The 60948-nt window shown below is 42.3% G+C and overlaps 1 protein-coding gene and 1 long non-coding RNA gene across 3 annotated transcripts; one reads left to right on the top strand and one right to left on the bottom strand.

Moving 5' to 3' along the window:
- Positions 1–1649: 1649 nt before the first annotated feature.
- Positions 1650–33834, top strand: UBE2F (ubiquitin conjugating enzyme E2 F (putative)). 2 transcript variants are annotated; one of them, XM_081850041.1, is made up of 10 exons: positions 1650–1813; positions 3358–3491; positions 7147–7176; positions 7501–7566; positions 9834–9901; positions 16802–16872; positions 19904–19961; positions 20558–20590; positions 26230–26292; positions 31832–33834. In XM_081850041.1, the coding sequence occupies exons 2-10, from the start codon at positions 3374–3376 to the stop codon at positions 31880–31882; spliced, it is 558 nt and encodes a 185-aa protein (XP_081706167.1). In that variant the 5' UTR covers positions 1650–1813; positions 3358–3373; the 3' UTR covers positions 31883–33834. The 2 variants fall into 2 exon arrangements, with proteins under 2 accessions (XP_081706167.1, XP_081706168.1); XM_081850042.1 differs by lacking the exon at positions 7147–7176.
- LOC309335700 lies at positions 32608–35515 on the bottom strand. The gene is made up of 2 exons (XR_014153639.1): positions 35326–35515; positions 32608–34621 (listed from the first exon to the last, which is right to left on the bottom strand). It is a non-coding gene; the product is annotated as an uncharacterized lncRNA (long non-coding RNA).
- Between the last annotated feature and the right edge of the window lie 25433 nt (positions 35516–60948).

Here is a 60948-nt window from a genome sequence, read left to right as displayed (position 1 = left end):
AAAAATCACATAGCTGTTTATCTGTTTGACATATGTTGGGAAGGCATTCCACAGGGAGCGTGCAACTACTGAAAAGACCCTCTGCCTGGTTCCGTTTAACCCATGCTGGATCCGACCCAATCGCCTTCTCAATCCGGCCCGCGGATGATCCAGGAATCAGCGTGTTTTTGCATGAGTAGAATGTGTGCTTTTATTTAAAATGCATCTCTGGGTTATTTGTGGGGCACAGGAATTCGTTCATTTGCCCCCCATATAGTCTGGCCCCCCACAAGATCTGAGGGACAGTGGACCAGGCCCCTGCTGAAAAAGTTTGCTGACCCCTGGACCTAGACCGTCTAGCAGGGCTGGGAGTTGGCGTCTGAGGCGAACCACAAAATGGCACCTCCCTCCACAGCAGGGAATAAGGGGTGAGCGGAGATCTGCATCAGGAACAAGGCTATGGGGGAATAAAGATCTACATCAGGATCTGCTGCCCTGCAGATCCTGCCACCTGAGGCAGTCACTTCACATTGCCTCATGGGTGGGCCAGCCATGAAGGCAAGCTACAAGCAAAGATAAAGTAGTCACTGTTGTGACGTGGGGTTTGTGATTTCAGCTCTCTTGACATAATATGCTGGAGACAGTTCTCTAGTAACACTTCTTTATTACAGCAACAAGACTGAGGCCTGAGGAGGGGAGAGCTACATTTATAGGGACAGGGAACTAGCGAGAAAGGATACATTTTGGAGGGAACAATATCAGGCAATCACAGTCCTGCCTTTTGGAGGCAACCAATAAGACAGAGGATCCAAATACAGCAGCTTAAATGAACCAATAGTAGCTGTACCCTCTGGAACCAAAAGGCAGTTACTTTACCCTAATGCAAATACAGACAATAATAATACAGATATAAAATCCTTTGACTCAATACACAACAGTCACTGCCTCCATATCATACAACATTTTGGGGTATTGGGGTCTGTAAAATGCAGCGCTCACTACCATGGAGGAGGGAGAGGTGGTTCCCGCCACTGTTTCCCAGCTGTTGTTGGACTGCAACTCCCATCATCCCTGCTCCCAAGGGATGGTGGAAGTTGTAGTTCAGCAGCTGGGGACCTAACTTTGAAAAACACTGCAAGAGTCTCTCCGAAGCGCCCCTGTTTTCCAGGGACATCCCTGATTTGATCCCCAGGTCCCACTTCCCTTCACGATGTCCCTATTTGCATTGGAGAAGTGGTGGATAGTATGGAGATATCGGACCCCAGAGGCATCTAAAGACAATCCTGTACATACAGTATAGGGAAGTTTTTTAAAAAATGTTTAATGTTTTATTCTGTTTATGTATGTTGGAAACTGTTTTTATATATGTTGCCCCGGACTGTGCGGGGCAACCCAGTCAGATGTGTGGGGTATAACTAGCAGCACTCCCATTGCGGAAGGGCCCGTCCCTGTTTCCACGGGAGAAATGCTGGCGGGTCTGCGGCAACCTCTCAGCCAGAGGAGGCGGCGAAGGGTTAAAAGAGCCCGCTCGCTCCTTCGCAGTGCGCACGCGCAAACTCGGATTTTCGTCCCCGCGGGTCTTGTGTGTGTGTCCCTCGCCCCACTCCCTGCGGCTCAATAAAGTTCTTGTTGCGCAGCTGTCAAGCGTTCACCCCGGGAGCTCCGCCCCCGTTCCTTCCACTTCCGGCTCAGCGAGGGGGGAGGGGTGAAGGGGGCGGTGTTGCCGCCGCCGCCGCCGCCGCCGCCGCTGCAGCTGCCGGAGGAGCGGGAGCCTCGCCGGGGATGGTGCTTCTGGCGGCGCGGGCTTCTCCGGGCGGCTCGACGGCGTTTCCAGGTGAGCAGCGCCGCCCGCCCGCCCGCCCGCCCCCCGACGTCTCCTCAGCGCCGCCTTCCCTCCGGAGAGCCCCCCTCGGCGCCCGCCCTGGGCTCCCTCACGCCGGAGACGCGAAGCTCCCCTCACGCCCGCCGCCCGCCCGCCCCACACAGGGAGGGCCGAGGGAGGCAGGCGCGCGCCGTTAACCTGCGGGATTCACTGCCGCAGGATCTGAGGGCGGCCGCTGGATTTGGCCGCCTCAGGAAACGGGTCGGGGGGGTTGGTGGGGCGCCGCTCCCCGCCCCACTCCCAGTGATTGGATCTCTGCGCAGGGCGGCGCCGTGGAGGCGTCTCCGTAGACTAGGTGTTGGGGTGAAAACGATGGTGCTGGTGGGATGGCTCCTCTCCTGCCCTGGCTGGCGGCATTGTGAGGAACAGCTGGCTGGCTGGCTGGCCACCACGGGGAAGTTTCTGCTGGCTTAGGTGGTCTGATCCTCCAAGGACTCTTCTGTGCCTGCCCACCCCAAAGAGCCCAGCTGCATGGGACGAAATGCCGGCACAGCATCCTGTTTTCTGCCTGCAACTGGTTGGGAAGCTCCAGGAGCAGAGCATGAAAGCAATGGGCACTGTGGTGGAGAGTCTAAGGTCTAGCTTTAGATTTGCCAAACCTTCTTATTTTGTTTTTTAAAAAGCCATTTAAGTTGCCACCACATCCCATCCCAGTGAATTCTGTAAGTGCATTGTGTAGTTATTGGGGGCAGCGTTGTTCTGTCTTGAAACGGCTTTCCTGGACTCATGGGTTGTCTTCCCCCCAGAGAAGTGGTAAGCCAAGAGCAAACCTTGGCTACAGCCAGTGGTTTGTCTGGAGCAAAACAAACCATGAGCTCATGTTCAGACAAATCTTGGCTTACCTTTTGGTAGCATGGCAGCAGGGTGACCAGCAACTAGCAAAGCAAACACTATTTTTCTTGTGCATACCTGTGTGTTCATGCTTAACCATGGGTTAACTCAGCATTCTGCCTGAACTGAGATATCCTGACTTTTATTCTTCTGTAATCTTATTAGGTAGTTGTTGGAATGTTCTAACTCTTCTTTTTTTTGAGATGCTACACCTTTGTACTTCTTACAAGCCAATAAGAAGGCTGCTTTGGCAGCAGTGTCCATAATGATTATGGTAAGGGACCATAGTTCAGTGGTTGAGCACATGCTTTTGCCAGCAGAAGGCCCCAGGTTCAATCTCCACTAGAGTCTTGGGTGTACGGATTGGAAAAGCCTCCTGCCTGAAACCCTGGACACCTGGTCCCAGCTAAAGTAGGTAGTACTGGGCTGATGGAGCAATAGCCTCACTTACCAGAATGCACATTTCTGTGTTTATAAGACTGACTTAATGAAAACAGATAATTTTATGTAAGGAATTATGTATTTCACAGGTATTGAGCCTATTGCTGTGCATAGGTTATACAAGGATAACTATGCTTTCATGTAACTGAACCTTACATTTGGAAGAAAATACAAACAAGGTTTTTAAAAAAGACTAATTTACTTTTATTTCATATATGCTTTAGACGGAAGATAGCAGTAATGCTAACATTGGCAAGCAAGCTAAAACGGGATGATGGTGTCAAGGGGCCCCGTTCATCCAACCCAGGTTCTGATTCAACTCGAAGAGTGTCTGTTAGAGATAAGTTACTTGTTAAAGGTAATGCTGCTTTCTATATGAAATATCACTGTTCTCCTAAAATTTAATGCACTGTCTGATAATTGAACTAAATGTGCAGAGGTTAACAGAGTATAAAAAACCATTTTAAAGAGAAAAGTTAAGTTTGCATATTGGGGTGGGCAGATGATGAATGAAAGACTACAAAGTGTAGAAGAATGGAGAGAGAGACTGTGGTACATGCCTGTATTACTATGTGACAAAACATGTTGATGTAAGAACAGAGAAGGTAAGTCCTGTATGGGATTGGGCTTTGGAAGTGACTGGCACTATTTAAATTGAGTGAATTAAATTATCTGATGTTCTAATAAAACTTGAATAGTTACTTGGTTTGTTTTATTTTTTATTGACCATGCTCAAAATTGCCCTCTGTGGTTCAAAATAGACATTTTATTATATTGTTAGAATTTAAAATGTGTCCCTTATATATGAAATACTGTTCCCCCAGTCTGCAGAGGAAGAACAAAAATCCTCAGGGGGAAAATTACTTTATTTCTGAACTTTGATAAGTCTTCATATCTCTGGAAAGGACTGTACCATGTGCATATCAAATCTGTGCTGAACAGATATTTAACAGTAAAAGTTCCAAGGAAATGCCAATCTATATTTTTAAGCATAGAGGAAGCTTGAAACCAGCTGCCAGGTATTCTAGGGCATTGAAAAGAAAATGGGCTTTCCTGAAGAATTAGACCAGACTATGACTGCTGTAATAAGTCTAATTTTTTTCTCCCTGGCTAATGTTTGACCCACATCATAGTATATCATAGCACAAGAGAGTGTGTTCATGTGGCTGTAGAGCATGCTGCTGTTTGCACGTCTGCCTCACTGCATTTTTGTCAGTGCTGTACCTAAAATGCTTATCTGAATCCTATTAGTTCACTTTGAAATAGTGCTTTGTGAATTTGTGAGCATTTACAAATAATTGTGTGTTCTTGGACAGGAAAAGTGGTCAGTTGGCCCAGTCCACTAGGCTGAATAAGAATACGGTTCATATGCCAAATACTAGGAATTCTAAATCCATTTTCTGCATCGATAATGGGAGGGGGGTTGTTGCTAGTATTGCCCAGGGAGCAAGAGAGCCCGGGCTTCTTTAATAAAATGAAATAAAAATGTGGGAATGTAAAATTTAAGATTCATTCATTTAAGCACAATCAGCTCTGCAGCAAGAATAACGATAAGCTGAAGAGAATACAAATGATGGAAAAGATACAGTGAATAGTTGGCTTTACCTTGGTTGGGGAAAATATAAGCTACTGGAAGCAGGAGAGGAAAAAGTAGGTTGTATATTAGTGGAAAGAGGATCATCAGGTTGCCTTCGTGTTCTTTTGTCTCTTAAGCTTTAAAGCAGGCACCCCCAACCTGCAGCCCCCCAGATGTTTTGGCCTACAACTCCCATGATCCCTAGCTAACAGGACCAGTGGTCAGGGATGATGGGAATTGTAGTCCAAAACATCTGGAGGGCCGAAGGTTGGGGATGCTTGCTTTAAAGTGTGCTGTCAGTTTTGCATTGAGTTGACTAGGTTTTTTTTAAAGCAGACCGCTAACCTTTATTTGAGGCTTGAAAATATGTTTTACAACATACATCTGGAGGGTCATTCTAGATCACATGGTCCAATTTTTGATGACTTTTTTACCTCATGTCCAGTTTTCTTAATATTTTGTACACTTGTTTAATGAGCAGAATTAAGTTTAAATCTAAAATTTATTTTATCTCATCCTGTTTTTGAGTTTGAAATTTCAGAATATTGACAATTTTGGCTTTGCTGGACTACACAAAAACCCTAAAAGCACTTTTTTTGGGGGGGGATACTTTTTTTTGACATTTAAAATCCTATTAATTAAAAAAAAATATTTTTAATGTTTATGTAACTTAACTTTAAAATTTAGTCCATCATGTGCCATATCACATGAAAGCCCATGAAGTTCTGAAGAGATTGGTATTTTTAGTTTTGAAATATCTCATTTCTGGGCTGAGCAAGGCCAAAATTGTCAATTTTTTGAAACTACAAATCCTCCTAACTCAAAAAGAGGATGAGATAAAAAAAAAATATTAAAAACAGAGATCTGGGCCCTTCTATTATACAGTGGTACCTTGGTTTAAGAACAGCTTAGTTTATGAACAACTTGGATTATGAACGCTGCAAACCCAAAAGTAGGTGTTTTGGTTTGTGAACTTTGCCTTGGAAGCAGAACATGTTCCGCTTCCTGTTAAGTGTGTTCCATTTGTAAATTGAATCCCCCACTGCTATGGGAAAGCATGCCTTGGTTTAAGAACGCTTTGGTCTAAGAACAGACTTGTGGAACACATTAAGTTCGTAAACCAAGGTACCACTGTACTACTTTTAGGAAATTGAAACTGAAAGCAATATAAAATGGTAAGGTAAAAAGTCTGTGGATCACTTGACATGATTTAAGGAGCAGAATTGTAGGGACACGTTTAGAGCAGGGGTTGGAAGAACCTGTAGCATGTCACCCTGGGCTTAATTTCATTCTGATGAGGAAGGAAAGGGGGTAGCAGAGAGGGAGGAAAGGGTGCTCTACCCACTTACGCACCTGACATTGGCCTGCAGCCCTAACAAAGTTCGCAACCCCAACTGTCATAAGTACAGTCATACCTCAGGTTAAATATGCTTCAGGTTGAGCATTTTCAGGTTACGCTCCGTGGTGACCTGGAAGTAACAGAATGCTTTACTTCCGGGTTTTGCCACATGCACAGACGCTCAAAATGATGTTATGCACAGAAGCGACGAATTGCAACCCGCAGACGAAGGTTGCATTCGCTTCAGGATGTGAACAGGGCTCCGAAACGGATCCCATTCACATCCAGAGGTACCACTGTACTGTAAATGTGCTAAATGCCTTATTAAAATGGGCAAAATTATACCTAGGGTCCAATCCAGGAAAAAATTGTCACCATTAAACCCCTCTGAAAACAATGGGATTGTGACCATCTTATTTCATTAATTTTATAATGTAATAGGTAATTTTATAATGTAAGGTAATAATGACTGTCTGAATTGCGGAGGGTGTCATACCGTTTAAGTTGCTGCTGGCCTTTGGCTTTGTTGGGTAATAATTGGCCTTTATACAAACTACTGTTTAGATGGTTTCCTTCGGGAAGTCATTGCTCTGTACTGACTCTTGTAAAATATAAAGGTGAATATTAATACAGGTAATACCTTGCTTTTTTAAAAAAAAAATTATGATTAACTTGGTATTTTTGTGTTAGGGTGATTTAAGTGCTTTAGACTCCAGTCCTGCACTTACTTCCCTGGGAGTGAGCCCCACTGAACTCTGGGGCTTACTTCTGAGTATACATATGTAGGATTGCATTGTCAATAAGCTTAGGGTAGTGTTATTTCAATATTATCCTTTAGCAGTTATGTAACTGACTTCATTGAATCATTTTGTATAATTTTAATTCAGTTGTTTAATTATAGCCTTAGTATTGTTTATTGCACCTTATATTTTAACATGAATATTGTAATATCCTCTATATTAAGATACTGTTTTTGCTGTGACTTTTTATTATTGCTTTGTCGGTTTAGATGTAAGCCAAAATTATCTTGAGTATTATATATAGAAAGATGCTATATAAAGTTGGCATTGACTCACATTTTTATTTCATTTTTAACAGAAGTTGCAGAACTTGAAGTAAATTTACCTTGTAAGTATAGTGTTCAGAAGGTTTTCTGAGGAGTGTACAAACTCTTCTTTTCCAATGTATATCATTTTCAGATAGCTGCAGATATTGCAACCTGGGACTCCTTTGGGAGGAAGGGTGGGATATACATTTATTTAATAAATTAATAGATTTATGCATGAACTCAGCTCAGATTGTAGTTACCTTTTGTAAATATTAACTGCACAATAAATTCCCTTGTGAGGCCTTTTTCTCTTTCGTTCCTATGTTTGTTGCCTTCCCCTCCACAGCTTGTCAGAAATGTCACAGTTGGTCGTTATTTTCAGATTTTCAAATTTTGTTTTTCAGGTACATGTGAAGTAAACTTTCCTGACCCAAATAAACTCCATTATTTTCTCCTAACTGTAAACCCAGGTAATCTTTTAAGAATGTATTTTGAAACTGTTAATGTTAAGTGCAGAGTGTTCTATAAACACTCAAATCTGTTTGTGAATGCGCACACACAATTTTCAGCCTTCTCTTTTGAAATTATTTGGGGAAACTGAAGGTGAACATTTGTTATTTGAAAAGAAATGTAGAGTAAGAGGATAGATATATTTATATTTTGATGGTTAACTTACAGCCATACTTGATGCATCAAAGCTATGCAATGCCCCCCCCCAAAAAAAGAACTACACTAAATCAAGAATACAGTAAAAGCAAGTGGCAAAACAAAAAGGTACAATTTTTTTAAAAAGATACTTGTTTTAAAATCAAATGTAATAGACTAGGTATATAATAAGTTAAACAACAAATTAATAAATTAGAGTAAATGTTCTTTTTTTAATTCTATCAAACTCTACAATTCTATGATTCTGTGGTTTATATGCCACCTTTTCTTCCAAGGAGCTCAAGGTGGTGAACATGGTTCTCCTCCCCAGTTCATCCTTCCGACAACCCTGTGAGCTGTAGGTTAGGCTAAGTGATGGTGACCCAGTGAGCTTCATGGCTGGGTGGGATTCAAACCCTGTTCTCCCAGGTCATAGTCCAGCACTCTAACCATTACACCACACTGGCCCTATGACATCACAAGAAAAGTTAATGTTCTTGATCTTACGGCCAGCTGTTTTCCAAAAATCGGGTCTCTTTGGTCATGGACAATATACAGTACATGGTATGTATCAGAACATGGACAAGTACATCTCCAGCACCTTTTGCCGATTCTGGTGTAAATTTAACTTGGCCTACTAGCATCTGCACAAAATTATATAAAACCTTTTGGATGAGTTTGAACAAGTTTGAGTAGATGTGGTCCTCCAAATCCAAATGTCCCACGTGACACGTTTGACTCAGAAATCTTATCCGTTGATTGCTCAAAATCAGCACCTCATTCTGTGTACTATTACACAATTAGTGTCTTCACAAAGTTTTCATAAAACGTCTTAAGGCATCTTTACACGAGTTACAGAGCTATACAAGACCAAATAAATAGCAGGGAAATCAGCCCCATACTACTTCATTTGCTACACAGTGTTAATAAAAACCTTTAGCTGTAAAGCTTAACTAAAGATAAATTACTGATAATTCAGTTGACTCTTCCAGATAACTATTTCGGGGGTTATTGTGTATTTCTGTTACATATACTATATTCTACATATCAAATATATGTATTCTACATATACTATATTCTGTAGTATGTAGAGAATGTGTAGTTTGAAATTTAACTAGTACTGTCACATCAATCATGCTGGTTGGAGATCGCATTTCTTGAGTCTTTTGCAGGATAAGTAGTAAGTGTTCAGCTTGCATGAAAAATAATTATCTGGTTTGGTACCATGTCAATATAGTTGCTTTATCTGTATAATTTTTGGTTCCTTTTTAGATGGCTAGAAAGCCATCTACACTGCACTACTATAGTGTGTAGTGAATAATAGACCAAAATATTTTTCACTAGTTTTGACAAGTTGGGAATTATTGAACTTCATAGATGTGGGCACTAGATGGCACTGGTAGAATAACTCAGTTGTACTGGTGATGTGTGGTTGTTGGCAGTAGAACTCTCAATTCTTTAGTCTTTCCCCCCTCTCAAGTCATGAAAGTTTGGAGGCATAACACACAATATGGCAGAACAAACAAATATGGGTGGGGATTCTAGATGCATATTCATTTACTTCCCAGGTCACTTGCCCAGAACTACCTTGTTTCCCAAGCTGTCCATTCCAATTCTTCCAAGGTTCCATGATCCCAGTTGACTCTAGTCTGCCTTCGTCCTTCTTTGAACTCCCTCCCTCCCCAGCCCTGTCTTTTGGGCTTCCCATAGCCATCTGGCTGGCTGCTGTGAGATCAGGATGTTGTACTGAGCCTGATCTAGCAGGACTTTCCTTATGTTCTGCTGCCATCACTTCTACTTTGACCATAAGCCTCATCTAGCTGAAATATGCTTAAGAACACTGGGTGCTGAAGCCAGTTGTCTCAAACTTTCACCACCTTTGGTTAGAAAAAAATCACAAGCAGAGGGTGACATCCAACAGGGCTTTCCCTTCCTTCCTTCCTCTCTCTCCCTCAACCCCGAGTGTCCCCCAGCCCACTGTTCCTTCCATTGGCAGATGGACACCATTGGATTTCACCTGTAACTTCCCTAGATCACTATCTTTTCTGTGCTGTTGCATATTTCCTTTAAGCTTCTGTTTTTCCTTTAACAGATGAAGGTTATTATCAAAATGGAACATTTCAGTTTGAAATTGAAGTTCCTGATGCCTATAATATGGTGGTAAGTAATTAGAACAGTTTAATACTTACTGAGTTTCCTTTTACAATAGGCTTCAAAAAGCAGTTGGTTTTTAACTGTATGGCACTGTACTTGATTATGGCCATATTGTCCAGGTTATATACATTTATTGTCCAGGTTATATACATTCAGTTCTATACATTTCAATAGTTTTACAGTCATTTTAACATTTCAAAACTAGACTTCCTTCCTCCTCTTTCTGCAGTTCCTTAAATTTATTTTTATCATTTCCTGCATATTCTAAATTAACTTAACTTACTCTTTTATTTGTGTATTCTTATGAAACTGCAGGTTATTACAATAATCCTGCCAATGTTCTTACCTGTTTACAGTTTATTTGTACATATTCAATAAACCATTTCCATTCTTTTGTAAAAAGTTTGTTATCTTGATTTCCTATTTTCCGGTAATATTTGCCATTTCTGAATAGTTCATAAGTTTTTGTATCCATTCTTCTTTCATTGGGACTACTTCTTTCTATTTTTGGGCAAATAACATTCTTGCCACTGTAGTTTCATACGTGAATAAATTTCTGTACTGTTTAGGTAGTACTACCCCTATAATTCCCAGAAGAAAAGCTTATTCTTTTTTACAAATGCTATTTTTAACATCTTTTTCTTCAACCTCTCTTGCTCCCTTTTTGTCTCTTGCCTCCACTTGTACTTTCTTGGAAGATTCATCCAAATTGGAGGTTTTAAGCTTTAATTCTGATACTGTTTTCCTCCCCAATTCTAATGTTTTATGTGACAGTTCTTTGATTTTTGTTGTCAAATTTACGACCTAAATGGTGTTGTTATCTGTTTTCTGTTCCAGTCTCTCTATTCCTTCCTTCATTTCTTTCCTCATTTCTAATAAAATTGTCATTAAATCAGACTTTGTGTCCCCTTCTGTAATTGAACCTTTTCTTTGACCTGGTGTTGTAGTTGGGCCTCATGGTGGTTTTTTTTGCTGCATTAGCCATGATTTTATCAACAAAGTTTTTTTTTCCCCTTTTTTAAAAAAGGTTCAAAAAGCAAAATAAATTTTTAGTTGTTATTTTAAATAATAACTAAAGAGTTTTAAATAAGTTTAAAGAATATTTTAAACTTCAGTTCTCAATTTCTATGTATATAAAAAAATCAATACTTATATCAAAATACCAATAGGGGGCGAGCTCTCCTTTCTTATGAGAAAGTACTTTAAAAAAAAGAAAAAAACAAATAAAAAAGCCCTGTAATTATTTTTCCAGCCGCACTGTGTCACTTGTGTTTCTGTCCTTTTTCTCTCACTCTGCTTTCCCTCTTATCTATTGTTTTGGTTTCTTATTTCCTGTTTTCCCTCCTTTACCACAGCATATTCACAAGATTTCCCAGGATCTAAGAAAATAAAAAATAAAATAACCTTTAATCCAAACTTTTTTTTTAGCTCATGTGAAAGTTTTAAAAATCTCCTTTTCCATTCACTAAAATCGTATCGTTCCACAGTGTATCTTTCTGTCTTTCTTCAGCATCTTCAAAAAGCCCTCATAATATCCACATGTTTGTGTGTGTGTGTGTGCGTGTGTGTGTGTGAGAGAGAGAGAGAGAGAGAAGTTTAAGATCTTTCCGTACCAAGTCTCCTTTTCCCTTCAGCTTCTTCAGAAAGCCCACCAATTACACAGACAAGGTTCATTTAGCAAAGGAAATAAATATGTTTCTTAAAGTATTAAGATGAATAATTCACAAAGTTCACGTCCTGCTTTCTTCTCTTATCACCCCAATGTCTAAAATTCATTTCCAGTTTGGCAAGTTTGCTGGAAAAGCACTATAAAGTCTTAAACTTATGCATCCAATATTAGCTCAAATCACAATGTTAATTCAACCCATCCAATGGAATGCTTAAAAAGAAAAATCATTAGCGGGTAATTTATTTATTCTTTTCTTAGCCCCTGCAGATTTTATTCCATGCCGATTGATAACCACTTCCCAGGGGGGACATCCTCTTTACCTCCCTGGTGTGGATCCAATTGATAAATTCTTCTTAAATATATATTTTTAAAAAATTATCTTGTCCAAATTGGTCCGATTTCCTTTTACTTTTTAAAGAAGTCACTGCTTTAATGGGGGCACTTGAGGCATTTTGCTGTGAGGTCTGTGTTCAATTTTGGTGCTCTCGCTGCTCCCTCCAGAGCTTTGGGGGCTCCTAGAGAGCCTTCTCCAACACCGCTGGACCCTTCAGAACCCAAATGTTCCTTCCGGGCTTTTTAGAGAAGGTGCTTTGCCCGTGCTTCCTTTTCGCCTCCTCGCAGCAATTAGGTTGCTCAGGACGAGCGATCCCCGGCGTCCACCATAGCCTGCAGCAGACCCAGAGCTCCCAGGTTATTCATATTCTTTATCCATTAGGAATTTGTAAAAATGTGAATGAGTTTTGTATGATGCTTGGGAAATTTTCAACACTGAAGACCAATCCTCTTGAATTAAATCTCATCAGATATAGGTATAATTCTGCATTTATCAAAAGAAAACTACCGTATTTTGCATAGTGTACTTATATACTCTGTTTCTATTTCTGAAGAGCACGCAAGATACCATTCTGAATTGATGTTTTGGGACTACAAATCCCATCATCCCTAGCTAACAGGACCAGTGGTCAGGGATGATGGGAATTGTAGTCCCAAAACATTTGGAGGGCCAAGTTTGGGGGTGCCTGTACTAGATAGTGTCTTCAGCTGCTTCCTGCTCTGCCCATTGTAAATCATTAGACAGTTTTTGTTTTAATTATTATTTTGAAAGCAGAAATAAAATTGTTGATAAAATCTGAAATATAAAAATTAGGCTCCCTTGGATTTGTTCTCATGTGAAAGGTACACATACCGTATTTTTTGCCCTATAGGACGCACTTTTTCCCCTCCAAAAATGAAGGGGAAATGTGTGTGCGTCCTATGGGGCGAATGCAGGCTTTCGCTGAAGCCTGGAGAGCGAGAGGGGTCGGTGAGTACTGACCCCTCTTGCTCTCCACGCTTCAGGAAGCTATCCGCAAGCCTTGCAAGCCCGGCGGGAGGTCCCGCGGGCTCGCAAGGCTTGCGGGCAGCAGCCTGCAGCCCAAAAGCTCAGGGGACAGCGGGGAGGCGGAGCGCTGCCACCCCGCTATTCCCCGACCTGATCTGGAGGCTGGCGGGGGGGGAGCAGCAAGCTTGCTTCTCCCCATCGCCAGCCCTCAAGCTCGGGGGACAGCGGGGCAAGCTGAAGGCAGAAGAGGGAGACGGAGTGCTCTGTCTCCCTCTTCTAGCTTGGGGGTAGCTGCGCAAACCTGGGGGGGAAATAAAAAAATTTTCCTTGATTTTCCCCCCAAAAAACTAGGTGCGTCCTATGGGCCAGTGTGTCCTATAGGGCGAAAAATACGGTATGTGTTTGTGGTTTAAGGTTTCTGAGAATAGGATTATATAAAAAGGAGCTGCTACAACATTCTCTTTTTTTTTTTTAAATAATATTTATTATCATTTTTGAAAAATACAAATAACAAGGATGCATACATAACGAAAAATTACAGAAAAAGAAAAAAAAGAAAAATTCCACCTTTTAATTCCCATTTTCAGTAACTTCTTTTCTGGACTTCCCCACGCCTCCCCTTCTTGTATTCCATTTCCCATATTTGTTCAGCAAGTTTTAACCTTAATATCATCACTTGTTTTAACCATTATTTCAATATTGTATTTGCTTTAATCTAATCAAAGACACTTAAACTATATATCTTGTTCATATATAAACAGGATAGAAGAGCAGAAAGAATATAGAATAAAAATAAAAATATTTTTCCTAAGGTTGTCCCTAGTTCCCGTCCACCAATTCCCCATTTTATTACTAAAGAATAAGATAAAAAAAGGAAAAAAGAATTTTTACACTGCATAGTGAAAATTAGATCCCCTTCGGGCTCCCAAACCCTCCTTTTCCATCCCCAGTTTTCACCCCAAACCTAGGTCCATAAGTCTATCTTTTTAACCCGGTGCCCTAACGTCCGAGGCTCTCAGGTCCCCTTCAGTCCCTCTCAGCCGGCTTTTTTGAAAATCTTTTATATTAAATACCCAAACTCGAAAAAGTACTTTCCCAATACTGTCAATGATTTTTTCAGCCAAGTCAAGTTGTTTAAGTGTGAAACTCTGTCTTTGTTTCTTAAGTTCATACATCCCAGCTAGTCCAGCTTTCACTCTGGTCGGGTTTGAAGTCATCTTGATAGGTCCTCGGCTCTCATTTATCTTCTGTATCCCTTCGGCCGTCCCTTGTTTGACAAATGTCTTTTCCTCCTCTTCTTTCTTTAGTTTCCTTTCTTGTCCAGCTGCCGGTGTTTTGAGTATCAGGCCCTTTTCCATCTCAGTGATTATATTCTCTTTTGGTTTCAGCTTTGAAGGGCTTGTAGACCAAACATGACCTTGCTCATACGTCTCTTGCAGCTTTCTCATGAGAACAACCAGCTCTTGCAGCTCTGCTCGCATTTCCCGACATATTTCCATCTTGTAATGTCCGTAGATCCCCTCTAGAGGGATTCTTGTTACTTAGTATTCCTTTCACTTTCGACCCAAAAGTCAATGTTATTTGTATCAATTTTCCTTTACTTTAAATTACTTTATATCCAGATCATCGGCTAAGAGTTAAAACTTTCAGTTATTCCCAGACCTTGACAGCTAATCTGACAGCTGTCAAAGGCTTGTAAATCCACCGCAGGCTCTTTCACAAATTACTCCCAGTCTTTAGAAAAGTGGTACTTAATCCAAATATCTAAACTCTTGCCCTCCAGCACGATAACTTAATCTTTTAAAATCCGTGGAGTTAATATCTTTTATCCGATCACTAAGAAATGAGCGACGACTCTTCTCACAACCTTAGTTGACAGATCTTTGCTGTTAAGCTGTTTACAATGGGGGTGAGGCGGACTTCCTCTTTTCACCTACCCCCGCTCGTACCAAATCCAAATATAAATAATTTCAAAAGTTCGGTTCCAGATTACTCACGGGTTGTTGCTCTTAAATTTAAGTCCGAATTTTAGACGGAAGAAGTCAGCGCTGTCCGGCAAATGGCATGCGGCTTCACTCAGCGGGGGAAGCAGAGGACTCACAGCACCACGCCGCTCCCCGGCACCCGTTCCGTAGCCTTTAAAAAGGCTCCTTCGCAGGTCGGGAGGGCGCTAGCGGTGCCCGCCGAGTCACCACGTCCCCGGTCATTCGCGCCCGAGGTTTTTAAGGGTCCCCGTGTCGCCGGCACGGCAAGACCCAGCCCCCGCTGAGCAGATTCCCTCCGGAGCTCGGAGGGAATCCGCCATTAGCCGATCGCGCTAACCCGGAAGTCCCTGCTACAACATTCTCACCAGGCTCTTGTTGTATTTTTTGCCTCGCATAATCAACTTTTATAGAAAAATAAGTATTCTTTTTAATGTTTTCACACCTTTTCTGGATGAAAAAATAAGCCTGGTAATTGCAGTCAAATACACAACAGCAGCTGAAGTTTGAGTGTGTGAATATGATTGGCAGAGCTATGAAATTAATTTCTGAAAGAGTTAGCTGTTGTTTTTACCAGTAAGGATTATTTTGGAGCTGCATATTACAATTGTATTTTCCAGTGTTTATAAAGAATCCGTTTGTTTAATCAGTTTAAGTATGTGATACAAAGATTTGTGGGGATGAAAGAGAGAGAAAATACGATTAAGATTACGATATCTTTATTGTCATTGTCCCTTGCGGAACAATGAAATTGAAATATGAAAAAATAGAAATATTGGATTGACTTTAGAATCTAACTAGACTAATTAAGTTAGATGGTTATTAGTTATAATAAATTACTTGAATTGATCATCTTATTTTAAAATATGTTTGGTAGTCACATTTGTCTGACTTTTCCTCTGGGAGTAGAGCAACTTAAACCTTTGCCTCTGCTACTTGCAAATTGCCTCCTTGAATGCTAACCAGCAAATAAAGCCCAACAGCAGTGAATATTCCCTATGCAATGGGGATTTACAGTTGCAATTGAAATTATTTAACCCCCATTGCCAATTTGGTTTATTATAAAAAATTACAGACTCATCCGTTTGCAATGAACAGATCAAACAAAAGCAATTGAAATAGCTCAACACAGTGGTTGCTTCAAGTGCGTTCCCCAAATTCAGCTGAAATTGCAACTTTTAATGGCTTCTCCAGTCTCACTATTATCCAACCCCTTCATGGCAAGCATCTTTAGTATTTAGTACAGCAACCTTTCACTGCTATAACCTGCTGCAAGTGAGATGCGTAGCCATACAGCAGCTTCTGGCAGCGTTCCTGAGGAGCCTGAGCCCATTCCTCATGAGAGGTGGCCTGTAGTTCAGTAATATTCTGGGGTTTGCGTGCTGCAAATCCTGCCAGAGATTTTCTATGGGGTTCAAGTCAAGTGACTGTGATGGCCACTATTCCTTTAACTTTGAACTTGTGAACTATGCTTCCAGTGGTGTCTCTAGGAACATTCAGTGTCCTCAATATCTTTTTGTACCCTGCTCCTTGTTTGTAAAGGGTGATCTTTTCTCTTAGCTTCGTGGACCATTCTCTTGACTTAGCCAGATTTCTAACATGCAGCCAAATGAGAAAGTTAGCAAATCCCTAGCCAGCTCAGGTATTTCATATGTTCCAGCTCAAGCACACCTGGTGCAATTAATTATGTTGTCGTCTCATTTTGAACTTATTCCTGCACCACAAACCTTGCTAGAAGATATGAGTACTTGATAGGAAAAGACATCGGCTACAAAACTGAGGATGGGTGCTGTCTGTTCTCTGGATAAGTAACTGTGGGGGGCTGGGGGCCCACAGTGCAGATTTCTGGAGAGCGGATGTCCAGTACAATGTGATCTCCTGATTTGTCCTTCAGCTTGGGCAGCTTTGTAATCCTATGTTTTATTTTCTGGCAGCCTCCCAAAGTGAAATGTTTGACTAGAATCTGGCATCCCAACATCACGGAGACAGGGGAAATCTGTTTAAGGTAATAAATAATTTTTATAGCTCACTTCTCTTATTCTATTGTCAGAGTTAAATACCAGTAGATGAAATGGCTATTTCTTGTGAGTATGTAGGAGGAAGAGAAAGAGCATATATCACTGTCAAATGGCTCCTTCCCAAATGGGAATTACTATAGCATAAGTATGCATGAAAAGTTTCTCCTGGTTTGCTCAAACTCCACACCAGGCAGTAATGTTTGTAAAACAACAAACAAACAAACAAACCACCCATACAGAAGCCTGTCTTATGATGGTCTGTAGCTGAACCAACCTGGCTAACGCAGTCACCTCTCTGCTAAGAGCTTTGTTTGCTTTAAATGCTGTGTTATTTGGATCTTGCTAACTATGAAAGAGCAAGTTCAACCTGCTGCAATAAAAGAAGAGAGGCTACAACATCTTACCAAGCTGAATGTACACAGGCATTTCCCACAGAAAAGGTGCCATTTCACTTTCCTCCCCTAACCTATGCACTGTGAGACACTGATACACACCATATTGCGGCCAGCAAAGGTTGGTGGGTCTCCATCAACTGAAAAGGCCCAGCAGAGGAATAAGTGGGACTGGGCTTAGGCTGGCAGTTGCACTGCATTTGCTGCTACCAAGTGGGCAGGGAATCTCACTGAGGAAGAAAAGAAAACAAAACATGCAAGCCAGACTAAACAAACAATGAAGAAGAATCAGAGAGGAGATTCAAATGACTTGCACCCAGAACTCACCTTCTGTTGGTCACACATGCACTCACCACAGACAGACAGACAGACAGACAGACACAAACCTCCCTTCCTCTCTCGATCTACCGAAATGCGTTTCTTGGTCACCTTTCTCTCCGTTAAAAATGCGTGTCCAGGCTACCAGATAGGCAGAGAAGCAATTAGGAAAACCATCCCAATTGCTTCTCCAACACTAAGACAAAAAACCCACAACAGCCTGAAACAGGACAAAGGCTGGCAGAAAATGACCAGGGAACTCATCCCCATCACTTTCTCCAACTACCACACACAAAGTTATGACAAAAGCCCTTTGGGGGATTGCAAGCCCTCCCCCCCTTGCAATGAATTGGTGGGTGGGGATAATATTTCCTTCTCTTCTCCAAAGTGACCAATAGCAGAGCCAACCAGCTGGGAGATGTGGATCCTGGAGGCAGAGGCCCCAGGGCTGAAAGGAGGGCTGACAGCAGAACAGGGTGGCTGACTTCGCTTGGGCTGCCCATCCACCACCTCTTTCATAGAATCATAGAATCATAGAGTTGGAAGAGACCACAAGGGCCATCGAGTTCAACCCCCTGCCAAGCAGGAAACACCATCAGAGCACTCCTGACATATGGTTGTCAAGCCTCTGCTTAAAGACCTCCAAAGAAGGAGACTCCACCACACTCCTTGGCAGCAAATTCCACTGTCAAACAGCTCTTACTGTCAGGAAGTTCTTCCTAATGTTTAGGTGGAATCTTCTTTCTTGTAGTTTGGAGCCATTGCTCCGTGTCCGCTTCTCTGGAGCAGCAGAAAACAACCTTTCTCCCTCCTCTATGTGACATCCTTTTATATATTTGAACAAGGCTATCATATCACCCCTTAACCTCCTCTTCTCCAGGCTAAACATGCCCAGCTCATAAGGCATCGTTTCCAGGCCTTTGACCATTTTGGTTGCCCTCCTCTGGACACGTTCCAGTTTGTCCGTGTCCTTCTTGAACTGTGGTGCCCAGAACTGGACACAGTACTCCAGGTGAGGTCTGACCAGAGCAGAATACAGTGGCACTATTACTTCCCTTGATCTAGATGCAATACTCCTATTGATGCAGCCCAGAATTGCATTGGCTTTTTTAGCTGCCGCGTCACACTGTTGGCTCATGTCAAGTTTGTGGTCAACCAAGACTCCTAGATCCTTTTCACATGTACTGCTCTCAAGCCAGGTGTCACCCATCTTGTATTTGTGCCTCTCATTTTTTTTGCCCAAGTGCAATACTTTACATTTCTCCCTATTAAAATTCATCTTGTTTGTTTTGGCCCAGTTCTCTAATCTGTCAAGGTCGTTTTGAAGTGTGATCCTGTCCTCTGGGGTGTTAGCCACCCCTCCCAGTTTGGTGTCATCTGCAAATTTGATCAGGATGCCCTTGAGTCCATCATCCAAGTCGTTGATAAAGATGTTGAATAAGATCGGGCCCAAGACAGAACCCTGTGGCACCCCACTAGTCACTCTTCTCCAGGATGAAGAGGAACCATTGATGAGCACCCTTTGGGTTCGGTCAGTCAGCCAGTTACAAATCCACTGAGTGGTAGCATAGTCAAGACCGCATTTTACCAGCTTCTTTACAAGAATATCATGGGGCACCTTGTCAAATGCCTTGCTGAAATCAAGGTAGGCTACATCCACTGCGTTCCCTTCATCTACCAGGCTTGTAATTCTGTCAAAAAACGAGATCAGGTTAGTCTGACATGACTTATTTTTCAGAAATCCATGCTGACTATTGGTGATCACAGCATTCCTTTCTAGGTGCTCACAGACTGTTTGCTTAATGATCTTTGCCACACTGTGGTTTGCAGCGTCACCTCTCTGTGGCCAAGTGAACTGCAGCGTGACGACATCTTACAGTTTTATATTAGTTAGATTCTTTACCCACCCTTTACCACAGAGGCCCAGGGCTGGTTACTGCAATGTAAAATGCAGCATTAAAAACAGATTAAAACAAATTGCAGTCACAACCAGTTGATACAAAATTGTGGGAGCGAAATGGACTGATTGAATTAAGAACCTTGATGAAAGACAGAGTAGTCAGAATATATCTCCAAATGATAGGAGGTGGGACAAGACCAGCTGCTTGCACTATTTGCCAAGTTTGTGTGCAGTCACCTATATGAAGGAGTACACATACACCCAAATAACTTTTCAGCTATTAATATCAAAATTTCTGTCATTCCTCAGCAGGCAGTTGTCTGTGCATTTAATTTGTCTCTTAAATCCTAGAGTAAGCAAAGCACATATGAATTCAGTGTATAATATGTATTTGCATCTTTATTTCAGTTTGTTGAGAGAACATTCAATTGATGGCACTGGCTGGGCTCCAACTAGAACATTAAAGGTAGTATTATCTTAAACAAAAATGTGATAATCTTTATCTTTATCAGGTGAAAACTTTAATAAATCAGAAACATTTGTGTCAATCTTCAGGGCAAATTTTAACAAATTGTTGTTATCTTGATTTGAATGGTGAATACATGCTCTCTAATAAGATTAATTTCTTGCCTCTTCCAATAACTAAATGGGACCTAAATGTGGTTTCATTGTTTATTTTTTTAACCCAAGCTGTATTTTTTGTGTTCTATGAAAGTTTTGGTTTCTCTGAGGCATATGCCCCTGTTCACCTATGAAGTGGATGGAGGTTGTCTCGTTAAGGCAAAAGGGAGTATTGGGAGAAGTGGGATAAAGCCTATTCCACCGTACGGTCATGCTGGAAATGGTTCGCTTTCCCCACCATAGGCTTTGCCTCATAGATACCTTGAAATTAAATGCTTAAGGGTCGGGTGTTTTGTTTTTTTACATTCTTTATGGAAAGCTCAACATTTACTGAACATTTTGTGCTAGAATTCAATATTTTTGCATTTTGCCTTTGGTAAAAAATAAGTAAGAATGCGTTGTTCAACTTCTTTGACTGAATCCACTTCTTTTTCTTTTCAGGATGTTGTTTGGGGATTAAATTCATTATTTACTGTAAGTAACAAGTGCACTGGCTGAGATCTTTTACAGTTAGCCTCATCACACTTACCCTTTGCAAAAGAAAATAGTGCTTACAGCTTCTAGAAGAGATACCATGTGAATTTGTTGCATCAAAGGTGTTGTAGGGCCTGAAATATCATCATCTTATTTATGATTGCATAAGCTTCAGTGAACTAGAGTCTCATTGCATGCACCTGATTAGGTAGACTATACTAAAGCTTATGCCCTAATGAAATTATTTCTCTTCAGCGTGTTATAAGACACTTTGTAGTCCTTATAAACATCAGGAGCCTACTTCCCCTAGCAAATCACATTGACAAGAAAGTATGTACTCTTCTCAGGCATTTTGGCACCTAAGGTGAACTACAAAATGGCGCCTTCCTGTTAAAGAAAAAGAGGAATAATGATCCACATCGGGATCTGCTGTCCCGGTGGATCCTGGTTGACCCCAACTCTTCTATAAATTTGGCGTTTTAAGTTTATGTTGTGGTTTTATTGGGCTCTCAGTTAACTTCTATGGATGTTACCTTATGTAAACTTCTGGGATGATAAGATATAAACAAATCTGAATCTATATACTGTTGCGTCTTTAAATTAACATTTCTGTGATCAAACGTTCATGCTATTTTTCTGGAAAGTAAGAGGAAGGATAAATTAAGGTCTTAATAGCTTTTTCCCTTTAAAGCATAGCTGTCAACTTTCCCCCCCTTTTTTTTAAGGGAAATCCTTTTTGGAATAAGGGAATTTCCCTTTTAAAAAGCTATGCTTTAAAGTTATGTAGTTACAGCATCAGATGGAATATATTTCTGCTCTGCTGTCCAACTTGCAATCTGAAGTAGAGATATATGGTTTATATTTATGTCTTTGACGCTGGGAAATCTAATGATTATAAGGTATTGACAATCTACGAAGAGGAAGAGGAAGTATCATTTTTATTCAATTTTATTAAAGGTTTTCAACATATAATAAAAACCAAACAAAGCTAATATTCAAAAAGAGCAAAATAATAAAAAGGAAAAGAAAAGGGGGGGGGGACACACTCTCACACAAAAACAAAATTTTATATTCTTTCAACCTTCTTTCTTAATTTTCAGTTCACAAACATGAATCCACATCGTCCCAGCTCCCACCTGGGACAGTTCCCATCTTTTTCAGCCTCACACCCTGAGAAAAACCACTCGATTCTGTCTCTCACACAGATCTCTTCTATCATTTTTCTCTATGTATCTTCGTATCATATTATCATCTCATCTCATACTTCTATAATTTAATATTAATCAAAACAAACTATAAAAACTTAAATAATAAGGGGGGAGAGGTACTTCCACCTTCTTTCTGCCAATTATGTATAATGCAGTTGTTTCCAACATTTGGCAGATACACTCCATCGTAACTCCGAGCTGTAGGTCGGATGCAGCTTTCTGCCATCTGCTAATGGTATTTCTTCAAATTTCCTCTGCAGGCCTCCAGCATCGCCAGTTCTGATACTCAATCAGTTCACTATAACGTTTCATTTTAGAATGTCCCAAACTAATATTTCTCCAGTTTCTTATGGGATACTTCTTTTTGTGGATTCCAAAACATCTCAATAAAATGAGAATTCACATTTATTTGCCTGATGCTTAATCAATAAATCATAACCTCGTGCTTTTCTATCCTGCTTTTCCAGTTTTTTAATCAATCTTCCTTCAGGAGATAGGCAACATTTTCATCTGACTTCTCTTTAAGGATGTTTCGATGTGAGCATTTTTTATTTTTGAATGATTTTCGGCTCATGAGTTTACGACAGGCACTTTCACCAATACAGTGGTACCTCGCAAGACGAATGCCTCGCAAGACGAAAAATGCGCAGGACAAAAGAGTTTTCCGTTTTTTGAGTCGTTCCGCAAGACGAATTTCCCTATGGGCTTGCTTTGCAAGACGAAACGTCTTGCGAGTTCTTGAGAGTTTGTTTCCTTTTTCTTAAAGCCGCTAAGCCGTTAATAGCCGCTAAGCCGCTAATAGCCGTGCTTCGCAAGACGAAAAAACCGCAAGATGAAGAGACTCGCAGAACGGATTAATTTCGTCTTGCGAGGCACCACTGTAATATTTTTGTATCTCTGTCTCCACACCACCATCTGCTGGGTTGAATTTATCCTCTCTTTCTGAGTCTTCATAATTCATTAAAAATGGGTCCTCTTGTTTTTCATCCAGACTCACATCACCTCCCATTTGTCTCATCTGCATTCCAATGTAAGGTTACCATATTTTTTTCAGTGAATCAAGGGACACTTGTCAACTTCAGTGGATTTTGTATGGGGACTGATTTGTAAATCCGGGGACTGTCCCCGGGAAACGGGGACGTCTGGTAACCTTATTCCAATGTCTCTAACCATACTCCAAAATTCCAATTTCAACTGCATTAACTGCTCTTTAAGCATTTATTACAAGAGGCCCAAAATCAGCCTTCATGATCACTGGATTTCTCTTCCAGAGCTGTGATGCAGCTGTAAATTCAGCCACCGTCTCTCATCCACTCAACACAAAGAAACTGCGAGTTATCAAGTACATAAATGATAGGTTGTAGACAGTTGAAAAGTCACAGTCTGATCTACATTTTTCAAAGTTATCAGATATTTAAAGCGTCTTGAAGACTTTTCCAGCCTGTTACGATATTTTATATTATTTTTGTAGTCCTTAGCAACCTTTATCACTGGGTGCTATTGACAAATAGAGAGTCCAGTTTACTTTTCTTTCCAATCCGTTAAAAGTAATTAATGCAATGGAGATGCAAACCCGACGTCCTCATTTCAGGGCGATTATACGGTGTATGAGCCGCTGTAACTCCTTATTCTAAGCGCCCCTTCCCTGGAAGTTTCACCTTCCTCCCCATAACAATGGGCGAGTGTCTCTTCAGAACTGAGGCTGGCTTCTCAGGTATTCTGACCACCTCTTATTAACAAATAATTTTCCCTGGTGGCAGACAAGCTAGCAGTGGATTCCCTTCAGCTTCCTGTGCTCCACCAGAGGTCTGAAACAGCATCATTTTTAAACCTCCCTTGTAAATAATTATGCACCCAGGACCATATTTTCTACATCAAAGTATTCTTTCTACTTCAAAGGCAGACTTTGTGAATTAACTGAATTGTGTGTGTCCTGCCCCAATTTAAGCACATTCTACAGTATAAACTCAGAAGAACCATGAGACATTGGAAATTGTAATGCCTGACAAGCTGTAGAATCTGCATACTCTGAACTCTTGGCAATTGCCTGTATATGTGCTTTATGAGGATTTATATTTCAAGAAGTATCCACATCCGCCCCCCCCCCCCCGCAAAAAATGTGTAAACAACAGATTGTTTCAGATCACAGGTTCTGAATACTGCTCAGACTGAATAGGCTAATGACCTCTTCCCTCAGGGCTGCTGGTCCAATTACCTTGGGATGCCTTAGGCAGCTTTTATGTAAAAATAAAAATATCAGTTGACCTGATCACATATAGCATGTGCAATTTAGGCCTGAGCTATGTTTTTAAAGCTAGTATAATTTATTTTTGTTTAAAAGACACCACATTTTGGGGATTTTTGTTTAGGGGATTTTAAAAAAAAAAACCATAATGAGTAACAGTGATAGCAAGAAAAGCAGAATATTGTAGGTGCAATATACCACTTTCAGCACCAACCACTGCAAAAATAATTGCCAGACAATCTTCTGTTTCCATAGTGATGATTTCTTTCTCCTCCTTCTCACAGTGACTTAATTACTGCATAAGATTGTCAACTCTCAGGCTGCTTTGATTTGAACAAGGTTAAATTTTAGCCTTCTTACAAAAGAGTAGTAGTGTTTGTTGCAGGGAGAATTTTGGAACTTTGGACCTTATTGTCTAGTAAAACTAGCTAAAATTAGTCATATCTGAGACTGCAATCCTACATACACTTTGAATTAAGCCTCATGGAAATAGTGGAAATCCCATTGAAACCACTTAAGTCCTATTGCTTTCATAAGATTTATAGTTCACTTGTATGCATATCTATTCTGAAGGAATTCATTCAGGTACAAATTTATATAACTGCAGCCTTATTTTAACTAATTTTAGCTAGATTGGAAGCGTTGCTTTCTCCTATAGGGTAACTTGATTATTGTTTTTATTGAGTGAAAAGTTAATGGAATTATGGACATATTTATTTTGTGGAGACGTAATATTAACATGGTTACTTGCTTGGAACTGAAGTATTGCTCACCCAGTTCTTGGATAACAGCATGTGTGCACATGCACATGAAACCTGCCGAATGGTGAACCTTTGTTGAAATGGAGGAGTGGGTTTGTTTGTGATAAGGCATAGCAACCTGATTCTTAAAGTCTTAAAGTAAAAAATTGCAGTAGGCTTCCCTAAGGGTTTTGGTTTGCCTTTAGGTTCCAGATTTATTTATCTAATTCTTATCCAACTGTTGCTCTGCGCTAAATTCAAGCTCTTTGGCTCAGTTAAGTGTCACAGATCACCATGAATGGGCTTTGGACTTACTGCACTCCTTCCTCCCCTTGTACGTTTCAATTCTTTTCCTCACTTCCTGGTTTATGTTAACCATAGTTGGCCAGAGTATATGAATTGGGCAAACAATGGTTGTTGCAAACCATAATTCAGCTGCAAAGCAGAGTTCAAAACTTGTTTGAAGCGGGTTTCCAGTGCTATTTTGGAGGCAATGTTAGTATGGTTAGTCCATTGTTTTTACAATTGTTGGAAATCTGATCAATAAATTCTGTTGTCCATTCCAACCTTGTAACATTAGAACAGCAACAGCAGTCACCCAAGCTATGATACCAATACTATAGAATATTGAAAGAGATTTAAAACTTTTTTACTGAGCTTTCAGAGGTTAAGAGATCTGCCTCTTCATTTTTCTCTGAGGCTACCAGCTTTGTGGGGTTTTAAATATATATTTCTGCTGTTGTGACCAGCTACTTTAAACCACTAGGGAAAGTGGTATGAAAGTGAAAGTATTTAAAATAAACAAAACAAAACAAATTCCTTCCAGTAGCACCTTAAAGACCAACTAAGTCAGTTCTTGGTATGAGCTTTCGTGTGCATGCACACTTCTTCAGAAGAAGAAGTGTATCTGAAGAAGTGTATCTGAAGAAGTGTGCATGCACATGAAAGCTCATACCAAGAACTGACTTAGTTGGTCTTTAAGGTGCTACTGGAAGGAATTTGTTTTGTTTTGACTATGGCAGACCAACACGGCTACCTATCTGTAACTAAAATAAACAAGTGAGGGAAAGAATTGAGAGTGTAAATGGAATGGAAAGAACCCAAGGCACAGTCTGTTAACTTGGTTGTGACATCTGAACCAGGTCTTTGCAAACACCTTAATAGTAAAACATTGGTATATAGCCTCTGAATGCTTAGATTTTCAATTTGTATAATGAATTTCCGTATATATAAGAATTTTCGTTAAATTCCATGGATGGGGTTCCAGAGATCTCATTGAGTCAGTCCAAGAGCTTGTATGAGACATCTGACTCTTTTTTATGACATCAGACCATTATACCACATCATAAACAGTTTGCCGTGTGGTAGAAAGGGTTAGTTTCAAAGTTCATTTGTGTGATAGTTATAGCCAACCATTTTCTTAAATGTCTGGTTTTTTCTCTTCAGGATCTCTTGAATTTTGATGATCCTTTGAATATTGAAGCTGCAGAGCATCATTTACGCGACAAGGTGAGTAGCAGTGTACTAAATATATTATCTTATGACAATACGGCTCAATTTTCTAATCTCTTGTGTAGCCTTTGACAGGGAATGATTTCTGTGCATCAATATTTAACAAGCATCATTAAAAAAAGTATTCAATGGATCTTGGATCCACCTTCTCCACTGCACAATAATATGGCATTGATGTTTGTGCAGGATGCTGGATCTTCTCTTTCTGCCTGCAAGCTCCTGTGCCCACCCCCACCCCCCAATAGTGCCAGAGTGTTCGGTGACCCTCCACAGTGACTGGGAGCAGGAGCAAGGTGCAATGGGTGGGAAGAATGGGGGGGGGAGGGAACACCCTACAAGCAGAAGTATATTCAACTTGTGCACTTGCATCTTTCTATCCAAACCACCATGATTATACTGTGAACTCTATAAAGTTTATTGTGTCATTCAGTAAGAACAGTAATGAGTTATAGCCAAAGAGCCATAGGTAGAATCTGATTGCACAAACAATTGTAGAACAATACTGTTGGCCTATGCTGCGGAAATCAATTCTTGGAAAATGGTGAAATATATTTTTTTGGAATTTTTTAATCATATTACTTTTTTAATCTTTTTCTTTAAAAAAAAATTGTAAATTAAATGTAGAAGTTAATGTAAGCCCATGATGTGGCACATCATACTAAGGCCCATGAAGTTCTGAGGAGATTGATATTTTTAGTTTTGAAATATCTCAATTCTGGGCTGAGCTTTTAAGGTTTTTGTGTAGGGCCAAAGTTGTCAATTTTTTGAAATTTCAAACCCTCATAACTTAAAAACGGGATGAGATAAAAATGTACATTTTTAGATTTAAACTTAGTTTTGATCATTCAACAAGTGTACAAAATATTAAGAAAATTGGGTTACATGAGGTAAAAAAAAATGGATCACTTGATATGGAATGACTCTGTAATGCTATCATCAGTACATTCTCTAGCAATTCTTGTGCTTTCCAGAACATTTTTGAGATTGAGTTTCAGTTTCTAGTACTAGACATAAAACTGCCTTTTCACAGTGAAATCCAGCCCAATGCATAAATGTGCACAAGTGTTCAGGGTTTGGGTATCCTTACCACGCTGCTGAGTTATTTTGTGGTGGTAATAGTGATTCAGCAGCTGGCATGCACTTTTGCCTTAAGACTAATTTATTGGAATGTCAAGTTTTATCATTAGGACCAGGACCTAGGAGACCAAAGTTGAAATCCCTCACCGAGTTACCTTGGACTATTCTGTGTGTCTCAGCCTAACCTACACCAAAAGGTTATTCTGAAGATGAAATGGAGAGGGAGAGAATCTCCTACAGCTTGTAGGAAAGATGGGGCATAAATACATTTTGAAAGTAAGGGCTACAGGTGTGGGTGTGGACAAGATACAACAAAAGGTTGCAGTGTAGAGTCCTTCATGCCGTCTTGCACCCCACCCACCTTTCTAAAATAGCAAATGGAAGTCATGGGTGAAAATATTGGAGAATGAATGTTTTGAAACTATCTAGAGATCTCTGCTGTTGCAGGGACTTAGGTGACAGATCAGGCAATTTAGTAAGATCTGTTGAGTTTCTAGTGTGTCCTTTATAACTGAGTTGCTTTTTTATTTATTTTATGAATTGTTTTTATTGCAGTGGTACCTTGGTTCTCAAACGTAATCCATTCCAGGAGTCCGTTTGACTCCCGAAAGTGTTCGAAAATCAAGGTGTAGCCTCCAATTGGCTGCAGGAGTTTCCTGCACTCAAGCGGAAGCCGCATTGGACGTTTGACTTCTGAAAAATGTTCGCAAACCAGAACACTTACTTCCAGGTTTGCAGCGTTCAGGAGCCAATTTGTTCGACAACTAAGCCATTCAAGAACCAAGGTACCACTGTATATTACTTTCCTGACACAATCAAAGCCATTTCCGTTAGCAGAAAGAATTATTCCATACCAACAATATAACCAGCATAATAGAAAACAACAGGTGCAAGCAAGACATGTCTTACATCTTTTCCAAAACAACAAACAAACACCTTTTCTCAACTGTTCAGGAAGAAAGGCCTACAAATTCAGTTCTGCTACTATAAAGGTTTGCTGTCTAGCCACCACCATGCAAACCTGAACAGTAAGGCTTACTGACTAGTGAGAGCAGACAGTCCTCTTGGCTAGGCTCAACACATTGAAATGTTTAGCCGCAAAAGAGTATTATTTGTTCAGGGTGCCTCATCAATTCTTAGACTAGCATTTACCCATGAATAAGCAATACATATCTCATGGCAGGAAAGCAAAAACACTTTTCAGAAGAAGGAGCTGCTATTTTGTGTATAATATGAATACCGCAGATAGCTGAACAGAGGGGAAGGGAAATTGGGGCTCAAGTGTAGCTGCTCTGCTCTCTTATTTGTTTGCTTTTGCCCTTCTTAATACTTTTTGTGATCATTGTGATGAATACCTTGAATCAAACTGAGATACCAAAAAAAAAAGGGTTAATGGACCTGTTTGCCACGCTGTATGGCATGTTGCTTTTGGCACTGAGGGGAATGTGGGGTCTCCTATTTTAAGACAACCTGGAAAACGCGGCTTGTGCCTACGTCTCTAGGAACACCCAGGGTATATCTTGTTGGATTTCAGCTTCAGTATTTTGTGTGTGATGCAAAGTGTACTACTGCTTGGCAATTAATATTTTTGGGGTGGGGAAGAAGGCAGAAGGTTCAGTTCATTACAAATCACAGTTAGTGCTAATGAACAAATTAGGTTGCTTTGCACACCTGACAGTCGAGCACAAAGGGACCATCTGTCCAGTAGCTGTATGAATGTCCCTGTTTTTGATTCACTCACTTAGAACTTGTCACCTTTTCAGGAAGTTATGCACAAGCAGAAGCAGAAGCATCTTCATGAGGGTTTCTGCTGTATTTAAATCACTGTTTTTCTACTAGAAATTCAGATGCAGAACTTAAGAATTGCCAGTTGTTGATGAAAAGCAAAAAAGACTTTTCTGTAATTCACTTTCCACATCTCTAAGGCTTTTCAGTAACTTCACAGTACAGTGTAATCACATCACACACACATTTTACTTGAGTGAATTGAATTACACATACTCGACTCCACTGGTGGCAACGGCTTTCCTGGCACAGTTGCAGCACAGGAGAGGGAGATATTAAGGCAGGAGAGTACGAAGACGCCCGTCTCTCTCAGCTGCAAGACGAGCAGGGAAGCAGAGCCAGCTGGAGAAGAAGAAACCCTAGTTCCATCAGCTACAAAACAAGTGGGGGAGCAACAGAGCCAGGCAGAGGAAGAAGAAACCCAGCCTTCATCACCTGCGGAAGGGAGGAGAGAGGCAAACAGAGAGAGATACAGGCAGAAGAAAAAGGAATGGAACTTTCTTTTACAAGAAAGACTTTTCTGGCCAACTGTATGCCCCACCTTCCTATAGCTCTCTATGGAGTAAGGACGCTCTGTTCACTTTCTGGTCTGTTTCTCTGGCTTTCTAGACTTCTTCTACAACTGGAAGTATGCTGGGATGATAATGCAGACGTATGCTTTGTAGTGGATAGAAGGAGGAACGGTCTTCTGTTCTGTGGAGGAGAAGCAGCAATAATTCCCTCCTCCACACGCTAAAATCTACCCCACCACTTAGAACTCAGCACAACATTCTTCCCTTGTAGCTCACCAGAACACAAGCTAAAAAACAAATTTGTGGGAGGGTATCTAGTGAAGACAAGCATCCACTGTGGACACAGAGCCGCCAGGAATTGAGAAAAGGAGTTGCTGAAAAGAATCCTTGATCTCTGTGGTGGCACAACCTTAAAAGTGCAATTTCAGCAACTAATATTACCAAAGTTTTGGATATCAGTTAGTGAAGTGCACTTAGAATTGGCAAGTGAAGCAATCATTCACCCGTTGCCATTTGCTAGCACCTGTCTTTGTGAGCAGGCTTCTCAACAATGGTGATCCTCAAAACAAAAACAAAACCCCAATTTGGTTGTACAAGGTGAGCTGTGAGGTAGCTTTTCATGTATCGCCCCCCCCCCGGGAATTAAATCTGAAATAACATTTGCTCAGATGTCTCGTTGAAATGGTGAAAATCACTGGTTTTCATTTCATACTAATGCCGAAGTAGCACTATGTATGTTGCTTTGTGAATTACCATTTCAATAGAAGTGAAGTGTCTTATTAGTGCTATTAAGTTATAAATCAAAAATGAATATGTGAAACTGGGTCCCATAATACAAGTTGGGAGTCAGGTAGATCTTGGGCCTGGACCCGTTGAAGACCACTGGAACATACTATTTGCACACCAGCTCATTCTGAGTGGTATGAGATTCCAGGGGTTCCATGCACTTAACCAACAGAAGCAAGCCAGCTGTTAGTTACATGAAGCAAGTGGAATTAACTCTTGATTAGGAGGAAACAGGATCTGCACAGGAGTGCCAGGCCTAATGAGTAGAGCAACTCATCTTCAGTAGCAGAAAGTGAAGGTCCCCACCTTCCCACAGCGATTTGAGTCCCCTCCTCTCCAGGGCTTTTCCCAAGCAATCTCTGACGGTGCCTGCAGTTTTTGCTCCTCCTGCTTCTGGGAGACCAGGGAGAGGGGAACATGTTGTAGCGGGAGGGGCAGACAACCACACCTCTTCACCAGCTGGACTCCTCTGCCTCTTGGCCTCCTTCCTCTCCTGCTTCAGCTTCAGCTTCGGGCTCCGATTCTGGACTTCTCTCTGCCACAAACTCTCCCTGCTCACTAAACCCTCTTAACTCTTCAGCTTCCAACACCTCCCAGCCGTCGTCTTCTCCCACCACCAATACCTGGGCTCTGAGCCTTCTTCCCTTTGGGGTTCCCCAGCTGGTTCTTCCTACCATTTGTATGCATCAAACCAGTCTGTGACACCCAGGGTTCGTGTTTCATTCAGAATGGGACACAGTGGAGCCTGTGGTGTCTTAATGATATATGGTTTACTTACACATATATACAACCTGAGCCTACAGCATCAACATCCCAAGATGACCTTTCTTCCCCCATAGCCGCAACCTTTGATTCAAACAGAAATCAAACATCACTCTCTCTCGTTTCCTAATCTTCAGCTTTTCTGCTAGCTTCTAGCTCACACCACTCACCTCTCAACTCTGGCCTTTTGTCCTAACTACCCATGAGTCAAAGGAGGGGGCCCTACCCAGTTGCCATCTCGCACAGACCACTTTCCTTTGTCCCATTCCTTAATGGCCCATCACCCAGGCCAACACCTCACCAGGAAGCTCACCTGGCAATTAAAAGAATTAGAAAGGGGCCTGGGCATTCAGTCTTCGCTCCCACCCCCCAATCCCTCCTAAATCTACTTTCCATGAAATACGGAAACACAAGCTTCAGATGTATAAAGTTTCATATCTCTCTGCACAATCTAATGTAGTGAGTCATACCATTCTATTTCTTTACATGTATTGGCAGGCTGAAATGTGTATATTTCCAAGTGCAGATGCTTTCTTTCAGCAAAAATGTTACCAATATTTCTGCAGACAAATCTTTCTCTATTCCTCCCCCGCCCCCCACCCTCACTGGTGTAGGAGGATTTCCGATCTAAAGTGGAAGATTACATTAAGCGCTATGCAAGATGATGAAGGGAGAAGGCAGGACCATGGATTGTGTATGCAATGTTGATTGGTAACTTGATAAAACATCAAAAACCTGGAATGTGCTTGTTCTGTATCCATGTTGTTCTGAAGAAGATAACAAGCTTCAAAATAGTTCATGTCAAATGGTGAGTTCACCGTCAATACAAGAAGAAAATTGTGTATGTTGGTTGGAGAAAAGGTTGTTTTCTTAACTCTTGACAATGTTTTCTTTTCTGAAATTGTACTGTATATCTGGAATTGAGATATGCTTGAAACTTAGAAGAAATCACTATTAAGATTATTTTCACTCAAAAAATTATTCTTGTCTAGTAAAAATTAATGGTATGTTTACTGGAACACTTAAAAATTGGCAATAAAATTGGTCTTTATAGAACTTTTAAGACGCATAAATATTTGCCTTTGCTGGAACTGAAAAAAAAGTCCTGCACTTGGGCAAAGGTAATTGCATAAAGCCAGTTTATACCTACTGTTGAAGTTCTTATATTTAATTTAACTTTTTAAAATTGCTGCTTTCTCTTCCTTTTTTTTGCCTACAGTGTTTTTAGTTTGCATTTATTGTGCAAAGCACTTACTGAACCCAAGGCTGATTCTATGGCCTACATATAAATGCAGTGTATTATTTTTAAAACCCAATATTTTACATGGAGGTGCAATGAAAGGGAAGTGTTTTTTTAAACTATCTTTTTAAATTTTAGATTTTGCTGTGGAAAGTTGATATTTCAGACTATTATATAATAAAGTGACATGAAGTTTCAAGTAATAACTTGGGAGAACTACCCAAAAAGCTCTAGCACCTAATCCATGAGAGCAACTTACTTCATGCTGCAATTTCATTATCACACTCTTGCAAACCAACTCTTCTGGGATAAAGGCATAGTTTATGAAGAGTGCTTTCAAAGCCTACTTAGCTAGCTAGCTCTATATCAAAGAATGTATATATCAGATTGCAGCATGCCTGTTGGGTGGGAGGGTGCATGTACCTCAGGAACTAGTTCAAAGCAAATGCCACACACAATGTGTGTTTATTATTTTAGCCTACTTCTTCCTGACATGTTGATCACAGCTGATACTGTAACTGGCCTGGGAATCAATTGAGAGAGCCATAGTCATCAAATTTTATTTAGGTTTCAAATATAAAAGTGAAATGTATTTTGGGTTACTGTGATAAATTACCGCTAAAGCCAGAAATGAATAAATGTTTGTGTAGTTTCATGCATATGTTGTGCAAAACATTTCCTGCCTCAACAGTTACCTGTGCCATATGAAAGAATCCATTTAAATTCATCAGGTGCTTGTGATTTGCCATTATTGTAAAAACTGTAAACTTTGATAATGAAAGCCCTGAAATTGCACCATGATTTTCATAGATTTTATCAGTGTAAGACATTTGGCTGTGCAATTGTTACGATCTAGCCAAAGTTATATGCTTTTAGGTCCCATCGATTTGAATGGGAAATATTTAAACATAAGTTTAACTTTCCTTTTGCCATCAATGATACTTTAAAAGTACTTAACCTTTGGCGGGATTGTACCTAGTGTGTCTTAAAGATCTGTTGCAAAACATATAGTTCCTTAAACTTGCAATGCTGCTACTCAGAACTTGGGTAAATGACCTTTTCTAGTCACTGATGTTGGTGTGCAGAGTTGGGCCTCTGAGAAATTACTCAAAAATATTCCTCTGAATCTATAAAGCAATGTGTAATTTTATGGAAAAGTATGAAAGAGATTATTCCTAATCAGGGCAGTTTTCATGAGAAGCATTTTCCCCTTTCTTAAAAAGAAAATACTGAAACAGCAGGAAAGATAAGAGCCACTGCACATTCATCTTTGTAATCAGTAACATGAATATAGCCTGGAGGACTGTTTCCCCTGTTAAACATGTATAATGTGGAAATACATTTCTTTAGGTATGATTAAAGTTATCCATAGTTTTACCATCTGCTGATTTGTCCAGTAAGTGACCATCCAATCATGTATCTGGGAGGAACTTTTCACCTTAAGAAAATATCCTAAAATGGGTGCTCAGTAATTCATGCTCTTTGATATTGTATTGGTGTGAGATACTAGTTTTGTAAAACAAAAAACCCTGGCCACACTCTGGACCTTGTTTTCTCAACTGGGCAGCAAGAGGGTGACCTGAAAGTAGGGGGATATTGACATCAGTCCCTTGTCATGGTCAGATCACTTCCTGTTGAGATTCAGGTTTTCAGCACCTTTCCCCCTCCACAGAGGTGGGGAACCTAGGAGGATGGGCCACCCCAAGAGGCTGGTGAATCCAATGGGTTTCTAGGTGGCTCTGGAGTGTTTTCCATCTGATATGATGCACTCCTGTCGAAGCCCTAGCTGACCTCTGGAATATCCAAATGATGTGGGCTGTTGACACGGTCACTCCAGAGCGCCCTCTTCCACTTCATGGAGTTCTTTTGGCTCCCTGGTATATCCCAGAGCTTAGGCCAAGGAAACAAGATGGGAGACTGCTGGAACGCAAGTCTAAGAAAACTCCAATGCAATTGAAAACTGGTGAGGGCTCCTCATCAAGCCTACCTAGTGGCAGCAAAGAAGGCTTACTTTGCTGCCTCATTGTGCCATCCAGCAGAGCTTTTCTGGGTAGTGTGGGGCCTGTTACAGTCTGGCATAAAGGAAGTGACAGAACTGACAGTAGTTCGCTGTGACTTCTTTGCAAAGCATTTTGAGGATAAAATCACTTGCATCAGCCAGGACCTTGTTACCGGAAAAATCTGAGGGCTCCCTTGGACAAAAAGTAAAGACACCAACCAGAGTAAATTGGAGCAAATCAGCAGCCTGTAGGCTTGGCCTTTATTGACTGTTGCAACAGGGTGCTCCCCTCACTTGCAGGTGAGAGGAAAGACACAGAAAAATGGTGTGCAAGACCTTATAAAAACTTTTGAAATTCCCATCCTCTAGATCAAGCCCACCCCCAGAAACATCATGCATACATTACAGAAAGGAGGGGTTGAGGGAGGAGTTGTGGTGGTAACCTGAGTGTCCTGTCACCTGGCTGGTTCCCTTCTCCCTCTCCCCATGAGTCATTTTCTGAAGACAAAAGGTAGTCGCAGTTTCCTGCCCCCTGAGGGAAGATCTGATCATTGTCCTTTGTTTCAGTCCATGCTGAATCCACTCCCACATGCAAGTTCTTTGTGATCTTGATTGTCTTCTGTCTAGGACCATCAGGGTTGGCATAGCAACTGGGCAGGGCTCCTGTGGATGTGCTGGGCTGGCCTGTATCAAACCTTCCCCATTTTGTAGTCCTTCCTTCATGGAGTAAAATAAAAGTGGAACATTGCAAATCCGATATATGGTTGATTTTCTATGAATTTATAACAGAAGTGTAGCGTATGTAGTGTGAGTGTGTGTGAAAGTTTGTACAAACTGAATGATGGGGGGGGGGTGTTTCCTGCTACAACCTTGACTCAGGTGTTTCAGCAGATGAATCTTGAGAGGTGTTCAACACACTGTCTAGTCGTGTTATCTTAGATGAGTTTAAGTTAGTAAGGACTGAGGATGTGGACAGGGTCCTTGGGTAAGCCAGCATGACCACGTGCTCTGGACCCTTGCCCCTCTTGGCTGGTGGCAGCTGGCTGGGCCAGGAAGGTGATTATTTGATGGCCCCTGCCTTTTCGGAAAATCTTAAGTAATTACCAGCCAGTTGGTAATCTCCCCTTGGGCAAGGTTCTTGAGTGGGTGGTTGTGGACCAGATCCAGGTGCTCTTGGAGGAAACTGATTTTCTAGATCCATTTTAATTGAGTTTTGTGCTCAGTTTTGGCACAGGAACTGCTTTGGTTGCCCTGTAAAATGACCTCTGCCATCAACCATGGTATTCTTCTGGAGCTGCTATCCAAGTTCTGGGTGGGTGGCACTGTTCTGTGGTGGTTCCAGTCATACTTGGATGGTTGTCTCCAGTCCAGAGGGTGTTACTTGGGGAGTACTCTTCGACTTCGTGGAGCCTTCAGTGTGTGATTCCTCAGGGTTCAGTTTTATCCCTCATGCTGCTTAACATTTACATGAAACCTCTGAGTGGGGTCTTGGGATATGTTGTCAGCAATAGGGCTTTGCCCCATATTGGATATTGAAATAACACTGTGATAAGTGTTTCAACAAGGCAATATACCATTGAACAAAAGGTGGAAACTTGACAGCTTCCCAGGGGGCAGCTCAGCTGAACTGATTCTTTACAGATACTTTGCACATAATTTGCAGGCATCTCCTACTATGTTTGCTCTCTCCCTCTAACCAATAAGAAAAGATCCAGCAGCAAAGTAAACAAGGCAAAGTAAATAAATAACTAGACAAAGAACTGGAAAGCATTTCCTTCTTCTCTCACACTCGCCCCCACCAGTGGAAAAAAGATGGGGAAGAGTTTTTGTTTTTATTTTCTGGTGGTGTTTTCTGGTGGTCCCCCTAGCTTTCCTCCATATCAAGGGATTGGTGTGATGAGGGCTTTTTGCGTGTCTACTCACAAGCAAGCCCTGCTGAATTCAACGAGGCTTACTCCCAGGAAAGTAGAAATAAGCTTAGTTGAACTCAGTGGGGCTTAAGCATGCACAGATTCCACTTAGACCTCTGAGTGGGGAAGCAGATACAACTTTACTAGTAAAGGCCCTCCACCACAGATAGGTCGTGATATATTGAGGTATTGCGATACTTAGCTGGTGATATATCGTGTTGTGGAAAACCAGACATCGCCCAGCCTTAGTCAGCAATATGCTGATGGAACAGCTCTACTCCTTTACATGGACAGATGTGGCAGTGGAAGTGCTGGACCGTTGTCTTGCCTTGGTAGTGGACTGGATGAGATCAGGTATGTAGCTTGGAGGCATGTCTGGATCCCCTGCTATTGCCTGGGGCTTAGGTGACCTCAATGACCTGCAGCTTCAGGAGGTGGCCTGTCTGTGCCACAATCTGAACAGGAGAGCCTGACTTCTGTAGTCTGTGCTCTGGTAACCTCTAGCTTAGATTTCTGCAACATGTTAAACATGGGGCTGCCTTTGAAGATGGTTCAGAAACCACACAATTATTATGTTTTCTGAGGAAAAAGCTGAGTGGTGGTGAAGCTCAGAATTCAAGAGGGGAGAGATGGGGATCTTTTATTATGGCAGACAGGTCTAGTTTTTTTATCATAGTCAATTATTTTCTCACAGCAATTTGCAGGAAAAATTAACAACTTTCCCATGTGGATCTATGCCCTCCTGAATGCAAGAAATTGAGAGATCTCCGTTGTATCTCCAAAAATCCATGGGGCGGGGGGGGGGGGACGGGGACAAAGGCCGATCCCACACTGACAAAATGACCATTGGGATAACAAGAAAGGTCCTTCTGGGTGGGGGCTGCTCCCAAACTTTGAAACACCTTTTCTAGAGAAGTTAGACTGGCTCCCTCCTTGTTGCCTTTCAGTCAGCAAGTGAAGACTTTCTTGTTCCAATAGGCTTTTGGGAACCAACTGCTTTTAATGAAAGGGCTGGTCCCATGCTGCTTTTATTGCAATTATCGGTATGTTTTAAATAGATTTATACATACATACATATGGTGTGTGTGTGATTGTTTTTTAATTATTATTTTTCCATGTTTTTAACTGTTCTTAGTTTTTCTGTAAGCTGCCTGGAATCCCTGTCAGGAAAAAAGGCAGGCTCAAATAAATAAATAAATAAATAAATAAATAAATAAATAAATGGGGACGGGCGGCCTATTCTATTTCTCCTCCACCCCTTTCCCTATTCAAGTCAATGAGAAAAGAGGCTTTATCCCCAAAAACCTGTTGAATGCTGGCCCTTGTGGCAGATTAACACTAGTTCTTATTCCAAAATTTGTCATGCTTCTGTCCCTTAGAAGAGGCGACTACATGCCTACCAATTTCATTCAATTCTGTGAAAATGTGGATGGAGCTACAGCCATTTTTAGATTCCCCATTACAGTCATACCTTGGAAGTGAAACAGAATCTGTTCCAGAGGTCCATTCAACTTCCAAAGCTTCTGATTGGCTGCAGGAAGTGCTTGACCTTCGGCTTCTGAAAATCGTTCGAAAAACAGAACACTCACTTCCAGGTTTTGATCGTTTGGGAGCCAAGGCATTTGAGATCCAAGGGATGACTGTATAGAAAATGGGAATAAGCTTTGTTTTTAATGGATCTAATCTGGTCCCAAATAACAAGCCAAACTGGAAAGACACAGAACAGCTCTGAAGAAATTCGGCTGCTCTCTAAAGTACAGATAAAAGCCTACTGTTGTGGCCAGTGCACCCCACTACTAACCAGTATTTCTATCTTTACAAAATTTGGAATGGCTTTGTAGATATGCTCTCTGTAACATTTTGTCTTGCCCTGAGCAGAGAAGAACATAGCATGCATGTATGTATGTAAATGAAATGACATAGTTGTGGACTACAAAGACTGGAAACATAAGTGCAAGGGAAATAACTGTGTAAACAGATGACCATCACCTTAGTAGTTATTAAGGAATGAAGATGAGTGGGATCTGATTTCAAAGAAGAGGAAATTACAAGGAAGATGGTCCTGAAGTGCTTTATAAAAGGTAAGATGCACTTAAAAGCCTGAGCCAAAGGGAGATTCAATCAGCCAACACAGAAAAAGAGCAATAGTGTCCCAGAACAGAATTTCATATCCTGTAGAGTAGATACACAATCAAGTACAATTTTTTAAAAGTTTTATCACTTTGATTTATTTGACTAGTAAGTTGAATTTGCAGCCTGATTCTATGCATATTTGCTCAGGTATAAATATCCACTGCATTCAGTGGACTTTCTGTCAAGCACATTGGTACAAAATTAAAGCCTTACTTTGTTTTAAAAAAACTATTGCAGTGCTTGTGAATCCTTGTAAGGTGTAATGGGCAGGTAGCATAAAATATCAGTGATTATAATCATGTCAATCTGTATAATTTGAAACCAATAAAATTAACTTCTTGTGATTATGGTTACGATTGGAACTTTAAAAAAATGAAAACTGACAGTTGTGTACAAAACCACCACACTTCTTAGTCACCAGTTGTGCAACGCAGTGACAATTTTCAGAGATCTTGCATTTATTCTATAGGGGGAGATTCTGAACTGGTGAGAATCGGGGGGGGGATTGCAAAATATAGGGAGCAAGAATTTTGAAATAATCATATTTCAATGCTGCTTTTCATTCGGTCATAAAGCTGCTTATGAACAATACATAACTAACATACTAGAACATTGCAATTAAAACATAAATCACTTAAAAGAATTAGAATATAGATTTGTAGAGTTGGGAGGGACCCCAAGAGTCATCTACTCCAACCTCAGAATAACAATTAACAAATCATCAGTAAAACAACCACCTTCTATAAAATATTATTAACAAAATTCACAAGTTCCAGTAATGAACTGAATTTTTAAACTTCTTATTTTTCCCCAATATTTTCTCACTTGGTTTTAGCTTTTTAATATATTTTTCATAGTTTTCATAGTTTTAACATTTGAAAATATAGCTCTTACCCCTTTTGCTGACAAACAGCCATCCTCTTCCATTTCTGCCATATCTTTTTCTTTCTTTTTGACATGTATCAAAATAAAAACATATCAAAATAATTTTGCTGGTCAATGGGCTTGAATCCATACTCTCAGACTCAATGGGTAATATTTACTATGTCATAATTAGAATTGTAATCAGTGGACTTAAGTACCCATTAGGAAAAGAAAACAAAAGAGTAAGACTCTTAATTATTTGTTTTTTGTTGTTGTTTTTTTAAAAAGATCCAGTTGACAGAGCAAAATCAGTTGAAAGACAGAAAATACATTTGAGGAGTAAAATAATTCATTCAAGCTCAACATACTTCACAAGCTCAGTTCAGTGGGATCAAAGTGACATGAAAACCCCTGACAATCTGTTAATCATTCATCCTGATGTACTCACACAAAAGCTTATGTGGTGGTTCTCAAACTTTTTTCTCTGAGCCACATTTTCAGAATAAACATTTCCTTGTGCCACATCAATTTTTTTTACTGGTAAGAAATACATTGGAAAACAAAAAGTGACAACAACTAGCAATGCTTGGTTTATAGAAGAACACAACTACTTTATAATATGACCACTGGACATCCAGAAAGTATAAAGCAAGGCAGTGACAGAAGAACATGGATCATTCCCAAAATATATTGATTGCCCTTGAATCTCCCCACCACACTTGCCATCCTTCCCTGCCAAACCCTTTGAGAACAACTGGACTAGGCTATGCCCAGTCTTTACGGAGCATTTCTTCTGCTAAATTTCCAAGAACAATGAGCATTCATCTTGATTTGCTTGGGCAGGGCTTATTGATTTTCCCATTAGCCATCCTGCACTTTTCAGCGCATTTACCCTCACTTTCTGAACTGCAAAAAATCTTAGGATTTTTAAAAAGTAGATTTGTTGCACTAGGGCGACTGAGCTGGCACACTCCCAGTATGTCTGTGAATCCCTCCCACACACAAAATGACAGTCTGGAGGAGAGCACCCTGTCAAGACCACCATCACAGAGCAACAGTGCCAGGTCCACAGCAGCATGAAATTGGCAGCAAATACAGGATAGCAGAAGGCAGAATACAAGAGCAGGGTGGAATTAGCAGCAGCGGAGCCAGGTGAAGTTGCGCTAGGTGCAAACTATTAACAGCTAGAAATCAATTTAAAGAGAAAAGGTTAACCAAAAACGTCATGTTAAGTTCAGTAAGCATTATCTTGTGCCTAGAGAGTAGTATTGGAATTCAAATAGCTCCGTGTTAACAACCCTTTTTTTGATGCACTTCATAGAAACAGAATTGAAGATTTGGAAGTGATCTCCAAGGGCCATCTAGTCCAACCCTGGGCAGTACAGGCACCACAGTAAAATAATAAGAGCAGGTTGTTTCTCTGCTCACATGGGCTCTTTTCCCTCCTCTTCCGTTATCTGATTCTGAGCCCCCACTCCTATTTTCACCTCTCTCTTACCCACCCCATGCTTGCTCTGCAACAGTGCTGGGTGGTGCGCCCCTCCACCTGAAGCGAAGGCGAGTTGCTCTTTGGGTGTGCATGTGGAAAGCAGCCATATCCTGAAGAGCAAAACAGAGGACAGCTCATGTGCAGACACCCACCCATGAAACAGCACGGTCTGTTATTTCACGGTACATAAACCTTAGCCACGTGGCTGGAGGTCTTTATAAGTAGCCAAACTATTCATCACTAGCCTACTTGCACTCCTTGACGTCTCCCCATTAAAAATGCTTCCTGCCAGTTGGGGTATCAAGCCCCGATCCGCCAGAACCCGAAAGATCAGCAACATGCAGGTACCAATAACAGCAGCACAATAATTGAAAGAGATGATGAAGGGGAGAAAGGAGGGGGGTTAAAATGTTTTTTAAAAAAACTTTGAAAAAGAACAACACCCTTCTGCCCAGGGTTGCCTTTTTTCAAAAAAAAAAAACAAAGCAAAGCCACTTTTCTTCTTTTTGCAAACAGTAAAGGTAAAGGGACCCCTGACCACTAGGTCCAGTCGCGGACGAGACTGGGGTTGCGGCGCTCATCTCGCTCTATAGGCCAAGGGAGCCGGCATACAGCTTCCACGTCATGTGGCCAGCATGACTAAGCCACTTCTGGTGAACCAGCCCAGCCCATGGAAACGTCGTTTACCTTCCCACCAGAGCAATACCTATTTATCTACTTGCACTTTGACGTGCTTTCAAACTGCTAGGTTGGCAGGAGCAGGGACCGAGCAACTGGAGCTCACCCTGTCGCTGGGATTCGAACCACCGACCTTCTGATCGGCAAGTCCTAGGCTCTGTGGTTTAGACCCCAACGCCACCCGCGCAAGGCCCACATACATTACCTGTGTTCTTAAACTCTCTCTGAACATGTTTATGGGCACTGTAGCTCTTTTGGGGTGGTAGAACATCTGTACATGCTCAGAGGTCCTCTCTCGGCCAGACTGCTAAGTGTACTAGCAGCCTGATCCTCTCTTGCAAACTGTAGGACCTGTCAAATCCCCGCAGAAGCAACAGGGTGTAGAAGCCAGGCGGGGTCCTTGGCACCTTGGGAAGAGGAGTGAAAGGTGAAGAGCAGGCAGACTCTGCAGAACTTCACTGTGGGGGGGGGGTTTCATTAAGGGGGGAAGAGGGAGACTTGTTCTAAACAGGCGGGGGAAGGATTTCCCACCACTCATCCTGAAGCGCTGCTTCCAAAACAGCTGCAGAATCTTTTCCTGCCCCAGATGCAACTCACAGGGAGACCTCCTGCCTTTCCTCTACCTTAAAATCATGCAATGGCCAAAAGGAGTGAAATGAAACCAGAAAGGGGGGGGGGGCTTTCCCCGACCTGGCAGGAGAGCCATTCATCAGCTGATTTGCCCCATCCCAGCAGGCACCATGGGGGCACACCATAGAGAGAGGAAAGGGTGAAGAGGGATCCTTGCATGCACACTTCCTGGCTCTGCTTGCAAAGCAAGTCTGTACAGAGCAGGTGCGTCCATAGATATGGGAAAAAGGAAAGAGTGATACACACACACACACATACACACATACACACACACACACACACACACACACACACACACACACACACACACTTCCTGGTTCTGTTTGCAAAACTTCAGACATTTTGCTGATTTTTAAAAAATTCCCCCAGATGGTGACTTCACCCTTTGAATCTCATACATGTCTGGGGAAAACCGGACATATGGCAACCCTGGATAGCACTCAACAGGCTGGCCGTTGGCAACATACTCAGGCCATCTATCAATAGCACGAGGAGTGGGGGAAGGAAACCTCCATACTGAAATGAAGTTTAGGGAAGGGTTACCTTCCAATGGAAGCATTGCTGAACTTTATCCTTTCAACCTTTACCACGTCTTAAGAGTTATTAGAATGCAAAGAGTTCATTGCCAACTCCACACAATCACGGTTCCAATCTTGATCTTTTAACATACCCCTGTGCTTTAATGTCAGGGGAAGGGAACCTCAAAGGCCCACAGCTGACAGCACAGTCCAAGAAGGCAGAGATTCACTTCACTTTTATTTCAGATCTGCTGCTTCACAGGCCCACTTCCACCCAGGCCCCAGGCTGTTTTCACCTATATGTAAGATCTTTCAGTGGGCTTCCCCTCCGGGGTGCCTGTCTCCTGTGCCCAGGACTGCTATGCTACCCATAGGAGAAGGGGACTGATGCAGGGATTTTGCCCCCCACCCTGTGGGGTTCATAGGCGGAACCTGAAGATAGCCTCTGGCAGGGGACTCCTTGCAGGGAGGATAACATTTTCACCTGAAGCTTTTTTGTTTCCAAAAAATTGGAAAAAATTGACTATGCTGGAATCTTTCTTAGTCTTCCAACAGCATCCCCCCCCCCCGGCATCTCTTCTGTTCTCTGACATGCTCATACCACCTACCTCCCCCCCCCCCCGATTGATGTATCGCCCAGCTGCCTCCCTCCTTCCTGTTGCTTAGCTACTATCTCAAAGCTTGGCAGTTCCTGTCTCAGCTGTGCATTCTCCGAATCTGCCTGTCTCTCTGCTTCGTGAGACTCTAAAAATGGGGTGGGGTGGGGGTGTTGAATATTCCCCCTCCTCTTCTGTTAGAAGCTGATCTTCCTGCGATTGCATTCCTCCATCTTCTGATTCAGACCAGCCCCTGACACAACCAGATTTCGTTGTATGAGTTTACAATGCGTTTAACTTAAATGCTTCTTTGTTGTGTCTAGATCCAGCCTAATAGTAAACAGTAAAATTAAATATCAGCAAATAATAATTGAACAGTTCACACTTATCAACCACAATAATTACCAATTCATAATCAATAAAAATAACAGCAAACCACAATGCATAAAATACCACAAAACATACAAAACAATGTAAAACGATCAAATTGAGAAACAAAGACACACAACTTATAAAACTGTTTTGAAAAAATATCCCTGATATTTTCTCTTCTCTTCTCTTTCCAGCTGCTATTCTCAAACAGCAGTACATGTGAAAAGGATCTAGGGGTCTTAGTAGACCACAAGCTGAACAGGAGCTGCATCACAACAATGTGATGCAGCAGCAAAAAAAGCTAATGCTGTTCTAGGCTGCATCAAGGCTAGCATCCTGATCAAGGGAAGTAATAGTCCCACTCTATTCTGCCTTGGTCAGAGACCACACCTAGAGTCCCGAGTACAGTTCTGGGCACCACAATTTAAGAAGGAGGTTGACAAGCTGAAACGTGTGCAAGATGATCAAGGGTTTGGAAGCCAAGCCCTATGAGGGAGTTGGGTATGTCTAGCCAGGATAAAAGGAGACCGATGAGCAATATGATAGCCGTCTTCCAATATCTCAAGGGCTGTAACATGGAAAATAGAGCAATCTTGTTTTTCCTGCTCTGGAGGCCAGGACCCGAACCAATGGCGTCAAGTTCCGAGAGAGGAGATTTTAATTAAACATCAAGAAAAAACATTCTGACAGTGAGAGCTGTTTGACAGTGGATCAGACTCTCTCAGGAGGTGATGGGCTCTCTTTTCTGGGAGATTCTTTTAGCAGAGGCTGGGTGGCCATCTGCATTGCAGAGGCTGGACTAGATGACCCTTGGGGTCCCCTCCAACTCTAGAATTCTATGATTCTATAAAGTAGCAGGATGAGCATCATCAACTGAAGTTCTTCTTACCACACAGCTGTTAAAGACACATTGGCAATCATATCCAAAATAACTCCATTTAAGCAAACTAAATTTATGCATATTTTCTTACAGGCCCGCCCAATCAGATTTACTTCCTAATAAGTGCACTTAGTTTTGCAGCCTTTTTCTCACTCCCACATCACACTTTGCTGGAGAGGTCAAGTAGACCCAAACCCTTGCTTACTGTTTTGTGACATCTTGATTGGTTTTGGTTGGTTTGAATTTTTCAAGTTAAGAGTCACTCTGGTGCTTAGCCACGCTTAATTCCTCTGCTTAGCTTATTATTCTCTCTACTAGAAAAGCTTATTTATTTGGCATTGCATATAGCAATGGCATATAGGATTGGCGAAGAGCAGCACTGACCCTGCTGAGAAATGAGTGTCAGAACGTTGTCCCTGCTCCACCACATCCCTAGGTGTGAGAGATGTCAAGGACATTGAGAGCACTTGAGCACAGAGATTTCATCCAAGGACTGTAGCAGGAGAGGAAGGGGTTAAATTCATTTCCCATGCCTGATCTGATGCCATTAATTATCAAACATACACCCAGCTGTTGTTGGTAAGTTGTTGTGAGGTGAGGGGTATACAAGAGCTTATTCCCAGGTAAGCACATATAAGATTGTAGCTTTAATATTATGCCTCTGTGTACCAGAGGCAGGAAATAAAACCTACCGTATCTTAGGCTATGTTTCCATGCAAGTCTTTCTTAAATCAGTTAAACAAATTGTAAATAGGATAATTAAAAAGAACAAGCAGTTCCTTTCCGGAGCTTTCCGACCTGTATCTGTCCTCTGTTATGCTAATTTCTCATTAACATTCCAGCTTCCCTGAATTCACAACTGTTCCATCCTTTGCTGCTAGAATTTGAAAGGTTCCATAAATAGAAGGTTCTGCAGTAAATTTTCTGTTGCCTGCACTTATTAAAAATCAGAATTTAATTGCTGTTGCCAGCTCTTCAGCTAACTAGGCTACCTTCAGCATGTGGTCTGCCTTTAGCAGCTCTTTTACCGCAATAATATATCTGAAGCATGCATTTAGCTTCACAGTTTGCCTGTACCCAAACTGGTACTGTTTCTTTATTACTTCCCTCTCCTGATTGCTTGAAGACTGCAATCCTGTACACTCTTACCTGAAGGTAAGCCCCACTGAGGGGAGTGGGACTTTCACCTGAGTAAATAAATATACAGTGGCAGGGGCGCCGACTTATAAAAAATATTGGGGGGGCCCAAGACCTCCAAACCGCTGCTGCTGGGGGAACGAAAGGGGCGAGCCCCGGGCTGCCCCGACCTTAAGCGAACCTGTGAGGGCCCGCCCTTTGCGGCAGCCGATTGGCTGCCGCCGTGGGCGGTGAATATTAATGAGCTAGGGGGAATCCCCGCTTCTCGCGGGGCTGACGCCAGCCCCGTGAGATTGTTGATGGGTCGAGAGCCCGCAACCCCACCCCCTCTCTAGATCGGGAGTGGCTTTGTTTTAACTCATTACTGACTCCGCATGTTTCTGCGCATGTTTGCGGCACCAGAAATCACTTCTGCACATACCCAGATGCTGGAAATCGCTTCTGCGCAGGCGCGATTTTCGGTATCTGGGCATGTGCAGAAGCGATTTCCGGCGCCGCGAACATGTGCAGATGCAATTTTTGGCGTCGGCGCTGCATCGGTCCGGCCCACAGAGGATCTCTGCGGGAGTGTTCTGGCCCATGCCCGTTAAGCCTTGCTGACCCCTGATCTAACCCTCTATCATCAACACTGACTGGCAGAGGCTCTCTCCCACAGCAGGGAGGAATCCTTCCAGAGCATTTGGAAGTTATTCCCCGTTATCTCTGTTCCTCAGAGATAATATGATAGACGGTATCTATCGTTAATCACCACTCAATTATTTCTGTCAGCCGAGATGACTAACTGGCCATGATGCCTCCCCAGAAGTCCCAGAACTTTTTGCTTTGTATCTCAAAATCCTTCTGTTAGTAGATCTTACATGAGATTTAGTCCATCCCCATTGTCTCTTTGGTTCCTCATTTTGTGAACTTTGTGTGCCTGCTTTTCTTCCTACTTTCCAGCCTTCTGCGCAAGAATAGATTTAAGCATTCTAAACAAAAGGTAAACAAGTTGAACATCCTCTTCCCATACTTGTTTACAGCATCTGGAGGTGAAGCTTCAACTGTCTGCATATTTGGAGTCAAGGCGGCTGTTCCTTTGGTCACTCAGTCTTTTAGCATACATGAGCAGCTGCTGTTGTGTCTTGGGGTGCGTCTTAGGAGAACATACCCCAAATAGAAATGCCGTCCACATTTGGCCTGGATGTTTTCATGGTTAAAGTTTTGTTTCCATCTTTCATTTATTTTTATTTTATTTTATTGGGCTTTATAAACAAGAATAATGTTATACAAATAAGTATACCAAGTTTTTAATGTCACTTGTAAATCACAAAATAGCATAATAAATGTTGAAACATATCTACAACATATCTTTCATTATGAGTGGTCAATGTAAAAATTATTGGTTTATGAATTGGTTTAAACACTTAGGAAGAAGAGGAGGGGAAGGGGGTGTTTCCATCTTTTATGATTGTTTAAAATTATTTGTATGCCACTTACCATTTAGATAGTCTTGAAGCAGTTCATAATGATGAAAAATTAAATTGATTTTAAAAAGTGAAAATATCAGATGATCAAGAAATTGAGGACTTTAGAATTCATCATTAATGATCAGGAAATGCCAGAGCAAGAGGAAAGTTTGCAGTAAATGTCAGAAACACGTCACTCTTCATTGTGTGCAAATAACTTTTGCTCAGGAGGATTCAGTGTCTCTGAATTATGAACAGCACAATCTTCACCATGTCCACTCAGAAGTAAGTCCTACAGAGGTCAATGGCGCTTACTCCCAAGTAAGTGGGTTAGGATAGCAGACTTTTTTCCTTAGGGATGCCTCTTTGCTATGCCCTCTTCAAGCTGTTTGAAATGTAGTGGTTACTCAGGCATCGATATAACTGTAAGAAAACACCTAAGTCTGCCATTTGATGTAAACAGTCAGGATGGAGCACTGCTGACAAATTCTATTTGCATGTCCGTTCCACAGCCTGCCAGACTTCCTTAATTTTCATGCTTTTTTTGCTGAGAGCAACTGATGTATTTGTAACAGCAGCTCAGCCAATGACTATGTGGAACAAGCAGCCTAGCCTCTGATTGGCACTGGGATGGCACTGATTGGCACAGTGCCTGTCCTAATGGAACACGGAAAATTATAGTAGGGCAGTGGGAAGAGTTCAGCTCCCCTTACCAGCCTGCACTTTTTGTGGTAAATATTAGACTTTTGAACTCACACATAATGTGTGAATGGGGCAGACCCATAAGCAACAAACATGGCTGCCCTCACCATTTCTAGTTTGGCCCATTTTGACTTTGTAATGTTAAGAAACAGTTACCCTCTATCTGGTTTCTGAACAAGCTCTGCTCTCGAGAATAATAATTATCATTTTATTATTAATACTCCACCCATCTGGCTGGGCTTCCCCAGCCACTCTAGGCGCCTTTCAGCACATATAGAAACATTGTAAAATGTCAAACATTAAAAACTTCCTGAAATAATAATAATAATAATAATAATAATAATAATAATAATAATAATATCTGTAAAACGCTGTTCCCAAGATGTCTTTGGAGTCTGCACCGAGAGAGCTCATGAACTTGATAAAGGAGCCCTTGTGGGCTTCTGGTGTTCAGAAGCAGCTGCCCAAACAGGGACCTTGCTATGGCCTACAGTAGTCAGTAGGACTTCTTTAGTAGTCAGTAGGACTTCTAAAATCAAGCTGTAATGAGGGTTCAGTCAGCCTGCTTAAATAGAGCTCCAGTACAACGTAACTGTAACAATTTTCTAAAACTATCCAATCACTGAACGTCACTTTTGATCCCTTATTTGCATAACTATCTACAGTATCCCCCTGCTGGCCCAGGGTGAGAACTTCAGTACATAACAGTATCACTCTCTGCCCCAGCAGCAAGCCATCACCAGCAAAACACTATGTGTTGCAAAATATTGTGCTAAATCTTACTAGCTCAGGTAGGAGCTTTATTTACAGTATTTGCGGGCATCCTGCAAATTAACTGGCTGACTGACCGAACCCAAAGGGTGCTCATCAATGGTTCCTCTTCATCCTGGAGAAGAGTGACTAGTGGGGTGCCACAGGGAGCAATGGTTCCAAACTACAAGAAAAAAGATTCCACCTAAACATTAGGAAGAACTTCCCGACAGTAAGAGCTGTTCAACAGTGGAATTTGCTGCCAAGGAGTTTGGTGGAGTCTCCTTCTTTGGAGGTCTTTAAGCAGAGGCTTGACAACCATATGTCAGGAGTGCTCTGATGGTGTTTCCTGCTTGGCAGGGGGTTGGACTCGATGGCCCTTGTGGTCTCTTCCAACTCTATGATTCTATGCTCTTTATGGTGTTGACTTACACAAAGAAATCCTTCAGGGGCTCTGGATACCTGCATTGCTTACCTTCATATCAAATTAGGAATATAATATTGCTCTGAGCTATCCCAGCCCTGTATGAGCTTCATAAGACAGCTAGTTGCAGACTTTGTTGTAAATAACATACCCAGCCATTGCTTCACAAGGATGACAATGGCCTGAACTGTAATTCTCCCTTTTATAGGACAACTGACATGGGGCCTGATGTAATGGTCTTCCTTAACTTCCTTCCCCACATTGCTAATGGGAGCAGGGAATGCATGCCATGACATCAGGGCATGTTTGGCAACCACCACACAATACACAATACCAAATGTGTTTTGCACTACAGGAGGCTGATAATGATCTAGTCTTTTAATCTGATGGTGCAGGTCTCAAGTGCTCACTGAGGAGGTAACTACTTCAGGCTGCAGGTGGGGGCTGACATAGAACTGTAGAGTTGGAAGGCCCACAAGGATCATTTAGTCCAACCCCCTGCAATACAGGAATCTGGTGCACAATGTGTGGCTCAACCCATGACCCTGAGATGAAGCGTCTCATGCTCTGCCAACTGAGCTATGACTTCTACAGCTTCTATAGCTTTTCTTTATATAAAAAATATATATAAAAAACCTCTGCACAAACATTCAAACAATTCTATACATGCAACACAATGATATGAGGATGTGGTGACAGAATACTGAAGTGGCAAAAGGAATACTAGCAGCGCAGGCGGTGGGATTGGCTAGAATATTTTCCCCTGATGTGCTACCCTTCTACCTGGAGGGAGAATTGGGGAGTCTAAATCAAATTCCTTATGAATACACAGTGGAAGTGAGGAACAGGTTTAAGGATTTAGATTTGGTGGACAGAGTGCCTGAAGAACTATGGATGGAGGCTTGCAACATTATACAGGAGGCAGCAACGAAAACCATCCCAATGAAAAGGAAATGCAAGAAAGCAAAGTGGCTGTCCAACGAGCCTTACAAATAGTGGGGGAGAGAAGGCAAGCTACAGGAAATTGAATGCAAATTTCCAAAAAATAGCAAGGAGAGACAAGAAGGCCTTCTTAAATGAGCGATGCAAAGAAATAGAGGAAAACAATAGAATGGGAAAAACCAGAGACCTGTTCAAGAAAATTGGAGATATGAAAGGAACATTTCGTACAAAGATTACCATAATAAAGGACAAAAGTGGTAAGGACTTAACAGAAGCAGAAGACATCAAGAAGAGGTGGCAAGAATACACAGAGGAATTATACCAGAAAGATATGGATGTCTTGTACACCCCAGGTAGTGTGGTTGCTGACCTTGAGCCAGACATCCTGGAGAGTGAAGTCAAATGGGCCTTAGAAAGCACTGCTAATAACAAGGCTGGTGGAAGTGATGATATTCCAGCTGAACTATTTAAAATTTTAAAAGATGATGCTGTAAAGGTGCTACACTCAATATGCCAGCAAGTTTGGAAAACTCAGCAATAGCCAGAGGATTGGAGATCAGTCTACATCCCAAAGAAGGGCAGTGCCAAAAAATGCTCCAACTACCACACAATTGCACTCATTTCACATGTTAGCAAGGTTATGCTTAAAATTCTACAAGGCAGGCTAAAGCAGAGAACTCCCAGAAGTGCAAGCTGGATTTCGAAGGAGCAGAGGAACCAGAGACCAAATTGCAAACATGCGCTGGATTATGGAGAAAGCTAGAGAGTTCCAGAAAGACATCTCCTTCTGCTTCATTGACAATGCAAAAGACTTTGACTGTGTCGACCACAGCAAACTACGGCAAGTTCTTAAAGAAATGGGAGTGCCTGATCACCTCATCTGTCTCCTGAGAAATCTCTATGTGGGAAAAGAAGCTACAGTTAGAACTGGATATGGAACAACTGATTGGTTCAAAATTGGGAAAGGAGTACGGCAAGGCTGTATATTGTCTCCCTGCTTTTTTAACATATGCAGAATTCATCATGTGAAAGGCTGGGCTGGATGAATCCCAAGCCAGAATTAAGATGGCCGGAGGAAATATCAACAACCTCAGATATGCAGATGACACAACCTTGATGGCAGAAAGTGAGAAGGAATTAAAGAACATTTTAATGAGGGTGAAAGAGGAGAGCGCAAAATATGGTCTGAAGCTCAACATCAAAAAAACGAAGATCATGGCCACTGGTCCCATCACCTCCTGGCAAATAGAAGGGGAAGAAATGGAGGCAGTGAGAGATTTTACTTTCTTGGGCTCCATGATCACTGCAGATGGTGACAGCAGTCACGAAATTAAATGACGCCTGCTTCTTGGGAGAAAAGCAATGACAAACCTAGGCAGTATCTTCGAAAGCAGAGACATCACCTTACCAACAAAGGCCTGTATAGTTAAAGCCATGGTTTTCCCAGTAGTGATGTATGGAAGTGAGAGCTGGACCATAAAGAAGGCTGATCACCAAAGAATTGATGTTTTTGAATTATGGTGCTGGAGGAGACTCTTGAGAGTCCCATGGACTGCAAGAAGATGAAACCTATCCATTCTTAAGGAAATCAGCCCTGAGTGCTCACTGGAAAGACAGATCCTGAAGCTGAGGCTCCAATACTTTGGCCACCTCATGAGAAGAGAAGACTCCCTGGAAAAGACCCTGATGTTGGGAAAGATGGAGGGCACAAGGAGAAGGGGACGACAGAGGACCAGATGGTTGGACAGTGTTCTCGAAGCTACCAGCATGAGTTTGACCAAACTGCGGGAAGCAGTGAAAGACAGGAGTGCCTGGCGTGCTCTGGTCCAGGGGGTCACGAAGAGTCAGACACAACTAAACGACAACAACAAAAAAGAATACTATTTTCTACCTGCAATCTGCGGTGATGCCGTTCATTCTACCACCTGACAGGAGTAGATCAGGCCTAAGTCACGTATCTAGAGGCTATAGCAAGGCCATCTGGGGCCACTGATGGTGCTTGAGTCTCTGCCACACAGGCAGTTTATGCTTCCACCATTGATCCTTCTTGGCAGTTGAGTTCCTTCCAGTATATAAAGAGGCTATCTGGAAAAAAGAAAAGGACTGAAAAGTTGGCAAAGGAGCAGAATCCCTTAAACTTCTCTGACTACAAGCTGCACCTCACTGTGCGTCCTTCCCTCAAGTGAACTGCAAGCATGACTCAGTCTGATACTGTTCATTGTGTCCCTTGCAGGCAAGAATTAATCATCTGTGCAGTTTGAAAGCCATCAGTGCTTAATGGACCCAGAGACCTGACCTCAATTAGTTTGTAATGAGACAGCATTCCTGGGTGCACAGGATATTCCATGTGGATGAACATTCTTTAAACAGATGGAGGCTGAAAATGAACTTGACAAGACACAGCCTTGTGGCCGGCCCTGATGCCAGCCACTGCTCCAAAGGCGCTGCAACGGATTACATAACCAGCACATGTTGGCAAGAGATGCAGGAGCAGCTCCCATAGGAAAAATCGAAAGCTACAGATAAGTGATCAAGCAATCTCTGTATAGTGCTCAAATGATCTGTGAATAGGGTTACAGCTGATATACCTGCCAAAGCTGGTGAAACATGCTTCTGCCTGCCCCTGCCAAGACCTCCCAAGTTAGTGCAGAGCCTAGACCTGCCCCACACGGTGAACTTTGGGGTGGGAGAGTGGGAGGTACCGTCATAGATCCCCACAAACCCGCTTCTGAAGCAAGTGATCTCACAGAACTTCCATCTTGCCTCAATTTAACCTTATGTGCCATTCTAATGATTGCACTCAGACACTTCTTTTCTTTAAGCCCTGTGGTTATATGGTTTTTTTAAAAAATAAATGCAGGCAATACAACATTTAGCTTAAATAAAAAGACTGATTTGAACACATGTTTGTGTGCATGCTCACGTGTGTGTTCACACACACACACTGCTAAACAAAGTAGGGGCACCTGAGTATAGTCAACATGACACATTTTATAAGTTGCAGGACTCCAATTCCCATGGTCAGGGATGAGGAAAGCTCTAGGCTAGCAACATTTGGAGGGTACCACACCCTGCTACAGAAGCATGAAGATACGTTCAACTACCTAAGACAGGCATAGGCAAACTCAGCCCTCCAGATGTTTTGAGACTACAGTTCCCATCATCTCTGACCACTGTTCCTGTTAGCTAGGGATGATGGGAGTTGTAGTCCCAAAACATCTGGAGGGCCGAGTTTGCCTGTGCCTGACCTAAGATGTCACTGTATGCTTGAAGAAGCACTCTATGCTTCTTCAAAATGAGATGCGCAGTGAATGACATTTTAGGTGTGTGAACCTATCGCCATGCCTTTATTTCTGTGGAGGTTGTGCCTCAGAAGCAATAGCAGAACCACAAGGGGACACAGGACAAAAGCAACATGGTGCTGTTGTCATGTAGATGCAGGGTAAAAAAATGAGTGGATGGCAAAAACTTAGCTGTTTTTCTTTTGCCTAATTCCCTGATCTCTGTGACAGAGCTGGGGTAGACGGGTTCAGGTGATCCCTGAGATATCCAGGAAACCAAGTTGTTCAGAGCTTTGAAAATCAATCAAAGACCCTTGAACCTGGCTCAGTAGGAGATGGGCAGCCAGTGCAGCTGTTTCAACAGTGGTATCACATGTTCCCAACCATAATCTCCCATCAGCAATAAGGCTGCAGCATTCTGTACCAGGTGGAGTTTCCGAACCAGTCCAAACACCAGCCCCAGACAGAGCGCATTGAGCAATCCAGCCTCAAGGTTACCGGCGCGTGGACTACAGTGGTCAGGCTGATCCTGCCCAGGAATGGCTAGAACTATAACATATTTATTCTTGCAGGTTTTGAACCTGACATCTGTCTGGAAATTGTCATTGCCATCATCAGGGAAGGGAGGGAAGATGATCCTAAATACGACCTGGAATAAAACCACCCCCAAAAATTGTTGTGCTTTGCTGAAGCTAAGAACAGTTGTCTTCCACTGGTGCTGAAATCATAGCCTTCTTTATAGCTCTGAAAAGCAGGAGCCAAGTCTATTTGTGTACCGATGGATGTCCAGCCAGGGGCTGAAGTATTCTAAGAAGAGAAGATGAGCACCAATTGACAGATGCAAGCAGTTAAGTCTAGGAAAAAATAGCTGCAGTTAAGCAGAGGAGCAGCATGATGTTGGATGGGCATCCTAGGAAGCAGCAGCAGGCAGTGAAACATGTTCATTTTTCCTCCAGCCAGGCTTTTAAAAAGCATGGATTTCTAGCCATTAGAAATGGGCTCATCATTTACTGCCAGCATTAAGTGGAAACCTATGCTAGTTCCAAGCAGGGGCGCCAACTATAGGGGGCTCTGGGTGCCTGAGCACCCATAAAAAATGGTTGTGTGTGCTCAGCACCCACACCGCAGGGCTCACAACACAACCTTCAAGGTCTCACAAGGCCTTGGACAGCATCTCCAAGGCCTGGAGAGACCTCGGAACCCAACTTCAGGTGACAATGGAAGTAAGGTTCCAAGGCTGGCTTCTCTGGTTCCAAGGAAGAAGTTATGTGGTTCAGAGAATCTTTTAAACCGTGCGGACATGGAGCAATGGTTCCAAACTACAAGAAAGAAGATTCCACCTAAACATTAGGAAGAACTTCCTGACAGTAAGAGCTGTTCGACAGTGGAATTTGCTGCCAAGGAGTGTGGTGGAGTCTCCTTCTTTGGAGGTCTTTAAGCAGAGGCTTGACAACCATATGTCAGGAGTGCTCTGATGGTGTTTCCTGCTTGGCAGGGGGTTGGACTCGATGGCCCTGGTGGTCTCTTCCAACTCTATGATTCTGCCACCTCCTTGTGTATCAAGGTTATCAGTCAATCTCAAGCGTCTTCCACCTTGCATCAAATTTCAGAATTAAATTATGAAGGTTTTAGCTCTCTTTCCTTTCCCCATATTTTTGTGTGTTCTCAGTGCTTTATAACAAACATTCCTAGGAAGAAGTTGATGCTTAGTTATCCTTCCCCCCTCCCATTCCATTGAGAAAATGGTAGCTCTGCTTAGCTAGTACATGAACTGTGCAGAGGAATCGACTCAGCACATAAAATCTGCAGAGCACTGGTCTTTCCATAAGAACAAAGCTATTCCCTTGATACATTAAGGTGGCGGTACTACATTTGTTTGTGCATATATACAGTACATAGATCTGTGTGCTATCAGTCAACTGAACTTATACCCTGCTCTGCTAAAAAAGACAGAATAGCAACATTTCTCTATATACAGTACAGTGGTACCTTGGTTTTCAAACAGCTTAGTTCACAAACAACTTGGAACATGAACGCCGCAAAACCGGAAGTAGGTGTTCCTGTTTTTGAACTTTTATTTGGAAGCTGAACATGCTCCGTTTTGGGTCCTCCTGTGATTCCTGTTGCACTGCTCATTTACATCTCCCCGTTGTAATTCAAGCCTTCCGTTTCCGATTGCAGTGTTCTGAGATGATATTTGGAGCTTATATTTGGTGCTTTTGTTTTTGCTATTTATTTTGCGGTTTTTGTTTTGAGGCTTTTTCAGTTAATTTGTTTTTGTGACTGTGTGGACCCCAGTTCAGCTACAGATTGATTGATTGATTGATTGATTGATTGAGTAACTACAGAAATGGATAAAAGCCCCCCCCCCATCCAAACAATGACTATCATCAGTGCAGGTAAGAAAATTTTAACTTTTATCATCTACAATACTGTTTTATTTATTACATTGATTATTGCTTTCATTTTATGATCAATGGTTTTGTTAGATAGTAAAATTCATGTTAAATTGCTGTTTTAGGGGTTGTTTTTAAAAGTCTGGAACGGATTAATCCATTTTGCATTACTTTCTATGAGAAAGCCTGCCTTGGTTTTGGAATGCTTTGGTTTTGGAACAGACCTCTGCAACGGATTAAGTTTGAGAACCAAGGTACCACTGTACTCATTATGCAATCACCGAACAGAAGTTTTCTCACTGTCTCAACACCTTCCCATCTCTCCCAACTCATAGAATCATAGAATCTTAGAGTTGGAAGGGACCCTGAGGGTCATCTAGTCCACCCCCCTGCAATGCAGAAATCTCAGGTAAAGCATCCATGTTAGATGCCCACCCAACCACTGCTTCAAAACCTCCAAGGAAGGAGAGTCCACCACCTCTCATGGGAGTCTGTTCCACTGCTGAACAGCTTTTACTGCGAGAAAGTTTTTCCGAATGCGTAGTTGGAATCTCCTTTCTTGTGACTTGAAGCCATTGCCTTGAGTCCTACCCTCAAGAACTTAAGAAAACAAGAATGTTCCCTCTTCTTTGTGGCAGCCCTTGAGATATTTGAAGATGGCTATCATATCGCCTCTCTGATTCTTCTTTTCCAGCCTAAACATACCCAGCTCCTTCAAGCGCTCCTCATAAGGCTTGGCTTCTAGACCCTTGATCATCTTGGTTGCCCTCCTCTGCACACGTTCCAGCTTGTCAACATCCTTCTTAAATTATGGTACCCAGAATTGGACACAGTATTCCAGGTGGGGACTATTACTTCCCTTGATCTGGACACTACTTTTGTTGATGCAACCTAGAATAGCGTTAGCTTTTTTTTTGCTGCTGCATCACACTGTTGACTCATGTTAAATTTGTGGTCCACCAAGATCCCTAGATCCTTTTCACATGTACTGCTAGTAAGCCAGGTGTCCCCCATCCTATATTTGTGCATCTGCTTCTTCCTGCCTAAGTGCAGAACCTTACATTTGTCCCTATTGAAATTCATTTTGTTAGCTTGGGCCCAGTTCTCCAATCTGTTAAGGTCATATTGAATCTTTATTCTGTCTTCTGTGGCATTAGCTCCCCCTCCCAGTTTGGTGTCATCTGCAGATTTGATGAGCATCCCCTCATCAAAGTAATTTATAAAGTCATTGAACAAATACGGGGCCAGGACAGAACCCTGTGCCACCCCCACTTGTCACCTTTTTTCCAGGATGTTGAGGAACCAGTAATGAGTACTCTTTGGGTTCGGTCCTCCAACCAGTTACAAATCCACCTAACAGTTAGAGGAGGGAGAAAGGTTGTTTTCTGCTGCTCCAGAGAAGCGGACACGGAGCAATGGCTCCAAACTACAAGAAAAAAGATTCCACCTAAACATTAGGAAGAACTTCCTGACAGTAAGAGCTGTTCGACAGTGGAATTTGCTGCCAAGGAGTGTGGTGGAGTCTCCTTCTTTGGAGGTCTTTAAGCAGAGGCTTGACAACCATATGTCAGGAGTGCTCTGATGGTGTTTCCTGCTTGGCAGGGGGTTGGACTCGATGGCCCTTGTGGTCTCTTCCAACTCTATGATTCTAAGATTCTATGATTCTACCTCATTCAGCCCACATTTTACCAGCTTCCTTGCGAGATTATCATGGAGGACTTTGTCAGATGCCTTACTGACATAAAGATGCATTATGTCCACAGCATTTCCCTGATCCATCAAGTTTGTAATTCCATCAAAAAAAGAAATCAGATTGGTCTGGCATGACATATTTCTGAGAAAACCATGCTGGGTCTTAGTAATCACAGCATCCTTTTCTAAATGCTCACAAACTGACTGTTGAATTATCTGTTCTAGGACCTGTCCTGGTATTGATGTCAAGCTCACTGGCTGGTAGTTAACTGGGTCTTCATTTTTCCCATTTTTGAAGATGGGGACAACATTTGCCTGCCTCCAGTATCTAGGGACCTCACCTGTTTCCAAGAATTCTCAAAGATCATAGACCAAGGCTCTGAAATTACATCCTCAAGCTCCTGTAGAACCCTTGGAGGCAGCTCATCAGGCCCTGGAGATTTGAGGCAACTGGAGTTAACTCCTCTGCCTCCAACTGAAAATTGTCATCTAGGCAGGGGTGTAGCTAGCTGCTCTGGCACCTGGAGCAGCAGGGGCGGGGCAGTGAGCCGCCCATGGAATCCGCCTGGCAAACGCAAGCCCCACACGGCCGTTTTTAGCAGTGCAGCGCCCAAAGCCAATGCGTCACTCCCAGGAGAGATGTGTGGCTCAGGTGTGCTGCAGGCCGGGCCCTGTGGTAAGTGCTGCCCCTCATGGTGTGCCATTTTGTCACCCCCTCAAGGATGACACCCGGGGCAGACCACACACCCCACACCCCCTTCCTACACCCCTGCATCTGGGCTTTCGTAAAATGAAACGGTTACTTTAAAAAGGATACAAAAGCCAGAGGTTGTTAATAGGGTTTTACTTACTCCGCACAGGCATTAGTAATATATTTAATATATTGAGTCAACCCAGTGGTTCACCATAAATTTTCGGGGAGTATCTGGCACCCAGAAATTTAGTGGCACCCACAAACTTATAACCTATTTCTAAAAGAGAAATAAATTGAAATAATGTGGGAGGAGAATGTGAAAGCAGCAAAATTGTAAACCAGATAGTGTTCTTGAGTGAAGATAGTTAAAATATGGCAAGATTACTGTTCCCATATTAGGCTCATTGCCTAAGAACTGTGAAGAAGAAGGAGGAGGAGGAGAAGTCACAAAATGGAGGAGGCATTGGGGGTCAATTGTGTCACAAATGGCATCACGGGAACTAACAAATAGGTGCCGAATAGGTTTTTGACTAATCATATCATGCCAGTCAGCTGCAAAGGACTGCTGCAAATGACAGGCTAAATGAGGGGATAACATTTCATTTTCCTAGGCTTAAAGTACTGCAATTTGAGTTATGTGAAAATGTGCTGTCCTTCTGGCAGATTCATATTATTCACACAGGAAGCTGCCCGGATCCTTGGAAGCAATGAATAACAACTGCAAATGATTACACTTCTAAAAATAGAAAATCTTAAAAGGTGTCCTCAGTGCCGCTTGTAAAAATAACCTCACAGCAAAACTCCTTAATTAATCTTTATGTAGTTTATTCATCAGGAATTTAAAAATGTTTTAGCTGGAAAAAAATGTTATTTTGAGAAAGCATCAGGATCTAATTTATAACCCACAATTTGGCAGCCAAATGTTACTAATCAAGAGCTGACATGAAATGAGTGAACTGTGACCACCCAGTTGTCCAGAGAGAGAAGGGAACCCATAGCTCATTGCATGGGAAGGGAATGTCTTTGAGTTACAAAGGGGGGGGAGGGTCCTCAAGTTTTATTTTGAGAAAGGAAAGTAATTAAATCTCTGCTTTAGATTTCTTTAGATCTGGCTAACTTTAAGAAATACCACTGGGAATTTTCTCTGAACTGGTGCCACCACCACCTTCTCTGGTAATTCTTTTTGACACCCACCCCCATAAGCTTTGTCCCAAAGATTTAACATTAATGTTTTATGGTCATGAGCAAACAGCCAGAACTTGAGAGACGGTTTTCAAGAGGTGCCAGACCTAAACATAAATGTCAAGTACAGGGCATTTGGTTCAGCCAGTTTGCAAAATTATGTGGCCTTTACATCCTTTCCAGTCCTATGTAGCTATGAACTATCCATGAACTATCAATCAATCCAGATCAAATCTGAGTCCTGAGTGCTGCCATCATAAATAATTTCATGCAAATTCTGTCCAGTGATTAAGCTTTTGCCAGGAGAGTTTTTATGCACACGTTCCAGCTTGTCAACATCCTTCTTAAATTGTGGTGCCCAGAATTGGACCCAGTATTCCAGGTGTGGCCTGACCAAGCAGTACTGGATCTGGAGCAGTACTGGATCTGGAGACTAAACTTCTGTCAATGCAGCCAAGAATAGCATTAGCTTCCCCCCCCTTTTCTCCCCTTTTTGCTGCAGCATCACATTGGTGACTCATATTGTGGTCTACTAAGACTTCTAGATCCTTTTAACATGTCCTGCTGGTAAGCCAAGTGTCCCCCATTTTATATTGGTGCAGCTGGTTGTTTCAGGCTGAAAAGGGACTAGTGGGACTTAGAAGAACAGAAAGACAAATCCCTTCTGATGGGCTCCTGCATCACTTGCTACAATTCAGGGATTTTTTTAAACAGGGAATTTTGTGAAGCACTTAAACTTGGGGAATTTTAAAATAGCAGCCCTCATCTGACCACACCACCCATTGGCGCCAACTCCTGATGAGGGAACCTCATTCCTCCAAATAGGATGAGGCTGAGCCGCCCCCCCCCAACCTTGAGGGGCCAGGTCTCGCTGCAACGGGCTTCGCCAGACCTTCCTGTGCTTGGGCATTTCTGCACCTGCGGTGGGCTGCAAGAGGACCCAATGGGGCTTGTTGCAGGTGGGGGTGGCAGTGGCGGAGCATATGCCCACGCTGCCCAGGCCAGGCGCGCTCCCAAGGGAGGGGGAGAGGGGGAGGGGAGCAGAGGGTGCCCTCCCAGGTGCGGGATAGCTGCTCGGGTGTAGCCGAGGGAGGAGTGAGCTGCCCACGGGGGGGGGGGGGGGAATGCTGCCGGCAAAGCAACGCAGCTCCCCCCTTCCCCCGATGGCTCAGGGTAGACTTGGGAGTTGCAGGCGGGTGACCCACCAAATGTCACCCCCCCCCCCAGCAAAGACACCTGGAGCAGCCCGTCCCCACCGCACCCCCCTTCCTCCACTCCTGGGGGGTTGGCCCCAGCGCCTATGACTCTACCTAAATCAGGCATAGGCAAACTCCGGCCCTCCAGATGTTTGGGACTACAATTCCCATCGTCCCTAGCTAACAGGACCAGTGGTCAGGAATGATGGGGATTGTAATCCCAAACATCTGGAGGGCCGGAGTTTGCCTCCGCCTGACCCAAATCCACCGTACTTGAGCAGCATTATGGCTTGAGTTCTGTCTGTGGTTGAAGCAAGGGAAACAAATTACATGATGAGGCATTAAATAGAGCGAAGAAGAGGTGGAATCTAAGGTGACACGAACTGAGTTCCTTCCCACCCCTCGGGAAGTGGGGGCTCCTGGATGAGGAACAGTGAGAGGGGCAGCAAACTCAGTGACTGCCCCAGGTGGCAAAAGCCCCTGAGCCTGAGGTTCCCCACCCCGCCTTTATCTTGATTGCTTGATGGCATCTGACTGCATGGAGTGGTGGCTCGGCTGCTTCAGCTGTTTTCCTGGAAGCC

The sequence above is a fragment of the Podarcis erhardii genome (assembly GCF_964252035.2).
Source record: "Podarcis erhardii genome assembly, chromosome: 1".
In the NCBI taxonomy this organism is placed as follows: domain Eukaryota; kingdom Metazoa; phylum Chordata; class Lepidosauria; order Squamata; family Lacertidae; genus Podarcis; species Podarcis erhardii.
This window is presented reverse-complemented; position numbering and strand designations above follow the sequence as displayed.

Bases quoted from the DNA above. Each gene is read 5' to 3' on its own strand.
- UBE2F (XM_081850041.1), top strand. From the start codon at position 3,374: ATGCTAACATTGGCAAGCAAGCTAAAACGGGATGATGGTGTCAAGGGG. The intron at 9,902-16,801 runs GTAAGTAATTAG...ATTTTCTGGCAG, and splicing joins CTGATGCCTATAATATGGTG to CCTCCCAAAGTGAAATGTTT. The intron at 26,293-31,831 runs GTGAGTAGCAGT...TCACTGGTGTAG, and splicing joins AGCATCATTTACGCGACAAG to GAGGATTTCCGATCTAAAGT.